The sequence below is a fragment of the Pinus tabuliformis genome, chromosome 5_2, assembly GCF_031772625.1.
Source record: "Pinus tabuliformis cultivar Carrire ecotype Pingquan chromosome 5_2, CPIR1, whole genome shotgun sequence".
Lineage (NCBI taxonomy): Eukaryota > Viridiplantae > Streptophyta > Pinopsida > Pinales > Pinaceae > Pinus > Pinus tabuliformis.
Window position 1 is genome coordinate 1,000,256,268 of NC_142306.1, and position 72,089 is coordinate 1,000,328,356.

Here is a 72,089-nt window from a genome sequence, read left to right on the forward strand (position 1 = left end):
AGCAATTTGTGTTGTTGCGTTGTCCACTGGGTCTACTGACCACTAGCCGTTACCACCTGTGGTTTGGGTAGTGTTCACATGGGAGGGCTGGCCCTCCTAACCCCCAACCATAAACACATTAAACTTTAAATTTGTGCAGTGAACTATCCAGTTAAGAATTTGTGGTGTGGCGTAATAGTATGGTACTTGGACTATGCAGAGGACGTCGCGGGGTCAAACCCTGGTGCCTCTAAAAATTTTACAGTGTGTCATAACCCAACCTTTGGGGAGGGACATGTGGCGGCCTCCGAGCTTGCCACTTGTCCCCTCCTCGTTGGTCTGCTTTCAACCAATGAAAACTTGCCACATCACCGCACCCATAAACCAATAAAAACATGCCACTTTGCAAATCCGGATAGGCCATTGACCAACCTTGACTTTGTACAGTCACCTGCCACTTGAATAGTCCGTACTGCTGACTGTGCAGTGACTGTACATTTTTTTTTCAAAATTTCTTCTATTTGGCAAAGCAGTCAGCGGGCTCTATCTTCCTCATACGAACTCCATTTTGAACGAAATGAGTTGCGTTGGGATCATTTTGTCGAGACGGACGCAGTCATTCAGGTTTCCAATGATTTCAAGCACTTTTAGTTTTGAGCTAATTTTTGCCCCTAATCCAGATTTTGATCACTCCTTCCCACTGAAAGGCTTTTGGACCCACAAAAGTTGGTTATCTAATGAGAGTTGAATACCCTTATCCTTCCCAAGTTCTATCAATTGATTATACTTGGAAAAATCTCCATGACAACCACTTAGGTTCACTGACATGCCTTGCCTTACAAATGGCTTGGCACTTCAACCAATGTTCTCCTTTTGTTATTGACACAATCCAACACTTGTTGGATTCTTACTAATTACCCTGTTGTACCAAAGCGATCCCTCGGTGCTTGGAAAGATGATTGATGGCCTTCCCACTGAGAATCATGTTCCTCCTTTGCAAAACATTCTTTCGATGCAAGCTTCTCCTTAGAAACCACTTTTCCAAGTTAAGCCCATCTGAGTGAAATACAACAATGAGTTCCAATATCAGTAATAACATGAAAATAAATGACCATTCTTTTACCTCCACGGTTCCAAATTCCACATCTGGAAGAATGCATTTGCCATCTCTTTTGCTTCTTGGCATCAACACATCAAATCACATACAATGGTTGTAATTCTTTTTTGGCATTTGTGTCCACTTTCACTTTTTGATTCCATCATCCTCCAGTATTAACATGCTGCTCATGTCATGATTTGAGAATGAAGTCTAATAGTGAGCCTCTTACTCAAGCATGGACCTTCCAAAATCCTGTGACATCTTGTCACAAGAAACACCTTTCAAGGTTAATGGTGTTGGAAAAATATTCATGCAAGAATATAACTTGATGACCTCTTCCTTTTGCTTCTTCAAAGCAACAAATGTCACATCATGTGAACATCGCCATGTAGTCTTACATCATTTAATACACCAAGATGTTATAAAACATCAACTAAACACAAGTCAACAAAAACATGCTTCTTCAAACAACTAACTTTCAAGTCAAGCAAAAACATGTACAACAACTTGATGATTTACAACAAGAATTCCAAATTCTCATGATAATTTGTCACATCTCCCTTTCGTCTTTGGAGACAAAATAAACTCTTCCAAGTTGATATAACAAACATGTAACAATCATTAAACCACACAAGCCAACACTCATGCATGTGCAAATGATCAAATTTGTTGCAATAAAGTGAGTCAACGTACTCCACTTTCAAACACCTTCTTGGTGTAAATGCATGCAAGCAAATTTGTAGTTGCAAATTGCCATCTTTGTTGCATCTAAGTGAGTCAACATAACTCTACTTTTCCAACATCTTGCTTCATGCAATATGTAGCATACTTTCAGGAGAAAAGAAATACATCCAAATAACAAGGAAATGCATCAAGAAGGAAATGCAAATCTTAGAAAATGCATCCCTAAGGCAATATTTGCATCAATTATCAAAAGAAATGCAAGGCATTATTTGGTTAAGAAATCTAACCATCTCTTTCCAAACCATTTCAATGGCGCTTCTTTCAGCTGCACTTCATCATGTGTATCATCCTAACCCACATCAATTATGGAATCATCTTTTCCATTCCTACCAAAATCTCTCTCCACCTTCTTCAAATGTCGTGGATGATTTGTTGGATGCAAAGTCCAACACTTGTCTACAAGATGACCCTGCTTATGACAATGAGTGCAAAATAATTGCATCTTCTTTTCAACATGGTCTCCATTATCCAATGGACCTTTGGCTTTCTGTCTCTTTTGTTTTGAAAGTTTCCTGTGTATGGCTATCCTCTTCCAACACCTCGAAACAGTATGATTATTCAGACCACAAAAAGAACATGTAAAATCTCTCCAATTCTTATATGAAGATTTACCATGTTTATCATAATCAAAAGAAACTTGATTAAAGGCAGATTTATACCTTGCACATTCACCTTTGTCGCCTTCTTGAGGAGGTGAATTTGATAAGGTAGTGGCTCTCTTTGGAATACCAACAATGGTTTCAATGACCTTAGAGCTTTCGACATCCCCTTGTTTGCCATTTCCACCAGTTGCATGCTTATGAACATCTTCTTGCAAAGTGGGTATAAAACTTTTGCATTCCTCATGAACACAAACTTTACAAGCTTGAGGTAATGAACATGCAATGAAAGTCCTTCTTGGAACACCTACACGTGCCTCTTTGGCTTTGGAGCATTCTCCATCATGTTGTCCATAACCAAGACCTAGATACCTAGGCCTTTCCTCAACAACAATTGGCTCAACTATGCCTTGTGCATGTTTGCCTAACCCTTTCCTTCATAGCCTATATTCATCAATAATTTGGACCCTATTCCTCTAGTGTGTCTTTCAAAAGCACCAAACTTTCATTTTGAGAGGAAATTGAAGATAAACTTGAATTTTGTACCTCATTTTCATGCACATACTTGACTAGGGTCTCCTTGGCATCATAAGATTTGCATTTCCTTCTTGATGCATTTCCTTGTTATTTGGATGTATTTCTTTTCTCCTGAAAGTATGCTGCATATTGCATGAAGCAAGATGTTGGAAAAGTAGAGTTATGTTGACTCACTTAGATACATATTTTCAAGAAGCTCTTGCTTCTCCCTTTATGGCCATCAACTGCTCTTGAAGTATAGTGTTCTCCTTCCTATCTTCATACAACTCTTGCACCATATCTCTCATGATGATAAGCTCTTGAAACATCTCTTCAACAATGAATCTTGCTAAGGAATAGGGATTAGAAACATCACTTGTTGAAGTTGCCATCACACTTGTAATGCATCAAAAAGCTTCACAAATCTGCCACTATTAAAACCCTACTTGCACAAAACTCAAGCAATCAAACAAATAACCTTTGCTCTGATACCAACTTGATCTATTATTGAATGTTAGTTTTGTTGTGCTAATTTCAACTTTAGTTTTAAAAAACAAATGCTTGTCCATTGCTTCATGTGCATGGGTTATCTTATGGTGTTTGTGATTGGAAACAGGTAAATTTATCAAGTTTTATGTTAGAATCATGAGAAAAATAGCATGAAATAAAAGTGATGAATAACAACAAGTAAATGTATGATAAACCACCAAGAAGAACACTTAACACAATGTTTTGATAAAGGAGTTCACCCCTCCTGGGCTACATCTCCTTGGTCTAGCTTCCATGGCTTGGGCCTCTGTATTTGCTCAAAATGGAAAAAAAAAATTATAGTTTACAATGCTCTATATCTTTTGAAACCTGCTTCAATAGACTCAGAGCATCCAAAAACCCCAAAGATGACTCTCCAAGCTCTGCAATTGGACTACAACTAATCTAGGCTTGACCTCCTCTCTTGGTGGCCCTAGGCTTCCTTAAACTTCAACGTGGAAAAATCACATACATAAGTGCATTTCTACCTCTGCAACCTATTCCATTGTGTTCATATCATCAAAATCATCTAATAACACCTTTTCTTGATCTCAATTTGGTCGAATTTTTCCCAAGTTATGGTCAAAACAGTTTTTCCTAGTAAACCTCCACTAAAACTGGAGGAACTCCAGTTAACTCCACTAAAATTAGAGTTTGCACCGAAATTGGAGGACTTCTCCATCTTTTTCGCCAAGTTAACTGCGGGTTAATTAATGTATAAGCGGAATTAACTAACGTTAATGATACAGTTAGTACATAATTCGTGTGTTTAATGGCTAACATTAGCCTTAACCTGGCGGTCTTTGCAATAGTGGACACATATGCGGTTTATTGGGCATAGTTAATGCAAACGGTTACGGTTTTATGTTGACCGTCAGATGGTTGGTGATGGTCACATGTCGTGACGTTGAATGTTGTGGTTATGGTCTGTGCTGGCCATTGATAAACCATAATTGTAACTGTTACCGCTAGTCTTCGTGTAGAGGTCACATGGTGGTGGATAATGGCATGGTTATGGTAAGCGGTTTGCGTTGTTGTGTTGTCCGCCGATTCGACTAACCGCTCGTTGTTACCGCCTGTGGTTTGGATGGTGTTCACATGGGAGGGATGGCCCTCTTAACCCCTAAACATAAACACATTAAACTCTAATTTTGCGCGGTGAACTATCCGGTTAAGAACTTGTGGTGTGGTGTAACGATATGGTGCTTGGACTATGTAGAGGAGGTCGCAGGGTCGAACCTTGACACCTCCATAAAAATTTTAAAGTGTGCCATAACCCAACCTTTGGGGAGGGACACGTGGCGACCTTCGACTTGCCATTTGTCCCCTCCTCATTGTTCCGCTTTCAACCAATGAAAACTTGCCAAATCACCGCACCCGTAAACCAATAAAAACATGCCACTTGGCGAATCCGGATAGATCATTGACCAACCTTTAATTTGTACAGTCACTTGCCACGTCAACAGTCGTACTGCTCACTGTGCAGTGACTGTACATTTTCTTTTTCAAAAATTCTTTTGTTTGGCAAAGTGGTCAACGAGCTCTATCTTCCTCATACGAACTCCATTTTGAATGAAATGAGTTGCGCTGGAATTGTTTTTTCGAGACGGACGCGGTCGTTTAGGTTTTGAACGATTATGAGAACTTTGATTTTTGAGCTAATTTTTGCCCCTAATCCAGATTCCGATCATAAGGAGATTGGAACTCATAAACATCCATTATAAATGATCATTAAGCCAATATTAAAACGAAAGGATGAACCCTTTTTTTATAAATTCTTTTGGAAAAAAAGTTCACAATAACTCTTTGCATGTGAGGGTTTTGTTACCCAAAGTTTGTAACTAAGACAATCTCTATATCATAATCAGATACTCTTTTTCCCTCTTGCTCAAGTTACATTGACAACTATTTCTAGTCAAAAGAAAATCACTTTATTCATTACTTCTTAAAACTTCATAGCATTCATTCTATCTATCTATCTATCTATCTATATATATATATATATATATATATATATATTAAACACAATATTTTGTTATTCATTATTGAATCAAAGGTATTTATATAAGCCAATTTTATAACAAGAAATCTGGTCTGAATGTTGATTGAAGCTATATTTGTTAAATGTGAAACCCAATGAATATGTTAGCGCCAACTGCCACTAACAACACCATCCAACTCTGACTCTCCAACAATCCACGCCCCCAACCTACCACACCGTCCATTGACTTCATTGTGCAATCATGTATTCCACATGAGAGAATTAGATAATTCTAGAGCTCCCCTCATCTATAAATTTGTAATCTTTCCTTTGCATGAGCAATCAAAGCAAGGTCACGGCTTGTGTAATAGAAATGTGTGATTTTGTTCTCCATTGTAGTTTTTGCTCTCTTTAATGAATTCTTCCTATTCCTGTTATCTCCTGCTGTGTCTATGACAATTTTGTTTTATGTTGTGCTTCTCTGATCTCAACAACTGGTATCAGACTAGTGGACGTGAGCTAGAGGATTCAATTGCTCATATTATGGCTAGGAAAGGCTCAAGAGTTAAAGAAACCACAATTTTACAGCGATATGCATATTCTTGTTTGCAGTTGCTGCTGTTTGTAGTAAGGTTAGCAACAAGGTGTCTTTGTTAAGTTTCAAGGAGCTGTTGTCGAAGCCCACCTGCTACAGCAAGAAGCCAACAATTCCTTCCCGGAGATTCAGACGGCTGTAAGGATTGCTCTTCTAGAGAACTCGCAAAGCACACTGCTTCAAAGAGGTCGTCACCAATTTTACCAGTTCAAGTTGTCTCAAAGAGGTCGCCACCAATTTTACCAGTTCGTGAGTTCTGTATTTTCTTTGTGCCTTTTGACATGACGTTTGGTATGGAGCTCTCAATATAGTCTCGAGTTGTATGATTCATATCTTGCACAAGTTGAATATGAAGCTTGTGTATTGATTCTCGTTTTATGGATTTTTTATTAAGAGTGTATGGAGTAAGTCTTTTGAGCCTCGTGGCTCTCATTAAAATCATTTTGATATTTCAATTAAAGAAATTATGTTATTATTTAAAGTTAAATAATAGTTTATTAAAAAAAAAGGGGAAAGGCTATTATTGTTGAGTTGGTGAAACTTTTAAAAGGAGATGGATTTTTATTTTGTATTTTTAAAAAGGTGTAATAATTAAAGTTTTGTCTTGAAAGTGGAGTTTGATATTTTGGGGCGTGAATTTTATTGAGAATGGAGACAACAGTTACTAATATGGAGAAGTTGAGCAAGACTCATTTTTCCCTATGAAAATCACATATGGAGGATATATTGATTTTAAAGGATCAGTGTTTACCAATTGAGGGCACAACAAAGAAACCCTCATCGATGACGAATGAAAAATGGAATAAGCTAGATAGAAAGATGATTGAAACATTCCACCAATATCTAGCAAAGAATGTGTATTTCAATGTTTACGAAAAAAGGACGACAAAAGGATTATGGAAGAAGCTCCATGATCTATATTAGAAGAACACGACATCGAACAAAGTGTTCTTGATGAAGAAGTTTTATAATCTCAAGATGAAGGAGGGTGCTTCATTTGCTGAGTACTTGAATGAATTCAATATTATTACTAGTTAGCTTGCCTCTGTTGAAATCATTCTAGATGATGAAATTAGAAATATCTTATTAATGTGTTCTATGCTAGACAACTAGGAAAATTTAATTGTAGCTATGAGCACTTCAACCCCTGCAGGGACCTTGAAGTTTGATAATGTCAGCATCAATTTAAAGAATGAGGAGTTGTGACGCAAGTCAATTGCGGAAAACCAGGGAGGAGAAGCTCTAGCTGTCGTTGATCATTATAGGAGAATTGATCGAGGCTGATAAGGGCGATCAAGATCGAGAGCCAGAAAGAAATTAAGGAGGGGCAACCTCATTTGCCTTCATTGTGGTAAATCCGATCACATGAAGAAATAATGTCGAGTCTGGAAGAAAGGACAAAAGGATCAGAGACTGTCTAGTACAAATTACAAGTCATCCAACACAAATGAAGGTGAGACTACTAATGTAGTCACAAATGGTGATGTGTTGTTTATTGTTTCAGTAGAGGATGAATGTTTATATACATCTAATAGTAGCTTTGATTTGATCCTTGCTTCTTGGGCATCTCACCATGTAACCCCATGTGAAGATAGTTTTGTTGCATATAATCCTGGTGATTATGGTAGAGTGCATTTGGGGAATAATCACTTTTGCAATATTGTTGGAGTGGGAGATGTCCATATCAAGATGAAGGATGACCAAGATATATTGTTGAAACAGGTCAGGCAAGTACCAGAAATGCACATGAGTTTGATCTCTATGGGACGGCTAGACAATGAATGCTATTCCACAAGCTTTGGAAAATGAGAAGAGGAGCATTGGTCGTGGCTAGAGGATCCAAGACAAGAACAATATATACATTGAAGGCAATGATAGGAAAATCAGATTTGGCTATTGTCACAAAAGAAGGAAATTTAGCAGATCTGTGGCATAAGCACTTGGGTCACATGAGCGAGAAGGGCTTGAATATTTGTTTGTAAAAATTTATTGCTAGGTTTGAAATCCTATAATCTTGATCTTTGTGAGCATTGTCTATATGGTAGACAAAGAAGGGTTTCATTCCTTAGAGGTGGCAGAAAGAAAAATTTCTTAGAATTGATACACTCAGATGTGTTTGGGAATGTGTTGAGTCTTGAAAATGTCATTCATTTCCATTACACTTTCACTATTATGTCCATTATATCACCTCCATTTCACTACTATGTCACCACATTCATCCCACTTTCATTATCATTGGGCCACCTTTATGTTTTTCCAATCTTTATTATTTCTAAGCCTTTTAAGTGAATTTGTGGTTAAACATTAGAAAATAATGTGCATATGCTTATACCTAACAAATGGGTTGAGATTGTTGACATGTGTAGGTTGAAAGGAGGCTTCTAGAAGACCCTTATGTGGCACCCCAAGGCCAAATTCGAATTTGAGTGGAAAGAATCATGGGATCATGAGGATATGTGTCACATCTCCTAATTGTATTGTAACTCTAAAAAGACATGTGTCTTATCGGTTCCTATTTTGATTAGGACTCTATAGGTAGAGGGAGAGATTCATGGACTATCATTAATGAGATGGCTCTCATCTTTTTGTATAAATAGGAGATCTCTCTCCTTCATTTGTTAGTCTTTAGTTCCTAGTTCTTAAGTTTGTAGTTCTTCCTTGATGGCTTTTGAAAGCTTTGGAGAACTTTGTTGTACTTTGTACTTTTGAAGAAATTGAATAAAGCTTTGATGTTCTCAACATGGAAGGAGATGTGAAGTAGATGTCGTGAAGCATATTAGGATGTAAGGTAGAGTAGATTTCATTTTGTAAATATTGCTTTGTAGAATGTAAGGTAGAGTAGATTTCATTTTGTAAATATTGCTTTGTAGAATGTAAGGTAGATTAGATTTTTCATTCATGCAATTTTAATTCATGCAAGTGTGTTTAATTTTGCTTTGATTTCATAGGTGGTAGAGGGTCCCTGCCTTGTATAGTTGTCATTTAATTTTGCATTTTATTTTTCTCATGTATATTAGCTGTACATAACAAAGTTGTTTTGATTACTGTTGTTTTACATTTTTCTCATGTATATTAGCTGTACATAAATTGCTTTCAAGTTGATTGTAGATTAGTGATGCACATAGCCTTTTAATGATTAATGAATGACATGATAGAATCATCTTGTCCTTTTGCTGAAGCAGCAAGGATACTGGGTCTCATATTCACTAGCTCATTGTTTGGTTATTGCATTTTATTTTGATTGAACTAATGACATGATAGAATCATCTTATCCTTTTGCTGGAGCAGCAAGGATACTGGGTCTCATAGTCATTAGCTCATTGTTTGGTTATTGCATTTTATTTTGATTGAACTAGTTGTATATTTACACTTTTGTTTAAATACTAACTCCATCAATAACATGTTTTAAGTTCTTTTGAAGTGCTAAGTTTTGGAAGTTACCATTAGGGACATAGGCATTGTCTTGAAATCTTTATCCATACTTGTCCTTTAAAAGTATTCATAAGACCTTAGAATAGGATTTCCATTTGCATTAAACACTTTAGAAAACCAACAAGAACAAAACCCCAAAAACAACATAAACTATAAAACAACGAAGTAAGAGAAAGGTTAACTAAGCACATATAGTGCACCACACTTCATCAGTTTACGATACCCGAATTGATAATTTATGTAGAGCAATTTAAGACATTAAATTGACTAGACATTTTGGCGCCGTTGCCGGGGAAGTGTAATTAGGAGACCTTATTTCTTACATCTAAAAAAAAAATTAATAATTCTTGAGTATGCTCTCCTCTTGCACTTTGTGTGATCTGGAGGATCAGAAAAAGAATTGTTATGTAAAAAAAAAAAGACAAAAAAAGGAGACAAAATAAACTTAAACATTTCAATTGATTCAATAAAAAAAAAAAATTGATAAAAAAATGAAACTCAACTGCTTTGATAGGTTCAAATTGTCCAAAATTGTCTGGTTATGCTTTGTAGTGGTCTTCAAAACACTGTATCCTGTTTTAATAAGGTTTTGCAACTTAGCTACGGAAACTGCCCTGATTCCGCAGCTAGCTGTGAATTCCGCAGTTGTTTCAAGGTTTAGCAGGTTACAGGCATCCAATGAAAAAACCGACCACATGGGCATCTCCAGAATTGTCCCGACATGGATCCTATCCTAGTCACCCAGCTCAGATCGATGAAAAACCAGCCTAGGACCTCAGTCAAAGTCTTGTTTTTAGCATGTTTTTCTTGAAGTATTTGCTGCCTGAAATTGAAAATCATTAATCCTTTTTATAAAATTTTACAATTTCAGAGAAGAAAAAAAGAGAAAAGCAATCTATGGCTATCTCCATTCCTAGTTTTCATTGTGGCTTCAATAAAAAAATCTGCCTCCTTGATCAAGCTTTGGCCTGAAACAAACCTGCAACATAAAAAAAATTGCACTGTATATATGAAAAAAATTAGATTGAAGCAAGGACTTTTTAGAAAAAAATCTAAAGCTACGAGCAGCACACAAGGGCTAGGTTGTAGAATTGAATAATTCACACTGAAAAAATACACTGAACCCTGCTCATGTCCACTCCCATGACAAAAGAAAAACAGAAGCACATTAAGCTTTTTGTTAGAGGGAACGAATTGGGCCATGATGATGAAAAATTAGCCACTGGAACACCCTATTAAAATCACCATTATTTTGGGTTTGCGGGGCTCACAAATTGCTGTAAAAGGGGCTGTTGTTTTTTTGTTTGAGCTATTACTTAACATTAAACAAAATCAGAGGAAGAACAACAAACTCCATCGTCTGTAGATACAACAAAAACTCGATCACTGAATAAGTGTCATGCTTCAAAGGGGTATTAAGTGCCTCTGCCGTGCAATTCTCAGGCTCAGGGTATTAATCAACTGATTCTGCATTTCAGTTTTATTGAACAGATCAACCACCATCTTCTTCAACCTCTCATTCTCATCTCGCACCTTCACAATGCCTTCTTCAACATGAGTATTTTCCCCCGCTCTTGTACCTATTACCTCCCGAGTCTCTTCACCCTCTCCATGCTGTTCAGGGACTTCATTTGTCTCCGCTTGTCCATGCTGTTCAGGGACTTCATTTGTCTCTGCCATGTCTTCCAAAGAATGCAATGTGGCCTTATGTGTTGCCCAACATGTATGAGAATGCATCCAACCGTTAATTCCAAAATTTCACAGGCCGAATGCAAATTCATAAAAGGCAGAACAGTGAGAACAGTTAACTCAGAAAAAACGTAAACATAGAAAAAACGTCAAACTTCAAACGTTCGATTTGCCCAAACAGAGACAAATTTCAAGAAAATAAAAAATGAGTTTTTTTGCCAGGTGGGTTAATTAGATAACCCAGAAACCATTTGAAGAAATTTGTGGCGGTCTGGGAGAAATCTTCGGTTCTTTGGAGCCTCTTTTTTGCCGCCGCGTGAAAAAAAAAAACTGGATTTGAATTGATTAACTGATAGTTTGAATGCGTGATTCAATTCCGCGTGCCTGAGGAAAGGAATTCTAATTGGGAATCAACTGCATGCTGGCATCTAAAACCCGATTACACGCCTTCCACCTTATTAAACTCAAACCTTTTTAGAGACGTATTCCAATTGAACACGACTCTCTGTCATTAAATCCCATGAAGTCGCTGCCACCCATCTGTACATGTTTCGTTACTGCCGGTTAAATGTTGGGAGAAAATGGAATAGGGAAGACAATGTTTATACGCATGCATTTGTATCTTCTTGTGAACTTGTTTACTACTCTCGCATGCATTTGTATCTTCTTGTGAATTCATCTTGGCTGCTCATCCTCTGTTTCCGTTTACAGTTCTTGAACACTCCCGTATCCATCTTCCATTTTCAGCCATTGTTCTTCCATCAACCTTACAACATAACCGTCTTACCTCTGTTAAACCTTCAGACGCAGTTGAATTCCAGATTGAATTTTAAACAGAGTAAAGGATGGGTCGGTTACTAAGGGCAGAACCGGAAGGGCTTAAGTCTATGAAAGGGCCAAATAGTTATGATCATGGTTATAGGTTGTTCATTCATCAATAAAACTGTTTTGCTCCATTCGCAGTGTTCCTACATACAGACAATGATTTTTTTTTTCAAAATTGATGATCGACTGTTTTAGCCACTTTCCACAGCTAGCCCAACTTTCCGCAGCTGTTTTGTTAAACTCTAGGTTGCAGGAGTCATCAAGCAAAACAAGCCACATGGGTAGCTAGGGGAATGTTGGTACATGGATGGTGTCCTATTCATTCGGTTAAATTTGATGAAAAAGACCCCGGTCAAAGGGAAGTCAAGTTGAGTGTTATCACTGAGTCGCCACACTAAGTCGCTACATGTCAAGAAAAAATAATAATTTTGAATCAATGAAATGAACAAGTTATTTGCTCACTTTTCTAAAGGTATTGATTAATTTTGGACTGATGATGAAAGATGAATGGCTAACTTTGTATCCAAGATTTTTAGCTACAGAACTGTGCACATTCCGCAGCTGTTCTCCAATTCTACAGCCAGAAAAACCTCATTGTTCAAATCAGCCTATCTTTCTCACACAAAACCAGATTTTGATGATTTAACTATCATTGGAAAGATCTCAACAAGATCTATATAATGAGAAATCTATCATTAGAGTTTGAAATGGCAAATAATGAAATAAATTACTGAAAAGAAGAAACATCAACTTGAGGCACTAATTCCAAAGCAGGTATAAATTCTTTTGATTTTTCCTTTGAGAACTTGTTTCATTAATACAAATTCTTTGTTTTGTGTGTAAATATCATAACTAGAGAGATTGATCACCTCTCCCCTTTGATAATCTTACATTCCATTGCAGAAGAAGTATTAGTTTTTTTTTGTAGGTTCCAGGAGGAAGGACAAATGACTACAAGAGAATGGTGTCTGTTATATACCTAGGGGGGATAATATGGGGTACCAAGGGAGGTACGCAAGGTAATAATGTAATAATGGGATGGACCATAGTAATAAATAAGGTGGTTAACCCATGCCATGTAAGGGACCACAAGTAGTTAATAATAATATAATGGGCCCATGGTATTAGTTGATGGTATGAGGAAACCATGGTAATGATGCATGGTATTGTATGCATGAGGCCTATATAGAGGCTAGAGACTCCACATGGAGGAAATGAAGTGGAGTATTATTGTATGAACAGGCATATGGCTTGTGGAGTGCTCTCCTTCCTTAAGGAGTGAATGTATGGTGTTGCCCTACCATAAGGGTTTTGATAATAAAGAAGCATTTCCTATCTATTTCTATCTTGTTATTTCTTGGGTTAATTCTATTATCATAATATCTTTGGATTAGATCTACAACAATTGGTATCAGAGCTACAACAATTGGTATCAGAGCTACAACAGTGTCTCTCTAAGAGACCAATTTGTTTCATAAGAGGATGATTAGCAACAAAGAGGAAATATGCTGATGCAAAATCAGATCCAAACACTTGAAAAACTTTCAGATACTATTGTCTCCATCACATCCATACTTCATAATAAACCATTCATCTCATTTTCCTCCATATTTTCCATTTACATTCACATACACTTTCCATCTCTTTTTGTCCATTCATAACCCACAAATAAAAGCAAGAGGCTCATTCACATGCTTATTTCCCATTGCCATTTATGCTCTTCATTGCCATTTTCCATTTTCATTTTCCATTCCTTGTCATTTTCATTCCGCAAATAAACCCTGCTTCAATGCAAATGATTGAGTCCATAGTCCTTTGAGTCTAAGTTCTTTGTAAAAACACCTTGAGGCTTGCATGCCTTAATGGCAAGTCCTCATGCTGACAAACAATGGGAATACATTAATGTCCCTTGTTCGTCAGATCTTCTAGGTGACTCGACTTCAGCAAATTCATTCATACCTAGCAAGATGTGTTTGGGCATCTTGACTCTCATTGTCATCAATGGTGAGAGTTCTCGTGTTGACTAGTGGCATCCATTAATGGCCACTAAGCCAATAATTTCCTACTATGTTCGACATCAGAACATCTTTTCACATAGTAGGAATTGTGCCAGTGAGTTTTGAAGACATGAAGATTATTATTTTCAGCATTTTGGAGCAGATTCAGCAAGTTTTAGTAGAAGCAATAAAAGGTCATCTTATCTCTCTATCCATGACTCCTCTTGTTCAGCCACTTGAAGAAGAATATGATCAGAATTTTCAGCCACCACACATACAACTCATCCATTCCAAAGGGTAAGTGAAGGTGCGTCATTTTCTAACTTTTGACCATAGAATTCCATAAAAAGCTAGAATGATAATTGTTGGAAAAACATTTCTCTTCCTCATTTCATAAAATTGCCAATACCATCAGTTGGGGGGGGGGGGGGGGAATACATTCATATTCATATCTTGCCATGTCCATATCATATTCATGAGCTCACATACTTCCAACATATATTAATTATTACATTGATATTATGAGCATACAATGGCTTTTGAAAAAGTGCTTAAAGGATAAATTGGATACAAACAAAATCATGGTTGTCACACAAGAACCAACCATCATGCAATCCAATAAAGATATACTTTGCAACAATAATCAAAATATCATTATGCAAAGTTCAAAGATCAAAATAGAAGGCAAAAAAAAAAAAAAAATGGTTGTAACACAAGAACCAACCATGTTGCAATTCAAGTGAAACACTTTGCAGAAACATGAAGTTATCAAATGATATCATGCAAAGTTAAGCCAAAGCTCAAGGATCAAAAGAGTTAATGTAATATATATTGCATGAGGACATGCAATAGCTTCAGTTGGGGGGTATGTTGAGTCTTGAAAATGTCATTCATTTCCATTGCACTTTCACTATTATGTCCATTATATCACCTCCATTTCACTACTATGTCACCACATTCATCCCACTTTCATTATCATTGGGCCACCTTTATGTTTTTCCAATATTTATTATTTCTAAGCCTTTTAAGTGAATTTGTGGTTAAACATTAGAAAATAATGTGCATATGCTTATACCTAACAAATGGGTTGAGATTGTTGACATGTGTAGGTTGAAAGGAGGCTTCTAGAAGACCCTTATGTGGCACCCCAAGGCCAAATTCGAATTTGAGTGGAAAGAATCATGGGATCATGAGGATATGTGTCACATCTCCTAATTGTATTGTAACTCTAAAAAGACATGTGTCTTATCAGTTCCTATTTTGATTAGGACTCTATAGGTAGAGGGAGAGATTCATGGACTATCATTAATGAGATGGCTCTCATCTTTTTGTATAAATAGGGGATCTCTCTCCTTCATTTGTTAGTCTTTAGTTCCTAGTTCTTAAGTTTGTAGTTCTTCCTTGATGGCTTTTGAAAACTTTGGAGAACTTTGTTGTACTTTGTACTTTTGAAGAAATTGAATAAAGCTTTGATGTTCTCAACATGGAAGGAGATGTGAAGTAGATGTCATGAAGCATATTAGGATGTAAGGTAGAGTAGATTTCATTTTGTAAATATTGCTTTGTAGAATGTAAGGTAGAGTAGATTTCATTTTGTAAATATTGCTTTGTAGAATGTAAGGTAGATTAGATTTTTCATTCATGCAATTTTAATTCATGCAAGTGTGTTAAATTTTGCTTTGATTTCATAGGTGGTAGAGGGTCCCTACCTTGTATAGTTGTCATTTAATTTTGCATTTTATTTTTCTCATGTATATTAGCTGTACATAACAAAGTTGTTTTGATTACTGTTGTTTTACATTTTTCTCATGTATATTAGCTGTACATAAATTGCTTTCAAGTTGATTGTAGATTAGTGATGCACATAGCCTTTTAATGACTAATGAATGACATGATAGAATCATCTTGTCCTTTTGCTGAAGCAGCAAGGATACTGGGTCTCATAGTCACTAGCTCATTGTTTGGTTATTGCATTTTATTTTGATTGAACTAATGACATGATAGAATCATCTTGTCCTTTTGCTGAAGCAGCAAGGATACTGGGTCTCATAGTCATTAGCTCATTGTTTGGTTATTGCATTTTATTTTGATTGAACTAGTTGTATATTTACACTTTTGTTTAAATACTAACTCCATCAATAACATGTTTTAAGTTCTTTTGAAGTGCTAAGTTTTGGAAGTTACCATTAGGGACATAGGCCTTGTCTTGAAATCTTTATCCATACTTGTCCTTTAAAAGTATTCTTAAGACCTTAGAATAGGATTTCCATTTGCATTAAACACTTTAGAAAACCAACAAGAACAAAACCCCAAAAACAACATAAACTATAAAACAACGAAGTAAGAGAAAGGTTAACTAAGCACATATAGTGCACCACACTTCATCAGTTTACGATACCCGGATTGATAATTTATGTAGAGAAATTTAAGACATTAAATTGACTAGACAGAATGTTAACATCAAGTCATTAGGAGGAGAATCATATTTTATAACATTTATAGATGATGCATCTAGGAAGGTTTGGGCCTACCCTATGAAAAGTAAAAGTGAAGTTTTTGAAATATTTCAAAAATTCCATGTTGCTGTTGAAAGAGAGACTAACAAATTGCTCAAGTGCTTGAGAATAGATAATGGTGAAGAATATTTCTCAAATGCATTCAAGGAATATTATAATAGGTTTGGCATAAAGCATGAGAAGATTGTGCTTGGTACTCCTCAATAAAACGGTGTCGTAGAAAGGATGAATTGCACCATTATGGAGAAAGTGAGAAGTATGTTGTCAAATTCTGGTTTGGAGAAGCATTTTTGGGCAGTGGTTGTAAGGACAACTTGCTATCTTAAAAATCGATCTCCAACTACAACCTTGGATGGCAGCATCTCTGAAGAAGTTTGGACTAGTAAGAAGTTGAATTATTCTCGTTTGAAAATCTTTGGATGTGAAACATTTGTACACATTCTCAAAGAAAATATAACTAAGCTAGATGACAAATCTATGAAATGCATTTTTCTGGTATATGCGGATGAAGAATTTGTTTATCGTCTATGGGATCCAATCAAACATAAAATTATTAGAAGAATGGATGTTATATTTAATGAGACAGAGATGTTTAATAGGTCTGTAAATGAGTTGGAGGTCAAGAATGTTATTAGATATCATTTTTGGGATTCAATTGCGTTAAGTAAGTCATTTACGTATGACCATTTCCATACCTCTCAAGGAAATGGAAATGGTCATACATGAATGACTTACTTAACGCAGTTGAATCCCGAAAATGATATCTAATATAATGCACTGTGTAAACCCCCTAATACTTAAATTCAAAAAGAGTGAAGGGATCTCTTATTGAATGGTTCATGAGGCACAATACTTGCTAAGGTTTTGCAAATGGGGTAGCAAGCTAAGTGGGTTTGATTGTGGGGAAAAAATCCATAGTTAAGTGCGTTTGAGCCAGAGGCGATCTGGGATGGGTGACCTCCTGGGAAGTCCTGGTTATCGGGTGCAAACCCCAAAAGTGATGATTTACGCTATGTGATTCATTTCACTAGTTTCAATCCCACTTCTTCACCCCTATGAGCATCACCGGATGCAATGAGTGCTAAGTGAACTATTCAAAAATCATGAGTAATTAGTCAGTTACGACTACCTCTCATGGAAATGGTCATACGTGAATGACTTACTTAACGCAGTTGAATCCCAAAAATGATATCTAATATAATGCACTGCGTAAACCCCCTAATACTTAAATTCAAGAATGTTATTGACAGGTTTGAAGAGAAGCATGAAGAAATCCCACCAATGCAAGAAAATGGACAACAAATTCAAGAGCAGGAAGGGAAACAAGTGGAAAATGATGAACACCAAGAAAATGGAATCTTGCAGGAACCCCTACAGGAGATACAACCTGATAATGCACCAACATAGTTGGTTCACAGATCTTCTAGGCCTCATAAGCCTTCACTAAGGTATCCTCCTTCAAACTATATACTATTGATTGATGAAGGTGCGCCTAATTGTTTTCAAGAGGCTTGTAAAGTTGAACACATAAAAGAATGGAAGAAAGCAATGGAGGAAGAAATGAACTCTTTGCTGGAAAATAAAACTTGGGAGTTGGTAAAGCTCCCAAAGGGTAGAAATGATCTACACAAAAAATGGGTTTACAGGATTAAGCATGAAGGCGACGAAAAGAAGGAGAGGTATAAAGCAAGGCTGGCGGTGAAGGGATTTTCTCAAAAGGAAGGTATCGACTTCACTGATATTTTCTCACCTGTTGTCAAAATGTCATCCATCAAAGTCATTCTTGGTCTTGTTGCTACTTTAGACTTAGAATGTGAATAGTTAGATGTAAAAACAACTTTCCTTCATTGTGAATTGGAGGAAGAAATTTATATGGAGCAACTAGAAAGCTTCATAGAAAAAGGCAAACAAGACCTAGTTTGCAGGTTGAAGAAGAGTCTCTATGGGTTGAAACAGACACCTTGACAATGGTACAAGAAATTTGATTCATTCATGTTGGAACATGGTTTTCATAGGTTGGACGCTGACCGTTGTGTCTATATCAAGAGGTATGTTCAAGGAAAGCATATCATATGATTGTTATATGTGGATGACATGTTGATTGTTGGGCATGATAAGAATATGATCAATAGGTTCAAGAAAGATTTGGGCAAAAAATTTGCAATGAAGAATTTGGGTCCAACACAACATATATTGGGCATGAGGATCATGCGTGACAGGAAAAATAAAAGGTTGTGGTTGTCACAAGAAAAATATATCAAGAAAGTGCTTGACAGGTTTAATATGAAGGATGCCAAGCCAGTTGGTACACCCCTTGCAGCCCACTTCAAGTTAAGTACTGAGTTATGTCCTAGTGACGACAAGGAGAATGAAGAGATGGGAAAGATTCCTTATGCTTCAACAGTTGGCAGCTTGATGTATGCAATGGTATGTACACTACCAGACATTGCATATTTAGTGGGAGTAGTGAGCAGGTTTCTTGCCAATCCAGGAAAACAACATTGGCAAGCAATAAATTGGTTTTGAGGTATCTCAAGGGTGCTAGTCATTATTGTTTATGGTTTGGTCATAATGAGACTGTGCTCAAAGGATTTATAGATGCAGATATGGCTGGAGACACAGAGACCATAAAGTCCACTACATGTTATTTGTATACATTTGCAGGGGCAACAATTTCATGGGTATCAATGATACAAAGAATAGTAGGTCTCTCTCTACAATAGACTTAGAGTACATAGCTTCAATAGAGGCTTGTAAAGAGATGTTGTCGATGCAATGATTCCTAGGAGAGAGAGGAATAAAGTAGGAAAAGTATGTGCTATATTGTAATAGTCAGAGTGCTATTCACTTGGCAAAAAACCCAACATTGCACTAAAAATCCAAGCACATTGACTAAGGTACCATTGACAATTATCCTTGGAAAAGATCCACCCCGCTAATATGTTCACTAAGATTCTACCAAGAAATAAACATGAGTTATGTAGAGGCATGGTAGGACTTAGTATGGCTTGATTCAAGACTCTTCATTTGGTTTCAAGTGGGAGAATATTAAATGTGAAACCTAATGAATATGTCGGCACCAACTCTCCAACACTCCACCACCGCCAAACTACCACATCATCCATTGACTTCACTATGCTATCATGTATTCCACATGAGAGAATTAGAGAATTTTAGAGCTTCCCTCATTTATAACTTTGTAATCTTTCCTCTGCCTGACAAATCCAAGCAAGACCAAGGCTTGCCTATTCCTGTTATCTCCTGCTGTGTCTGTGATGATTTTATTCTCTGTTGTGATTCTTTGATCTCAACAATATCAGCCCAACAGTGGCAGTAATATAACTAATACAATTCTCCGAAACATTTACCAAAATTAGATCAAAGAGATGACTGAAAAAAACTAGAGAAACAGAAAGGACACCTGAAAAATAGCTAGAAACAAGGCAAAAAAACTACATCTGCGAATTAGAAAGAAAACAAACTAGACAACCATGGATAAAAAAAACCCTGTTACCGAAGATCAAAGAAGTTGATAAAGGCCTGAATGGAGAATAGTTTCTCTAAAATACTCCTCAAGCATGATAGTTCCAGGTTGCAGTAAGTGACCTTTTTTTGATAGTTGATCTGCTTGTCGATTAAACTCTCTGTACACATGAAAGAAGGATATGTTTGGGAATTGACTACACAACTTCTCCAATTTGGAATTCCAATGACAAGGATATGTTTGGGAATTGACTACACAACTTCTCCAATTTGGAATTCCAATGACAAAGTTCCAGAATCTGGAGGTTTGACTTTCCTACCAGCCAATCTATGATGATCTTGGAATCCCTCCAACCATCAAATCAAATATTGATAGAGATTTGGCAATTAACATAGCAACCTAAGTAGCCATGAGCCCGCTTTCGTGTTCATGCTTGTACCAAAATTCATACTTACTTTGATATTATGATTCTTGCTAAGTAGTATCCTAAAGCCTCCTCCACATTTACCCTGTTGAGCAGCGCCCTCAAAGAAAGCAACAAGGTAATTGATGTTTACTATCGTGTTGGAAGAAATAGACCTACCGCTCTCTTTAATTTTGGAAAGATATTCCTTCCATAAACGTAAACTTTGGCCACAGTGAATATCACATCTAGATTAAAATTCCCAAATATTAATTTATTTCTCATCCCCATACTTCCCATACTTTCTTTTTACTTCCCCATACTTTCTTTATCTTGGTTGAAGATGTATTTTTCACAATTAGAAGATTCACCACTTAAAAATCAAAATCATACGGTTGCTAACTTTTAAATTTAGAAAGATAACCACCTCTCTTTAAAATAAAATTCTGACATAAAATTTGTGTAAATTATTTATTATTAATAAAATATCCATTATCCTCATATTCCACATCATAAATTAATAAAATTTTCCATTTTAAAATCACCAGTTTTTTTTATCAAAAATAAATCTTCATTCTTATTACAACATAAATAAAAATTCCCAAAAATAGCCATTTGAACATTTATGTTGAAATATCTGGACAATGACCAATTTTTCATAACTATGACCCACCTCATAACTATATGTCCCCACCCAACTTCTAACTCTACCCAAGTACATCTGAACCACAACTGACGTGGGTTAACTTTCTTACTAGGGTGAGTTAACTTTCTTACTGAGGACGCTATTTACTACACGGAGTGAAGTAGGTGGGCACGGGCACGGGCACTGGCACTGGCTTTCTTCCAAGGCAGCCAACTTGGCAGAGGTCACTTAGTGGATTCCAAAGCGGCTTGGGACTCGCTGTCACTTCGAAAACCGGATGAAGCCGGTAGCCTGCCCGTGAAAATCGCATCCAATACTTGGTCGAAACTTTCACCCCATATTAGAATGGGGTGCTGAGCATGGCTCTCGATGCCAGATAGTAGGTGATTCATGATCCGGAAGCATACCACGTGGGATAGAGAAAAACCATGTATACTCTATTACCGACGTGTAACGGCAGGGTGAACGGGAAATGTCTGGTCATTCTTAATGAGAAACGCGGACAAGGAGAAAAGAATGACAGGTAGGCACAAAAAGGGGGGGAAGAATCAACGATGAGGAGAACCACGTGTAACGTTCCATGAAACATATTTGCACGGATTGAAGTCGCGCATTAAACTTTTGCAGTGGCGCCTTAAACTTTTGCAGAGGTGCCGGTGATGATTATTTCAATCCCCGGATCTCTTAAGTTCACCGCCTTTTGACTCCTATTCCCGCGGCGTGCATGCGGGTTTATCAGAGCATTCGTCTTCCCTTGAAATGATATTTTGAACTTTCAAAGCGCGAGGTACGGCCGGGAAAATCGGTCGTTTGGAAAAATAAACCGTCAAAAAGCCTAAGGCGCCGTATATTTTGTTTCTTGCTTGTAAATCGGAGAGAGCTCGGGCTATAGAGGAAATTTCTGGTGTATTTGAACCTTATCATTTAACGGCATATTGTTTATGACGATGCTTTAGGATCTATGAGCATCCGCAACTGTGATTGAGAAAATATTGTTTTATGACGGTGAAATTTCTGGTGTATTTGAACCTATCATTTAACGGCATATTGTTTATGACGATGCCTTAGGATATATGAGCATCCGCAACTGTGATGTGAAATGTTGAAGGGATTGATGCTCCGAAGCTCATTTTAGCAAACAGTTTGGGGAAAATCAATCTGGTGCAGTATGTTGGGTGCTTTTGTAGCTGGTTTATTAAATGATGATACTTTCTATCTCCTGAGAATTTTAGGATTTGGAGGAGAAGCCATGAGTAGTTCAAACCTGTTTGGTGAAAAATCGCCCTAAACTATCCTTTCCGGTATGAACATGGACTGAGGTTTCGAGAAGCGGTTAGAGTATTTTTGGCCGATTTGTGTTTAGAATTGTAAATAAAGGTATTCCGCGCGTTTTGAGAATCGGATTATGTACAGAACACTTTTGTTGGCCATCCAATTCATTTTCCAGTAAAGATCTTATCATAAACCACCTCGTTTGAGGCGTCAGGTCCTATGTAATAGCAGGGAACAGCGGTTTTCTATCGCTCCCACGGGATATACCCGGGCAAGCTTGCTTTATAGTTTATTTGTGTATACGTGAGTGATACTTTGAAGAGAAACTTTCCTCTGTAACCAGACATAATACAGAAAAAACTGTACGCTGAAATTTAATGGTTTGGAGCTGTTATTAGCCTTCTATCTGAAGGCAGCTGAGTATATCCGGAGCTACCATGGCATTCAAAAGAAGCTCTTCTAAAGAGGTTCTTCATCATCGAGGTAGGAACAGCAATTACCGCTTGCCAGTCAAAAGCGTGCTTGTTATCTCCGTTATTGTGTTTATGCTCTTCCTTGCAAACCGAGTAGCCAAGATCAAATCTACTGCAGGTAAGCTCTTCAATTTACGGTCAGTAGCTTTCGCCTTTTCTAAAATATGGAGTTAAGAACCGTAATCAAAGTTAGAACCCCAATGGTCTTGCTATGTGACAATTTTAGCATTTTGCATGCAGCTAAATTTATTAGTTCTCTGGACAATATTCAAAATATTCAAGAAAATCTCGAGAGAACCCTATTCTGCATTTTGATTGTTCGCTTGTCTTTTTATGGCTCAGTCATTCTCTTCAATAACGACGGCATTTTCAATTTCAATGCTATTTTAAAGAAAGTGCATTGTTTATTGCCAATTTTTTCGGTTTTACATTCTTCTCATATAAGTTATGACATGTTTGTCTTTGTTACTTGAACAGACCAGAAGAAGAATTTACTTCGACAACAGCTCAGGGTATGCTCTTGACACTTTCTAGAAAATTCTCTGCAGCTCTTGCATTAGTATTGATTTCATTATAATGGGAGTGGAAAAAAGGTACATGATTAGAAAATACACTGGGAATGCTTAGAGCCTTTCCAACATTATAAAACATCACAGAAATAGCACAAGCCAGGAGGCACAAACACTTGAGAAAGACAAGAAAGAGGAAGATTAGAAAAGCTCATAAGCTCATTTGAAACTAATATACTCAGAAGGCTTAGCTGAAGTGAATCTAAGTCGCCTATGGAATAAACTGCCTGGCCTTGTTCTCGAATCGGCTCCAGTGATTTAGTGAATGATTCCAAACACTGATAGTATGTTCGCCTTGTAAATCAGGAAAGTGGTCTTTCTTTTTATTATAAATCCGGTGATTGCCTAAAATATGCAGGCCGTTATATGCAGTGTCTTTTTCTTTTTTGGGTCTTTATTTAACTAGTGGGTGGGTGTTTTGTTATTGGCATTCACTTTAACAGTATCGGTCAACAAATAAACATTGCCAAAATTCGATAAATATCGAACACATGTTCTCCAGCGCTCATGAGAACTTTTACTGTAGCTGCTGTAAAATAATGCCACTAAATAAAGCCCTGTGTCATTATTGGAAAACTTCATTCTAGCTGCTGCAAAGTAGTGTCGGAAAACAATACTTTTCCGGAACTTAATGGAAAAAGAAGCCTTATATGAAGATGGTATGACCTTTTCGATTTTGTTTCATTGCTTCTTGCTTTGGATTGTGGGAATTTAGTGAACATGGGAATTGCATTACTTTGATCTTCCCTCCCGTCCTTAAAGACTTTAAATTAAGTGGAGAAGTTTTCAGCGAGGATATGCTTGGTCAATATGGTTGGATAGCAGTTAATATTTATGTAGTCGGTATTTTTCCCTGTAAATGTTTAAAGATAAATGATTCTATACCTATAGCTCTCTAGGACCCTGTTTTCATAAGTTTTTCTGAAAGTTATTCCAGAGAAACATGACTCTTTACAACTTTGTTCTCTGAACTACCTAGTGGAATGAAAACTCTGTTGGGACCAAAATCGGCCAGACTCCATTTTGGTCAAGAAGTTTTCATGTTTCACTGACTTTATATTTCCTGGTTTCCGAGTGTATGCTTCCTGAATTTTTAATAAGCCAAGTCACAGAAGATTCTCCACGTTGGGTTTTGCCAAGACATTGTCTAGACTGAGTCATGTCATTATGTTTTTTTGTCCTGTAAATTTTTTCAGTGATTTTTGAGTAGGTGATAGGATTTTGGCACTTGGTTTATTGGAAATAACGAATATTAACTTCATCGTTTTCCAAGCTAAGAAATAGGAAATTATTTCAATAGGCTTCAAAGATTATGGTAATGTGGTTAAACCTGTGTTCTTTCTTTTGAATTTTGTGGTCACAGACAGGAGACTGGAGGAAGCTGACTGCTGTAGAAGAATTAGAGGATCTATTCCCTAAGGAGGTAGCATATGCCATATACTATAAATAGTGACTTTTGAACTTGTTACTTTTAATCCAATGCCGGATCATTCACTTAGAAGTTTACTCTACTGCACAGGTGGTCGAACTCATTGTAGCAAATATATATGATTCTGGACCACTAAATCTAAATCTTGTTAGGAGAACAGATTTATCTTCATCATGGGTGTGGGAAAGACCTGTTGATCAAAGCATAGGCAAAAAAAAATCTGATCAGGTATATGGCTGGGGAAACTGTTGTATTGTTGAAAGAATCCTTTGTTCCAATGCTTATCTGGCAAATTAGCACCTATTTGACACAGACAGACTATGCTGACAGAAGCAATATTTTGTCTGTGGGCATTTGCCAATAAGCAGAGACGAAAATCAAAGAATGATCAGCAAGCTAATCTCCCAAGACAAATTGGAATTTCCTTTGAGGAACTCGAGCAAAATTCCAAGGATGTTAGATTGAAGTCACTTCAGTATGTTAATGCTTCAAATAATGAAACGCTGGTGACAGGCTTGAAAGGAGTTGGAGGAGTTCAACACAAAGATGTTGTAGGGAATGTTCTTGCTAGTAAGTTTGGTTCACCATTATGAATTTCTTACTTGTATTGGACTGGGATTCATTTATTCTATAAAGTTGTCAAACATCAATTCATATTGTAAGGTGTATATGCTGGGCTTAATTGAGAATGACTTGTGAATGCAGATCACTCACAGATTGAAGAAAATCCAGCAAAAATTCAACGGAGGGTAACTGCTTTCCCCCTGCTGTTTTTCTATCAGAGTGGGTTACATGTTCGAGATGAATCCATATTAACAAGGATTAAAAACTGATCACCATTTTTTGAATATGGTACTTATAGAGTATGCCTAAAAGTGCACGTGTGGATCTTTGAGCTATTTGAGTTTTGGACCTTGCAGGGCTGAGTTCATTTGAGCAAGTCAAAATTTGAGCATAATGTATTTTGTTGTAGATGTTGTCTTAAGTTTATAGTTCATTCTGTTTGCAGCAATTGAGACAACGAAGGAGGGAAAAACGGTTGACAGACCTGCTCCAACAGGATGATAAAGAAGCAACTAACCTTGAAAATGCTGCTATTATGAGATCTAAAGTGGTAGGTTCAGCAGTGCTAGGCAAATACAGCATTTGGAGACGTGAATTTGAGAGCGATAATTCGGATTCCAGCATAAAATTGATTCGAGACCAACTTATTATGGGCAGAGTGTACGCAAGCATTGCACGATCTAGGAATCAACTTGACATTTACAATGACTTGATGCTGCATATGAAAGAAAGCCAACGTGTGTTGGGTGAAGCTAGTCTGGATTCTGACCTACATCATAGGTAATTATAGAATTTTACACCTATTGATATACAAGAGAAAGTTTGATACCGAGTTTTTGCATTAATTTTCATGTTATATCATTGTGCATCTTTGGGGCATCAAGTTTTAAATATTGAACATAAGGAATATTTTCCCAACTTTCAGTGCCCCAGAAAAAATCAAGTCAATGGGTCGGGCTCTCTCCACAGCCAGAGAACAATTACATGATTGTACCATTGTAACCAAAAAGCTGCGAGCCATGCTTCAATCTGCAGATGAACAGGTAAGAACATTGAAAAAGCAGAGCACGTTTTTAAGTCAGTTGGCAGCAAAGACTATTCCAAAGGGCATGCACTGTCTGTCAATGCGGTTGACAATTGATTACCACATGCTTCCACCTCAAAAGCAAGAATTTCCTAACAAGGAGAAATTGGAGGACCCCAGCCTCTATCATTATGCATTATTTTCTGACAATGTGCTAGCTACCTCTGTCGTGGTTAATTCAACCATACTGAATGCCAAGGTATGAAGCTGACTTCAGTTCACATTCTGTTTTATTTTGGTAATCAGCGATTTTTTTTTCCCATTCAGCATACCTCAGCATATTCCTTTTGTTTCTCTCAGGAACCTGAAAAGCATGTTTTTCATCTTGTAACGGATAGATTGAATTTTGGGGCTATGAAGATGTGGTTTTTAGAAAACCCTCCAAGCAAAGCTACAATACATGTTGAAAATGTTGATGATTTCAAATGGCTAAATTCTTCCTATTGTCCAGTTCTAAGGCAGCTTGAATCTGTAGCAATGAAAGAATATTATTTTAAGGCAGATCATCCAACTACTCTAGCAGCGGGTTTTTCCAATTTGAAGTATCGAAATCCAAAATACTTGTCTATGCTAAATCATCTTCGCTTTTATTTACCACAAGTTTACCCTAAACTGGACAGGATCCTCTTTTTGGATGATGATATCGTGGTACAGAAAGATTTGACTGCACTCTGGTCTGTCAACCTCCAAGGAAAAGTAAATGGTGCAGTTGAAACATGTGGCGAGAGTTTCCATCGCTTTGACAAATATCTGAACTTTTCTAATCCTCACATAGCCCAGAACTTTGATCCGAACGCTTGTGGTTGGGCATATGGGATGAATGTTTTTGACTTGAAAGAATGGAAGAAACGTGATATAACTGGCATTTACCACAAGTGGCAAAGCATGGTCAGTTTCTGTACCAATCTTTGTATCTTATTGTTGTTATATAGAATTCTTTTTTATAAAAAAATTAAAATCTCGTTATGCATATGAGCTTTCATAATTGCAGTCCTGTATCCTGACTTTTGGACCTCTTGCATGTTTCAGAATGAGGACAGGGTATTGTGGAAGCTTGGAACACTGCCACCCGGTTTGATTACATTTTACAACTTGACCTTCCCTCTGAATAGTTCCTGGCACGTATTGGGCCTAGGATACAACCCAAGTGTCGAGTTTTCAGATATTGAAAATTCAGCTGTCTGTCACTATAATGGAAACATGAAGCCTTGGTTAGAGATAGCAATGAGCAAATATAGGTCTTACTGGACAAAATATGTAAAATTTGATCATCCATATTTACAACAATGCAATATCAGTTAAATGGTTATCATTTGCTATGCCAGTACTTGTCGGAGGAAGTGCATTTATATCCCTATTCACTTTGGTCCGTTTTCTGTTTCTATACATATGTCCATGGAGTTTAGGATATCTGTATGTATTCATTTGTCGATGGAGTTCAGGATATCTGTATCTATTCATTTGTCCATGGAGTTTAAGACAGATTAAGTGATGGCAAAATTGAAGCCAATTTTTTTGATTCTGGAAGGCAAAAACAATTGACAATTGACTGCCTCTGAAGCCCCTTCAAAATTTTGAGGCTGCTCGATAATTTCTCATGTCTTGGACAATCTGCATGACAAGAAAGCATGCAAAGGAAGTTCTTGGACAGGGTTCCCAATAGGGACAATCTCCATGACAAGAAAGCATGTAAAGGAAGTTCCTGGACAGAGTTCCCAATATTTTGAGAAATAAATCGAGATTCAATGATTCTTCTTGGATGGACGAGAGTTCCTCCTTTCTATTAATTGATGAATATGTCTAATAGAGGAAATTTGATTTGAAGTCGTCGATTTCTTTTCACAATATCATTCTTAATATTACACTCTAACTACGTTGAATAAATCCCGATCGCTGACAAAAACCTAAATAAGTTCCTCCTTTCCATCATATGATGATGAGTATGCATACAAATGATGAATATGCATACAAGAGGATTATGTGTTAAGGAGTCTGGAGAATTCCATTAATTCGAATGATGTGATCTCTATATATTATTCATTCAATGAATTCGAATGATGTGATCTCTATATATTATTCATTCAATGAAGGCTACATTTATACTTGACAAAAACAGTTATGTTTATATAATTAGAAGTACCTAATTTGTAACTAAATTCTTAACTATACACAAAATCCGAAGGATTATAACATTTCCCCTCTTAATCCGAAGGGCATCTGACATACCAAGTAAAGATCTAAATTTTTCGTAGTTTTCACGCCTCAACGCTTTAGTAAAGATATCTGCAATTTGTTTTGATGTTGGACAATGTGTCAAAGGAATTGTTTTGGCTTCTACATGATGTCGAATCAAATGATACTTGGTGTTAATATGTTTGGTTCGATCATGAAACTTTAGATTCTTGGCCAATTGAATTGCAGAAGAGTTGTCAACAAATAAAGGAGTTGAAATTTTTTGTTTCTCGCAAATCTTCAAGTATTTTTTGAAGCCAAATGATTTCCTTAGTGGATTGAGCTGCTGCAACATATTCGGCTTTGGTAGTAGAATCAACAGGAATAGATTGCTTGCATGATCTCCAATTGATGGCTGTTGAAGTAGAAACTACATTTTCTTTACCTCCATCAAAATTGGAATCTGAATAACTAACAAGATGGAAGTCTAAAACTTTGGTATATTTGATGTCGTAAATTTGGGTTTCTTTTAAATATTTCAGAACTCTTTTTGCTGCTACCCAATGTCCTTCACAAGGATAATGCATAAATCTGAAAAATATTCCAACAATAAAGGTTATGTCAAGACGAGTAATAGATAAATAAATCAAACTTCCAATAAGTTGCCTGTACTTTGTTGGATCTTCAAACGATTTTCCTTCTTCTGAAGTGAGTTTCAAATTCTGCGTCATTGGTGTAGCAACATGATTACAATCCATCATACTATATCTGTTCAATAACTTACCAACATATTTCTTCTGAGAGATGAAAATATGTTGTGGCTTTTGATCGACTTCAATTCCAAGATAATAATGAAGTAAATCTAAATTTGTCATATCAAAAACTTTTTTCAATTCCTTCTTAATAAATGATATATATTCATCATTGTTTCATGCGATCATCAAATCATCAACATATACAACTAGATATACCACTGATCGTCCAATTTTCTTAACGAAAAGAGTTGCATCATCTAGGTCAAAATGTTTATAATTTAAATTAAGATGTTCAGTTAGTTTCTCATACCATGCTTGTGGTATTTGTTTTAAGCCATACAAAGAATTCATTAGTTGCAAACCTTTTGTTTTTTCCCTTTAATGGAAAAACCCTTTGGCTAAAGCATGTAAACATATTCTTTCAAATCTCCATTTAAAAAGGCAGTTTTGACATCCATATGATGATTTTTCCATTTTGTCTGAGCTGCAATATCAAACATAGTGCCTCATTTAGTTGTAGGAGAAAATGTCTCTTTTATAGTCAATACCTTCTTTCTATGCATATCGTTTTGCTACAAGTCTTTCCTTGTGCTTATCAAGTGAACCATCAGCTTTAAACTTAGTTTTATAAATCCATTTGCAACCAATAAGTTTGATGCCAACGGGAGGAATCACTAGCCTCCATGTTCCATTTTTTATGAGAGCATCATACTCTTTTTGCATTGCATCTTTCCACTGATCATAACTAACAACTTCTTCAAAACAAGTAGGTTCACAATCCACAGAAAAATTAAATTTACAATGAGAATAGTTACCTAAGGAACTTCCTGTCTTAAACTCATCATATTTCTTTGGAAATGTTCGAATACGAGTTGAGCTTTGCAAAGGTTGTGTAGGAAGTTGCTTTTATTTTTCATCTGTCTCAGTTCTTGCTGTCTTTGTTCCTGTCATCTTTGTTGTTGTCTCTGTCCTTGTCATCTATGTTGCTGACTTTGACCCTTTCATTTTTGTAGAAACACTTGCATCAACCAATTTCTCTTTAGAAGCAGAATTACCATCATTAAGAGAAGGAAACTCCACACTCTGATCTAATATAGGAATCCCCCCTTCAGGATGTGGAAGAATATTATCTGATTCATAATAAAACTTTTGAGGCACAAACTTTTCTATTTGATTAAGTTGTTTATCAACAGTGAGGGAATCTTTATCAAATTCAAGAAAAATTACATCTCTTGACAAAATAAACTTTTTGTTCTCTTCATCATACAATATGTATGCCTCAGACATCATAGAATACCCCAAAAATATACATTTTTTGCTTTTTTCACTCAACTTATTTATTTGATATTTAGGAATCAAAGCTAACATTGAAAACAAAAAATTCTGAAATGTCTAACAACAGGAAGATAATTATACTACATTTCATATGGAGTTTAGTTGTTGTTCGCAAGGAAGGACACCAACTTCTATTATATGCTGCACAGAGCACTGCTTCTCCCTAAAACATCAATTTTACATTCTTAAAAAACATCATTGACCTTACCATATTATGCAATGTTCTGTTCATTCGTTATGCAACACCGTTTTATTGTGGATTATATGGTATTGTGGTCTCGGGTTTGATGCCATTCTCTTGCAAATATTTTTCAAAAACATGTGAAGTGTATTCTCCCCCATTATCAGTTCTTATAGTACCAATATTAAGTTGAGCTTCATTTGTAATCAAGAGATGAAAATTTTTAAACACATCAAAAACTTGTGATTTTTCTTTAAGCAGATAAACCCAACACATCCTCGAATAATCATCAATAAAAGTCAGTATGTATTTATTTCCATTTGCAGTTGGTACAAACATAAGTCCATATAAATCAGAGTGCATGAGACTTAATTTCCTTGTAGCTCTAGAATTAGAATTCTGAAAACACTGTTTGTGATGCTTGCCCAATATACAAGCATTACATGGGGTCAATTTTCTTGGAACTGTTGGAAGTCCTTTAATCCCTTGTTTCATAATTCTAATACTTTCATAATTAATATGACCGAAGTGTGCATGCCACAATAAAGATGATGATAGAGTATCATTTTGTTGAACCAAATAATTAGTGTTCAATGCAACAGATGACATACCTTTCAACTTCAACAATTTATCTTCTTCCACACCAGTCATTATAGTTTTATTGTCAGATGCTCTTTGAATTTCTATTTTACCATCAAATATGTGAATGGAATGTCCTTTCTATCTTATTTGTATAAGAGATAATAAATTCCTTTGGAACTGAGGAATGTAAAGAACATCATTCAAAGTATAATCCAAAAGTCCATAAATTTTTAATTGAAAAGAGTCAATTCCTGATGGTTTGATTTGAGACTTATCAGTAAAATACACTAGTCCATCAATATTATCATTGAATTGTTTAAACAAATCCCTTCTAAAGGTCTTATGACAAGTGGCACAGGTGTCTAAAATCCAACTGTCATGCCATGAAGAAAAAGAGGTACTAAATATATCTTCCATATGAAAATTACAATGGGCAACAACATAATGTGCATTCTCAGAGGACTGCCTTTTTTTTGAATTAGATGATCTTTTTTTTCAAGCATTTGTTTTCTTCTTTCATTAATTTTCTCTGAGAGAATTCTACAATTTGTCGTAGTATGTCCAATTTTACCACATCTAAAGCATTTCACTGCTGTTTTATTAGAAAATTTCTTTGTTTGTCGTTCTGCTATCTATATCCTTGAATATTTTTGCCCGCTTGCCTCTAATTCTTCCTACCTCATCCTCTATTACCCTTAGTATTTCTGACAGATTGTTCTTGAGGTTTTTGGTCTTTTTGAGCAAGACATAAGGTTTCATTATTAGAATTATGTGATGTTTCTTTCTTGCCAAAAGCCTTCTCTCTTTTTGCATTTTTCCCTACTAAATTGTCAAAATTTAAATCTTTTAATTGCCCACTAGCTTGGAGAGATTCCAGGTAGTGTGAATAACTAGGGTAAAGAGCCTTTATAAAGAGAATAAGATGCATATCAACTTTAACTCCAGTGGATTCAATTTCATGATTGATTGCTTTAATTTCAAAAGCAAGTTTTAAAGGATCATTATCTTTCATTTCCAGATTAAATAATTTCAACAATCACTGAATTATCTCCAATTCAGAATGTGAATCATAAAATTCTTTTAGTTTTGTTATGGCATCATACATTGTTTTATTTTGAGCAATGTATATGCTTGCCTTTTCTGACACTGAAGTAGAAATTAAGGCATACGCTTTCTTATCCTTACTTTGCTAGATTGCTCATTGTTTCTCCTCATAAGGCTAATCAAGTTCATTTCCTCCATAGAATCCATCCCATAGATCATTCAAAATAAGAGTATTTTTAACTTTCATGAACCATTCCCAGTAATTTTCATTTCCAGACAAAACTATCCCAATTAAAGATACCTAAGAGTTAATCTTTTGTAGATAATTTTATTGAACTACAAAAGAAAATACTGTTTCGAACGCACATACAAAACTCTTTAGAATTTTTTATTTTTTGACTCAGACTGTGCAGTGAACTGAATTTCACTTGAGCAGTTGACAGGGTTTCAAAATCCCTCTTTTTCCGGATTTCACCTTTGCACCTACCTCCTTGGTCTCAACACACTATCGTTAAATGGGCGCGAAGAATGAATATTTGGTGTTTGCAGCCTCCACACTCTGGAAGTTACCTCTACAACGTAAAGCAACAACCACTTCTTTACAGGTTTCAATGCATTTCCACAGCGCCGCATCACTAGATGAGGTTACACTGAGCACTCCTTGTCTCTCGGTCTTGGCTGTAACCCTCGGTGAACCCTCAGGTGGTCTTCAACACAGTGGTTAACCCTCAAACTTCATAAATCCTCAAGCACTTTTAATATATTTTGAAAAGCAATTTTAGCACAACAAAACTATTTTTCTCAATCATATTAGTGGGTGTTATTAACTAAAAGTCTATGGAGAGATTTTTCTGGTAAGGGTATATGGCAGGATATTATTTATGACAAATATTTGAAGCACGAGTCTCTCTTGGAATGGTACAGGCGCGATGGTGTTGGTTTAAAACATGGATCACATATTTGGAATAGTTTCACTAAGGTTAGAAAGTGGTTCTTGATAATATGATATGGTCCTTTGGTAGAGGTGACACAATTTGATTGGCATCAATTCGATACAAGGGATGAAAAAAAACAAAATCTACCTCTTTGTGTCATTGATGCCTTACATGTGAAAGATATTTTTGTTCTTAATTAGGCCTATGGACACAGGTTTGGTGAATATCCTTACCTGTCTTGGAAGGATGTTGTTGGGATTGGTTTGTCTAGTTCAAACACAGATTTTTGGAATTGTTTCATTGTTGATCTTCAGTTGGCAGGTCTTGTCAGGAAGGAGTGTGGGGATGTTTTAGTTTGGAATGGCTCCCTGCATTGTGGAAGTGTGGTAGTTTAAAGTATTTACAAATATATTTCCTACAAGACACATGATTTGACAAATCAATGTTGGTTCAGGAAGGAATGGAGTTGGAATGTACCTTTGAATATTACCATTTTTTGTTTGCTAGTGTGGAAGAATCACATTCTTACATGGGACAATATTTGTAAAGGGGCATTCTTGGGCTGACAAGGTGCTCTTTTTGCAGGGAGTCTCAAGAGAATATCCTTTAACTTTTCTTACAATGGCCATTTGCTATTGCGGTGTGGATGAGGGTTTTGAATTTTCACCAACTTCCTTCTACCTCATCTTTCTCCTTGCTTGAAGCTTGTTATCAATGGTGGTTCAAAAAATGAGGGAAGATCAAATATATTCCTCTGTTCATCACTCGGGAGATTTGGCATGCAAGGAATGTTGTGATATTTGAAGATAGGCCCATGAATATTTCTAGGATTTGTACCAACAATCAGGTATGGTTAGAGTTCGGGGAGCGGGTTAACAAAGTTGATAGGATGCCCAGGTTAATGAGGACTTTTTTATAGGTGGAGTTTCTAGTTGGCTTTTTTGATGCCGCTTCACAGTCTGTTAGATGTGGATGTAGCGCTGTGTTGAGGATTAATTCACATGTTCAGTTTCAGTTCTTCTGGTTTGGCGGGGAAGGCACAAATTCTAGAGCTAAAACTTTAGCCCTTTGGGGGTTGTTATTTTTGGCTAGGAAGTATTAGTTAAATTGGATCTCTGTTTATGGAGACTCCAGGACCATTATTGATGGCGTTAAAGGAAAGTCCAAATTTTCGCCTCCCAACTTGGGCAAGTGGTTGGCTCATATTGAAATGTTAAAACAATCTTTTTCTGACATCTCTTTTAAGCATGTATACAAGGAACTAAACAACGTGGCCGATGGGTTATCAAAGAAAGGTACCATGGTGAATTGGGTTCTTTTCACTACAGTCTTAGATCTGATGATGCGGTGTTGGATGAGGGCGATATCGCTCTTGCTTGACTAGTCTTTCATTTATGGTGAAATTTTTTTGTTGTCTCATTTTTGTTTTTTGATTTATTCAGGCATAAATTCCTATGTAATATGGACATACTTTTTTTAGTTCATTTTTAATATTTTCTTTTCCAAAAAAATAGTTGCCATTAAATTTCAAGCTTTTACTACTATTGAAATTAGCCCATTTAAAAAATAAAAAATCAATAATACATATTACAATAATTTTTCATTACTTATTTTCTTCATAGTTTTTTTTTGTTTTTTATTATTAAATAGACTTGGTTATTCAAAGTTGAATTTGTTTTGATTTTTTACGCAACCATATTATATGATTATTTTTTTTTGTTAAAATTTTTAATATTTTTATTGACACTTGAGGCAAAATAAATCATTATAAATAAATTTCTATCCCGCGCAATGTTGAAAAATAAACTTAATTATGACAAGGTCAGGGCTTTTGCTTTACATGAGGCCACGCCATGATACTGATAGTTCCTCGCTGCTACTCTCAGTTAAAAGTCAAACGGCCGGGATATTAAAGATGTAACGGCCTTGTCTATTATGACAAAGTCAGAGAGATATACATGAGGGAAAGTGACAACCAGGATAGATAGGGAAGGAACAACCACTTTATAGATAATATTTTCTCCCAAATGCCGCATGATTCCCACCACATGGCACGCACGCCAACGTACTTTATTGAAATGTGGGTTGTTAGCCATGTGGGTTCTTCACTATTACTTAATATGTCTTTTCTTATGTCACGACGGTGGGACCATATAAAGTTCACGCGCTTAAAATTTAGTTAACATGCATTTTTTAATTAATTGATAATTTTGCAATAACACGACATTCTTACGGAAATACTTGGCTTTATTTTATATTTTGCATTTTTTAATTAATTGATAATTTTACAATAACACGGCATTCTTACGGAAATATTCGGTTTTATTTTATATGTTGTATTTTTAACGAATTAATATAAATTTATTTTAAATATGGATTTAATGGGAAGATCTAATTTCTTTACGTGTAATTTTTTGTTTATAAATTAAAATTATTTAAATATTTTGTATAATTATTTTTTATTTTTATTTTTACATTTTTATTTAAATCAATATAAACAAAATTTTACACATCATACTAAACTATAAAATAAACTTCTCAACTCAAAACTAATAATATAATGTTTTTACAACTCTATAATATTAATTTCGAATAAACATTTTATTTTATAACCCCATTCTATTTCCATGTAATTCCTCAAAATATAATTTCCATTTGTTCCTACCGTTGTATCTCTTCAACCAAGAAACATTTTACACATATCAATTACCTTCAAATTATTAATATATAACTTAAATTAATAAAATTATAGTTGTATCTACTCAGCCAACAAACATTTTACATATATCAATTACATTTAAATTATGAGTATATAACTTAAACTAATAAAATTATTCAAACCTAAATGGACCATAACACTTTATCTCAACTTTTAAATATATTTAAATAATAATAAATTTCAAATAAATATAAATAAATGTATAAACCAATCCTTTTCTTTTTGAAAAGGTAAAAGGCTCACAATAGTTTTTACATGATTCAAGTCTATTTTATAATATTATTTATTATTTATAGTATTTTTAATGGTGTGTAAAGTTATAATTTTGTTTGGAAAATAATAGAATTTTAATAGGATTTTGAAAAAATTTAATAGAAATTTTTGGAAATGCACGGTTTAGTTGGTAAATTTTAAGATTTTGGGCGTCCTAAGGGTTTTTAATAGCATTGAATCTATTTCCATTATAAAAAAATGATTCAAACACTCCCAAGATTAGATTTTTTGAATTTCTTTTCACCGTCTAGGAAAAATGTGGCCTCGATAGACAACCCCTATTTAATTTATTTTGAAGTTAAGGATGTCTAAAATAGTATGTGGTCATTTTGATATGATATAGTTATAATATTACTAAATTGAAATGATAAAGTTGTTGCGAGAAAGTTGTATGAAAATATTGTTATCAAGTTTATAATACTTAGAGTTGGTTATAAGAAAATAATTGCAATATTGGACTCACGCAAGAGCATCTTTGATTTCCTATTCATTTTGGCATAAACATTGATAAGTTGAGGTGTCATATTACCTTGACAAGCAACTCAGAAGTCTCCACGATTTTTATTCCAAGATGGAATGTTAATCCGATAAAATAAAGGTCATGATAATAAAATCCAGGAAGATCACATACAATAATTTCATATATGAAAACAACAACTTGGAGGAAGTTCCTTCATACATACAACTTGAAATTGATATCCATCACAAGCTTAACAAGAATTATAGGAATGAGAAAAGGATAAATTGAAATGGAGAATGGAAAGCTTATTATGGACTTGAAAATAATTGAGAGTCAATAGATCTTTGGATTTGAGATAAAAAAGAAACTCGTCTTTGAGACTCTTGTCACTCCTACTATTTTATATGGATGTGAGGTTTGGGGTTGCAGTATCTCCAGAGGGTCATAGGAGAGCTAGAATAGATCTAAAAACAATTTATGACCTATAATCTCAAGATGAAAGGAAATACATCTGATCCTATCCTCCTAATTCAAGCAAGCCTTTCCGTGTTGAAAGCATGATTATGACTACTGTATCTAATATGTAAGAAGAAGTTAAGAAACACTTGTTAGATGAATGGAAATCAACACTCCTTGTGTGTTTCACAACATGTGCCTAACAACCTCTTGAGGATCCATTAACTCTGGCGATGCGTCCATTTACTAATACCTGCGGTTTTTGGTGTAACAACAATCGTGATTCCAACAAGTGGTATCAGAGCCAAAGGTTTTGAGTTTGAACCACACCCGACTCACACTGCTAGGGAGATTGTTAGATGATTGAAAGTCAATGCTCATTTCGTGTTTTGCGACATGCGCCTAACAACCTCTCGAGGATTTGTTAACTCTGGTGATGCATCCATTTACTAACACTTACAGGTTTTGGTGTAATGACAATCATGGTTCCAACAACATAGAAGATGAGGTTTCCTAAAATTGCTTCTAACTCTAGCCAAAAACATCTTCTTCGGCTCAAGTGGGGATGGCACAAGGATGCCCAATCTTGTTTAGACCATCCAGGGATTATTGATCCATTTTCATATATCACCTTTCACATTTGGTTATTCACACCAACTCTTTATTCTTTTCCTTCCGCTCTGCACAATTCACAATGTGTCATAATTTCTGTTAAGTATCAAGTGAAGCTTCACAACACTTGGTTATATTTATAACTTGTGCAAAAATTCATGTTGTAAGAAGATTAATCTATTTGAAAAATGTCCATGTATTCACTGTACACTCCCACACTTCATACAAAGCATTCATTCAAATGAGATTTGATCCACACTTAGCCGTTTTATGATGACTATGGTGCTGAAAGCTTTGAATACTCATGCCTCACATATTTCCAACCTTTGCATGTCTTTACTTTCACACTTGTATAATTTTCTACTTCGTGAAATTTCAATTTTTTTAATTATGCGCCTGTTAATGCTGCTGGATACCGCCAACATATAGGGGAACTCCCCGATATAAGCCCCCAACTAAAAATCACATCGTTTAGTGTAAGAGTCCCTTATGGAATACAACCCGACTGTCGTTTACTTAAATATATGCCTTGGCTTTAGCTGTTAGCATGAGAGAGAAGTGAAATTATCCTTTCGAATGAGCAAGCTAGTATGCCTTGTGTATGTTCGATTGCCGATGTATCCAGGTTCTTCTATTGTGGGGTAAAATGAAGTGAGCCTCTCAAGAGAGAAGTAATAGTACTACCCTAATGGAGACACATGCAAGAGAGAAAGGTTTGTCTAACATCAAGTGAAATAGTTCACAAGGATGCAACGATCATTATAAGCATAACAACACATTTCCAACAAGAAGTACTAAAGTAATCAAAATAGTTCAACTAATCTAGTACTTAATGAAAACAAACATGAACCATAAACATTCAAAGAATAGTCTTAGAAACATTCATAATCCATGTGTGAAAACGTGTCGACCTAGAAAGGCTTCAATATCAAGCAAAAGTCCCAAGATAGATAAATGCAATGAACACCACTGCTTGCTCCCCAAAAGTACTAGCTTTGTATCTCTAATGCCTCATGGGAGAAGCCAAGGTTAAAAGTCCTTTACATGAGGAATGAGGATCTATTTATAACTTCTTATGACCATTGGACTTTTACAACCTTTGGAACTCCAAATGACTTTTGGAATTACATATGACTTTTGATATTGCATGTCTTTTGGAGTTCCATGATTCTTTAATTCATACATGACTCTTGGGCTTCCACGCATTTGTCCTTTACAATGGCTACAATAATACATCATGACCTCCTCCTCATCATCTGATGTAACTAGACACGTCACTATCTTGGATGACTGGGACTGACAGTGACTAATGACATGGAATTTCTCCAGTGGTGACATAGATTCCACTCTATTTTCTCTTTGTTCTTCTTCTGATCATTCCACTCTATTTTCTCTTTGTTCTTCTTCTGATCATGGTGCTTTCACCTTCCAAAGGGTCTTCAATCTTGGAGTTTTTAGGGTGTTTCAATCATCAAGCATTAGAGGAATTTTGAGGTCTAAAATGGGCCTCCTAAGAAAAATGTACAACCAAAATAAACTTCATAAGAACCAATAAGATTTAAGATGATGATGTCAATCATGGGGGACGATTCACTAGATTTGGAGTGAAAAAGTAAAAAGATTAAAAAAAATAAAATAATAAAACTATTTTTTCAACTCGTATTTTCAACTTATCTCCCTAATGTTTTACTCAAATTTCAAGTGAGGGTACTCGTTGGATGAAAATTTTAATTCCTCATCCAAAGAGTACCCATGTTGCATACTTTCGATGGACCCTACTACACGAAAAATGAGAAATAAATGAAAAACGTGATTGCGATAACGTTTTTTTTTTTTTTAATGTATTTCTCATTTTTCGTGTAGCATTGAAAGTATGCAACATGGATACTCCTTGGATGAGGAATCAAATTCCGCATCCAATGGGTGTTCCCGCTTGAAATTTGAGTAAACCCATAGGGAGATAAGTTGAAAAAAACATTTTTTTTTTCTTTTTTCCCTCTAAAATTTGATGATGTAATCTAATGTTATTTTATCATTTCCACTATTATTTTATAATTTCCTTAGGAGGCCCATTTTAGACCTCAAAATTCTTCTAATGTTTCAAGTGTGTTCTTGGTTCTTTTCATGCTTCCTTTATTTATCCTCTTTTCCCGAACTTTCTTGTGTATGCTTGCCATGAGGTTCCTAGAATACATGTTTCTGCAATCACTCATGACGAGAAACCATCAACCTCAAAATATCCTATTCTACCGTGTTTTATGCATATTTTTATGTTTATGCCTTTTCAGTGCCCTCAAAAGGTCAAAAGTGCTTCATGGCACATGGACACACTTTGAAAGGCTAAAGGGTTGAAGAGGAGGATCTTCGAGGCTTCGGCGTGCACTCATGTGCTTAAGGGAAGAAAGAAATCATGGGGTCGCAAGTCTAAAGGAAGAAGGGGAAGGATTTAGGCTTCCCAAGTGCGCTGTGCGATCAAGGGAGAGATGGAAGGCATAGGGAACTTTGCTGAAGGCTGAAGGCTGAGGATTCATGCCTTCGGGTGTGCTCATGCACTCAATAGGCCTCAGGACGGTTGCAAGGTGCATAGGGGAAGGGTGAAGGATTGAGCTTTGGGTCTTCTGGATGTGCCAGTGTGCTCAAGGATGGTGCAATTCTTCGAGTCGAAGGAGTGCGCTCAAGGAAGACTTAGTCATTTTGGAGGGCACAATTTGGGACAAGGAAGGGGATTCGTGCTTTGGGAGTGGGCCCAAATCTCAAGGAGGGCGCAAGGTGCAATTATGAACAACAAAGGATCTCCCACCAAGGCTTCAGAGTATGCTTGTGTGCTCTTGGCCTTAATGGGCTTGCTTTGCAACTGAAATTTGTTTGTTTGGGTGATAAAGCAAGGGGCGAACAAGATGAGTTTAGACATAGAACCAAGTGCAACACACACTAACTCATCGAGAAAAATTAGACAAGATTGACCAACAATGAATATACATCAAAACGCCACTTTCTACATGTTCCCCAAGTACTACTAGTGGAGTGTGTGTGACTGCGACCCAAAAGTGTCGTTTGATAACACAAAGATGTTGCGACCATGAAATGCACCTAGAGATGTTCTAATCAATGCGATGACACTTGAGAACATTCAAGAACACTTATAACATATAAATAAACATGAACGACACTTTGAAAAATGAGGTGACACTTGATATGACAATGAAGTAGGCTCCAAAATTCGAATGTAGTGAAATTTTTTGGAGGGTGTTGTAGCAGTGAAAACACTTGGCGACACACTAGGTGAACTTCAGCTTCTCTGTTTGGGAAAGTTTTTCAATTGAGGGTCAGACCTTCAGGAAGTATTGATTTCCCCAAGTTCCCCCTTTTGACCCATTTTATACATAGCATCTTACTTTTCTCTACTTGGTCGAAACACATACAAAAGATACACTATATCACAATTGTTTCGATATAGGAAAGGGTAATGTGCACGACGAGTTTATGATTTTCAGAGTATGATTTTTCATCTCTGGTGTTGCTTTGTTTCCAGTAGGCCTGGATAGTACCCCGATGGAGTCACTTCAGGAGCACAACTATTGCTTCACTTCCAGCGAGACTGGATAGTACCCTGACAAAGTCACTTATTTCACCTCCCTGTACAGGAAGCCTTTCTCTTATTCCACCCTTTATTTATTTATTTTAATAGAACTTTGCACTGACACTTATTATTTTCAACAAGCAGAAGAGGGATCCCGAATTATTGAGAGAAGAGGAGGTTTCCCCTTTAAAGAAGTGTATTTATACCTCTGATTTTATTTTTCTAGCATTATATTTTCGCCTTTCCCTTCTCTACTATATTGGACAAGCGTTAACACAAAAGTAGACTTATACCAAGTGGAGAAATTCAAATACCAGTATAGGCATGAATCTAATAGGTCCCCTTAGGGTTTTCCTATTGGAAAAATCATATTTTCCATCTAGACTTAGCTCAACCTATCACATTTCCTAAACAAAGAAGGAGAACAAAAGGAAGCCAATCATTGTGATAGCCAAACTTATCCTTTATTGCACTACAAAGCCTCTTGAGTCATGCACTTTACAGAAGGGTCTTATTTATGTACACTGATCGACAAGTAAGACACGACAAGACATAACTACATAATAAAAAAATAGACATAAACAAAAGAAAAGAAGAAAAACAACTATACAATTGCAACTTGTAGCTTCTATTGGAAATAATGTTTTAAATATTTACCATTTACAGGAAGGAGGTTAATCCTCCCATCTAATGATTTTAGCTTAAAGGAATTATGGTCGAGATTTTCAACAACAATAGTTGGTCCAATCCCTAAAGGCTAGAACTTGTGTGTTTACCTTTGCCTTCATGGAGTTTGTCCCATTTCAGAACTAGGTTTCCCACATCAAACCTATTTTCCCATGTATATTTTCTGTCAAACCAGTGCTTCACATGGTTCTAATGTACGAAAAAAAGTTATTTGGCCTTGTGCCTTTCTTCCTCATGTTTAAGTAGCGTATCCATCCTTCTCTGAACTAGGAGGTAAGGTTCGCCTTGTGACTCTTGAGAGAGTTGCAAGGCCGAAAGATACAACTTCAAAGGCAAGATAGCTTCTTTACTGTAGACCAGGAAGTAGGGTGAGGTTTTCAGGGAAGGTTTTGGGGTAACACGATCAACCCATAGAGAATTGGTCAAAGCCTTATGCCAGTTCCTTTTTTAAGAGAAAATGGTCTTCTTGATTATACATGATAAGATTCTTATTTGTCGATTCAGCCAAACCATTTCCCCGGGGATAATAATTTGATGAATGCTTCAAAACAATCCCATTCTCTAATGCAAATTCATAAATTTTTAACGATGAAAAATATGTTGCATTATCAAAGACAAGTGACGTAGGAACACCAAACCTAGTTATGATGTTCTGTTGCAAAAAGTGGATGACTTCCTGATCATTTACTTGTTTGAGAGGAACTGCTTCCGACCATTGGGTGAAGTAATCTGTTGCTGTTAGGATATACCAGTGCTTCTTTGATGAATGAGGGAAAATTTCTCTAATCACATCAAGGCCCCACTGTTGGAAAGGTTCTTCAACTACTACTGGTTGTAGTGGGGTGATTAGCCTCTGACCATGGCTGACACATCTCTAACATGCTTGACACTTGCAGAAATAAGCGTGAGCATACTTAAATAGAGTGGGAAAATAATAACCAACCCTTATAACCTTATGTGTTATGGTGTCACCCACATAGTGGCCACCTATCGTTCAATCATGTAAATCTTCCAAAACCTTCTCTATATCTTGCAGCCTAAGGGACCTCAGTAGGACACCATTGTGGTGCTTTTGGAAAAGCACTCCATGAACCAATTGGTAAGATAAATATTTTAAACGAATTTCCTTTTTTGTTTATTTGATTTGTGCAAGGGCAAGGTGCCATGGTCCAAAAATTTCCATAGATCTGCATACCAAGGTGCTATAGATGTGGACTAAGGAACACGTTTAATATTATACATCTCGATTTCCTGCTCCCACCCTGAAAGATCTTGTTCGAGAGCATATCTTGCTTCGACGACTAGCTTATAAATTCCATGACCCTTCATGGTATGAAGTGGTTTGAATTCTAAGTCATTCTCTTAAAGACAGGTCATCCAATTTTCCCTCTTCTCACCCATCTCTTGCTACACGAACACTGTTCTTACTGTTGGATGAGGCACAAATACAACCATGTGAGCTTTCAATATGTAGGTCATGAAATACCTGACTGAATTGTCTATTGCATACACATGTTTATGAATGGAAAGATAATTTAATTCGGGCCCTTATAGACTAACTCTCATAAAATAAATCGACTGCTCATTTCCTTCATTATCTTTCTGAGTCAACACAAATGCAATTGAAAAATACGAGGCGAACGTAGGGAGCATAAAATCCTTGCCATAATCTGGACTGAAGAGTGCAGGTACATTGATGATAACCTGCTTGATCTAAGAGAAAGTGTATTTTTCCCATTTTTCCCATTTGTATACCACATATTTCTTATTCATCTCTTGTATTTGTTTGACTATCTTAGCGTAATTAGAGATGAATTTCCTTAGGAAATTGATTTTCCATAAGAAAGACTACATGGATTTCTTATTCACTAGGAGCATGATCTGTATGATAGCCTTGACCCTCTTGGGATCAATCTTGATTCCTCTCTTTGCTATGATGTGCCCCAGTAAAATCCCTTCAGACACACCAAATACACTCTTCTTAGGATTAAGAGAAATCCCATACTTTCGACACTGCTTGAATATCTTCTTCAAAGGACGTACGTGATCTGATTGTTTCTTGGAAAACATGGTAACTTCATCTAAATAAATAACGACGCTTTGACCTATAAGGTCATGAAAGGCAATGTCCATCACTCTTTGGAAATTCGCACCAACATTTATTAGTCCAAATGACATCCTCTTGAAAGAAAACGTTCCCCATTTAGTCCTGAAGGTAGTCTTTAATTAGTCAAGTTCCGATACTAGCACTTGATTATAGCATGAAAATGCATCTAGTAATGAAAAAATTTCAGACCTAAATACCATATGGATTATTTGCTCCATGGATGGCATTGGATAGTTATTTTTATCAGAGGACCGATTGAAGTTTTGAAAATCAACATATAAACGTATTTCACCAGACTTATTTCTAATTGGGACCAAGTTTGAAATCCATGTGGAAAGTCTAACTTTGAAAATGATCCCGACATCCAATAACTGTTGGGGCAAAGTGATTGCTTGTCATTTAATTTGTCAACCTGGGGGTTTCGTAAACTTGTGAAGCATGCGTGCACTGTATGTGCTAGAAATTGTCTTTTAGTTTAGATCAATCTAACTACAAAATAACGAAAACCAATTCATCTAATCTATGAAATCAAATAATGAAAATGAAATTCAACTAACCTGTGAAATAAAAAATAACTAATGTATACTTAGTTACTCCAACATTCAATTATGAAGTGTTACCTTCTTGAGATGATGTGTAAGCAACTATTTATACTTTAACTTCTAATGTCCTAGAAAAGCAAGTAAAGTGTGTAGAAAATAACTCAGTAATTACATGTATTAAATATTCAACCATTCAATCTTGAAATATGATTAAATCAATTTCTTAGAATTATCTTTAGGAATATCAGTTAATGCAATTAAATGAGGATCTTAAAAGAAAATATAAAAGCACGAAAAATTAAAGCTCAATGATTGCATAGGTCGAACATTCAATCACCCAATTTGAAGTCACCTTCTTGGCCTGATATTTTTTCAATTATACAATGAATTGATAGTTTGATCTAAGAAAGTAAATAACAAAACATGAAATGAAACTAAACAACTATGAGCTTTTGCTTCAAACTTAATCCAATTGGAAAATACATAAATCTTTCCTATTGAAATGTTTTTAGAAAATCAAAGATTACACAGTCATTCTAAAACTAATACTAAGAAAACAAATTAACTTTATTCTATAAAAGTAAATAAATCTCACACATTTTAGGTAGTTGATCTAAAAGTGTGAGAGATGGTAAATCGAGATGCTCCATATGTAAGCAAAACCAAGTCAAAATGAAGGAACATTCATGAGTAAGGTGCCACAATCTAATTCTGTATTCAAAACTTGAGCATAACTCCAATTTTACACATGAAAATGATAGGAAAAAACTTCCCCTATTTATACAAAAATATGAGAAGCTATCTCATTAATGAGAGTCCATGAATCTCTCCACATATCTCTAGAGTTACAATTAAAATAGGAAATGATAAGACACATGTCTTCTTACAGTTTCAATACAAATGAGAAATGAGACACATATCCTCATGATCTCATGATCTTCTCCACTCAAATTCGAATTTGGTTTTGGGAGGCAACATAAGGGTCTTTTAGAAGCTTCCTTTAGACCTACACATGTTAACAATCTCATCCCACTTGTTAGGTATAAGCATATGCACATTATTTTCTAATTTTCAACCATAAATTTACTTAAAAATGCTAAGAATTAATAAAGTTTAGAAAAACATAGATGTGACCCAATAATGATAATGATAAGGTAAATGTAATGAAATGGAGGTAAATGTAATGAAATAGAGGCGGAGTGAAGGTGACAATATGGAGATATAAGTGAAAATGTAATGGAAGTGAACGACAATTTCAAAGCTCAACATACCCACCAACTAAAGCTATTGCATGTCCTCATGCAATCTATTACATTAATTCTTTTTGATCCTTGAGCTTTGGCTTAACTTTGCATGATATCATTTGATAACTTCATACTTCTGCAAATTTTTTTAGTTGAATTGCAACATGGTTGGTTTTTGTATTACAACCATATTTTGTTGTTGCATTCATTTTTGATCTTTGAGATTTGCATAATGATGATTTGATTGTTGTTTCAAAGTCTATCTTTATTGGATTGCATCATAGTTGGTTCTTCTGTGACAACCATGATTGTGTTTGTATCCAATTATCTTTTTAGTACTTTTGACAAGCCTTTGTATGCTCATAACAATAATGTAATAGTTAATATATTTTGAAAGTATGTGGGTTTTTGAATGTGATATGAATATGGAAAAATATGAATATGAATGTATTCCCCCCAATTGATGATATTGGCAATTTTATGAGATGAGGAAGAGATATATATATATATATATATTTTGTTTTTTTTTTTTTTTTTTCCAAAAATTATCATTCTAGATTTTCAAGAAATTTTATGATAAAAAGTTAAAAGATGACATACCTTAACTTACCCTTTAGAAATGGATGAGCTGCATGTGTGGTGGCTGCAAAATTCTGATCATAATCTTCTTCAAGTGGTTGGACAAGTCATGGAGAAAAGAGTCAAGATGACTTTTTATTTGCTTTTATTAAAACTTGCTGAATTTGTTGCAGAATAGTGTTGATTCTGCTGCTGCCATTTGATTCCGCAGCTGTTATTTGATTCTGCAGCTGTCATCTGATTCTACAACAGCTGTCTGATTCCGCAGTTGCTATCTGGTTCTATAGCTGCATATCTTCTACATTTGCTCCAAAATGCTGAAAATGATAGTCTTCAAAATTTATTGACACAATTCCTGCTATCTAAATAAATCTTCTGATGTCAAACATAGCAGGAAATTGTTGGCTTAGTGGCCATTAATAGATGTCACTAGTCAACACGAGAACTCTCACCATTGATGACAATGAGAGTCAAGATGCCCAAACACATCTTGCTAAGTATGAATAATTTTGTTGTTGTCGAGTACCTAGAAGATCTGATGAACAAGGGACATTGATGTATTCCCATTGTTCGTTAGCATGAGGACTTTCCATTAAGGCATGCAAGCCTCAAGGTGTTTTTGCAAGGATTTTAGACTCAAAGGACTATGGACTCAATAATTTGCATTAAAGCAGGGTTTATTTGCGAAATGAAAAATGATAGGAAAGGAAAAATGAAAATGGAAGATGACAATGGAAAATAATAATGACAATGGGCAATAAGCATGTAAGTGAGCTTCTTGCTTTTATTTGTGGGTTAGGCGGAAAGTGTATGTGAATAAAGGAAAATTAACAATTGACTCTTGCTGAAAAAACGACTGTGGCTTGCTTTGAATTGCTTGGTTGGATTTATAATTCAAAATGGTGGAAAGGTAATGGTTTGGTGGATATGGACATGGACTTGTTCTTATGTTTTTAATGGAATCGGTCATTTGAAGACCAATTGCGCACACAATTAGTTTTCTTTAATGATCATTCGATCATCCCAAACCTGCAAAAAAACTTGACATAAAGAACATAAGTGTGTTAAAAAGAAATGACCAAATTACTTTATGATTCTTATGCAAAATGTAAATGTCAAATAAAATAGATTAAGAAAAATTAGAAGTGTTATATTTAGTCCAATTCATGATATTGATAACAATCCATTTTTAAGAAATAACCATGAAAATTAAATTAACTCCCTATTGTTGGATGACTTCATGCACTGCGCTCAGTAAAACAATTGGCATCACAAATATTTGCGGTGCTCTGTAAGTTAAAACTTCATAGAAAATACATAGCAACAATATTAATGCCAGATGTTCATAAATCATCTAAATAATTTTCCAATTGTTTTGCAAGCCATTATTGAATCGTCATTTGTGCTGCAAAAATAACATGCTGTCAAAAATATTTGAAGCGGCAAAAATATGAAAATGTACTTGTACAAAAAAAATTATTTCAATCAAATTTTGCAAGTATTTTTCGCTTTATAAATTGCTTGAATAAATTGATTGCATATGTATTAATCATCACATTTATTTATTTATTTATTTTTTTCACAAATAAAATTATTTCTTTCATTCAATTTTGAAAATTATTGTTGTTCGTTGTATCAACCACAAATCTGAATTCACTGATTGTGTATTCGCCCTTCATAATATTCAAAACAAAATCACTCCCTGACTGCACTGACACGCAACAAAATGAGTATACACATGGGTGCAACATTAAGTTAGCAATTTCTTCCAAGTGTTCAAATATGTAAGAAGGGTAAATCTGTTGAAATTTTGTAGAGAAGCAAGAGTCATTGTTTGATTAGAAGTATTAGTGAATTAAATTTGTTATTGCCAGCAAAACCTTGTGCATAAAAAAAATCTGTTTTCCTCATGTAGTCACCAAATAGGGTCCCGGAGAACCGCAATTTTCTCCCGAATGGATAGGAATTTGAGGAAACGATTTATTTGTTATTAAATTAATTCTGTTCCAAAAAAAACCCATGTCCCAGTTTTTTCAGGTTCACTCTGGTTTGTTCAGAAATTTCGTTTTAAAATTGGGTGTCAAGACAGTTTACGTTTTCTGCAAAAATTGATTTCAGATTTCTCCTAAACAATTGCAAAATCTAGAAAATCGCACATAGTTTACCTAATTTCCCTCGTTCCAGAGAAAACCCATGTCTCAGTTTTTTCCGCCTTGGTTTGCTCAGAATTTGTGTTTTAAAATCATGTGTTTATGCTGCTGCGTTTTCTAGAAATGTTCCGGTGATTTTTGATTTGTAGGTTTTGAAGGTTGGGCTTGTGGCTGCATGGATGTCTTCTAGCAAAGGAAAAGGGAAGATCTAACTATATCAATCATCCTATAGACAATTCTGGGGGACTCGAAATCTGGAATGAGATAAAATATGGGACAACGCTTTGAAGAAATCTAACTGCATCATTTTTGTAATCCCGCAGAAAACTCTTGCATTACAGAGGTAAGGATTTTTGCACATGGATTTGCAAGTCTTGCAGTAGCTAAATAATTTTTATGATATACTAACAAAACAATTTCTTTTTCTGATCCTCCAGGTCACACGAAGTGCAGAAGGAGAGCATACTTGAGAGATTTATTTTGTTAGCATAGTCAAGATTTTATCAATCGATTCCTCTGTAAATTTTGCAAAAATAAAATGAAAGGGCTTGATTTCATATTTTAAATTATCGTTTGTGATTTTCGCTTGCGCTTCTTGTTCTCAACCATTTTTTTTATTGCAAATTTTTCCTACCAAGGGTTAGTAGATGGGTGGTTCTTACTGCACCATAAAACATCAAATTTGTTCTAAAAACTATAAAATTTTATTTTTATTTTCCCTATCTCTCTAATTTTTTTTTTTTTTTTTCAAAGTATATTCATGTTTCCAATGAAGCCATTTACGGATTAGAATTTTTGAAATGCTCATATCCAAACTTGAAAAATGTACCTGATTGTTTGTAAGGATATGCAAATCGACTTGACCTTTCGATTTGCTGCAAGGATCTCTTGAAGAATTGATGAATATTGTGGCGTAACCGCTTCATTCCTCAATGTAGTCTTTGGGCTGCATTCTGGACCCTTTGTCCATAAATGGTTAGTAAAAACAAAAACAAATAAAATACACTCTAAACTGAAAGCTAGTACCTATGCACACTTCCTCGGCAACGACGCCAAAATGTTGAGGCAAAGTGATTGCCTGTGATTTAATTTGTCGACCCGGGGGTTTTGTAAATTTGTGAAGCATGCATGCATTGTATGTGCTAGAAATTGTCTTTCAGTTTAGATCAATCTAACTATAAAATAACGAAAACCAATTCATCTAATCTATGAAATCAAATAATGAAAATGAAATTCAACTAACCTGTGAAATAAAAAACAACTAATGTATACTTAGTTACTCCAACATTCAATTATGAAGTGTTACCTTCTTGAGATGATGTGTAAGCAACTATTTATACTTTAACTTCTAATATCCTAGAAAAGCAAGTAAAGTGTGCAAAAAATAACTTAGTAATTGCATGTATTAAATATTCAACCATTCAATCTTGAAATATGATTAAATCAATTTCTTAGAATTATTTTTAGGAATATCAGTTAACGCAATCAAATGAGGATCTTAAAAGCAAATATAAAAGCATGAAAAAGTAAAGCTCAATGATTTCATAGGTCGAACATTCAATCACCCAATTTTAAGTCACCTTCTTGGCTTGATATTTTATTCAATTATACAATGAATTGATAGTTTGATCTAAGAAAGTAAATAACAGAACATGAAAGGAAACTAAATAACTATGAGCTCTTGCCTCAAACTTAATCCAATTGGAAAATACATAAATCTTTCCTAATGAAATGTTTTTAGAAAAGCAAATATTACAGTCATTCTAAAACTAATACTAAGAAAGCAAATGAACTTTAATATATAAAAGCAATTAAATCTCACACATTTTAGGTAGTTGATCTAAAAGTGTGAAAGATGGTAAATCGAGATGCTCCATATGTAAGCAAAACCAAGTCAAAATGAAGGAACATTCATGAGTAAGGTGCCACAATCTAATTCTGTATTCAAAGCTTGAGCATAACTTTAATTTTACACATGAAAATGATAGGAGAAAACTTCCCCTATTTATACAAAAATATGAGAAGTTATCTCATTAATGAGAGTCCATGAATATCTCCCCATATTTCTAGAGTTACAATCAAAATAGTAAATGATAAGAAACATGTCTTCATAGAGTTTCAATACAAATAGGAAATGAGACACATATCCTCATGATCCCAAGATCTTCTCCACTCAAATTCGAATTTGGTTTTGGGAGGCCACATAAGGGTCTTTTGGAAGCTTCTTTTTGACCTACACATGTCAACAATCTCATCCCACTTGTTAGGTATAAGCATATGCACATTATTTTCTATTTTTCAACCATAAATTCACTTAAAAATTCTAAGAATTAATAAAGTTTGGAAAAACATAGATGTGACCCAATAATGATAATGATAAGGTAAATGTAATGAAATGGAGGTAAATGTAATGAAATAGAGGTGGAGTGAAGGTGACAATATGGAAATATAAGTGAAAATGTAATGGAAGTGAACGACAATTTCAAGGCCCAACAATAACTTTCTCAATTCCTTCTAATTAAGGGGTTCCAGAGTTGGGTGAACTTTTTGTAGTCTCTGCTGGAACGATTTCACCCCTTCTTTTATAGGAATTATGTGCTGGATGATACGAGTGTCATAAGTCTTTAAGTCATTGTATGTCCATGAGAACATGTCTTGATACTATTTGAATAAGAAGATAAATGCTTGCCGTTCTTGTGGAGAAAAACAGGTACCGAGGTTCACATACTTCGGATCTTGTGGGGTTCCCAAGTTGACTTGTTCAGATGCTAGCTTTGAACTTCGAGTCTTCGTATTGGTTGGACCTCTAAATCGGTTCTGCAAATCATATAATTTCTCTAGAGACACCACACCTTTTGGCATAGTGTTTCCTTTCATTGCATTGGATGCTTCCTGCAAAGCCCGATTGTGCTCATCCTCCTCTATGGAAGCGTCTTTGAATATATCAACATTAGCCATAAAGTGTAGTATATGTTGGTCATTATTGGTAACCAAATCGGGCTATCTTTCTGTTGCATTTCCATCACTCTTTTTGACCTTTTTGCACTTATTCACCTATGTCTACTATGTTAAATCGGCAAGGTAATTACCCCATTTTCTGTCTATTGGAATATTTTATTAATGAAGTAAAGTCACCGGGTTTTGCCTATTCACAGCACGAAAACGTATGTTTGACCCTAGCTTCTAGAGAATAGGAACCAACACTTCAGCATCCCGCAGTAGATTCACAATTCACAACAACAACCAGCCATAAGGAAGTCGCGTTGCCGGAGTCACAAATCCGTGAACCATTCTTGGACCTTTCACTGATCTTGTCTATCTGGTGTTGGTGCCGTTCCAAACTAATGTACCTTTCTGGGTATAGGGTTAACAAGTTTTGGGGAAAGATGTTTTTCTCCCTCGCTGTGTATAAAAGACAGGTTATTCTTGTAAATTGGGGACTCCCCATCGATATTGTAATAGCTCTTTCTAGATTAATAAAATATCATCTCTTTTGTTTCTCCATTCTTCGCTATGATTAACGCAGCCCTGATCAGAGAGCTGGGCTTACTCTTCTGATCTGGTGCTGCGTATTTCTGTGTGTGTTATTTATTATTTTATGATTGCTATTACAACTTGTTAATTCCTGTAAATGCTTTTCTTGAGTTTTGTATCTAGTTTAGTTTTACAACAATGTTTTGAATCTTAGTCGTGAACCCTTGGTCGGAACGGATGGTACTCTTGCCCCTGCATATACCTTGTGTGTTGCCTTGAAAGAATACGCACCCGGATAGATTGTTCATTCCTGGACCCCAACATTTTGGTGCCATTGCCGGGGAGGCTAACAAGGTGCAAGACACGATTCGGACCAACCAGAGGGTCAATCTCTCGTCCTGGGGAGAGAATGAGTTTTCTCACTCTGCTCCAGGTCCTGAGCATAGGTGTTCTTTCTGCTTGTTTTTATTTGCTTTCCTATTTTGATTGGGCCACCCTCTTGTCCTAGGGAGGGAGGAGTCTTTTGATGCCCTGCTCCAGGCCCTGAGTTAGATTTATTTCTTTCAAACCCTTGTGTGTTTTAATTTCGGGAAACCCTAGCTTTTACCTTGGGGAGGGAGGAGTCTTTTGACGCCCTGCTTCAGATCTAGAAGTATTAGGTCTTCTCGAAGGTGTGTTTTTGTTCCTGGTTCTTGTCCTAGGGAGGGAGGAGTCCTTTGATACCCTACTCCGGGCCTTGAACCCTAGATTCCTGTTTTTTAAGCTGTCTCTCTCTTTTTGTAAGCTCTTTCATCTTGGGGAAGGAATGGTCCTTTGACACCTTACTTCAAGACTAGAGCGTTGTAGGTTGATACCAAGACCTTCTGTCATATCAACATTTGTATGAACAAAGAACCAAATAAGAGGGGCAGAGGAAGAGCCCCAAAGAGGGGAGGACCAGACTTGGGAAGAAAGACTTATATCCAACAAATTATAGTGAAATTTGAATCAGAAGCATCCTCTCGTGCAGCCGTAAGACCAGGTGCATGGAGAGTAAAGTCCGAGGGACAATTAGTAGATTAACCAGTGCTGTCTACAACATTCTGTGGTGATTCGACACAGCAGGTCCCTCTAATAGTTGAGGAGACATCCAACAGTATACCTGACCAGGGAAACCTTACGCTGGTAATAGAAGGGGAAGAGGTTGCAAGCAGAACATCGACAGGGTTAGGCCACTCCAGCAAGGGAAAGGAGGTTGTAGCCGAGGGATCAAGTCATCAGGACGTAGGAGAAGGAAACAAAGGGGTACTTGCATCACCAAGGGACCGGGGAAGTGCTGTTAAAGCAACTCGAATCCAAGTGGTAAGGAATCCTTGGCCATCTTCCACAGAGCCTGTTGAAATACCCAACGATTATTGGAGGATATTTATGGCTCCCACAACCTCCACCATCGAGTTTCTGATCGGGGATCTGGGAGCTGGTGCACCCACAAAGCCTATTCCATTAGCAACCTTACCAAGCTTTCATGGGCTTGTTTCAGAAGACCTTGACACATTTTTATTCGAATTTGACATAGTGTGCCGGGGGTATGACTACATGACGGATGCCCAGAAGTTAAAAATTTTCCCTGCTACATTAAAAGGGATAGCTCTGCGATGGTTCATGGGCCTTGGAGGAAGCTCTATTTCCACATGGGATGATATGCAGACAATTTTTCTGGAAAAATACCAGGATTACTGCAAATCTCGGAACATCAAGGAGGAACTTTTTAAGTTCACACAAAAAGAAGACGAGAGCTTGGAAGATTGTGTGGAACGATTTAAGTACACCTTATAGAGGTCAGGTCACTCCGACCTGGATAATTTTTTTTTAAAAATTATCCTCCTCCGGGCTTTTCATGAGGACTCTTTGGAACTATTGAACATCATAGGAAAGGGAGACATCTCTAAGGAAAGCTTCGAAGTTATCTGCGAACTATGCATTCAGTGCTTGAGGGGGCTTGCAAGAAACAGACAAGGGATTCGCTCAGCAAAGGTGTCTGGCGGGGGTGTTATGAAGGTAGAAATCGGAAACCTGCTAGACAACTTGAGAACGGATATCCTCAGTACTCTGTCGGCACAGATGGATACATTACAAGTAAAACAGAAGCAGCTGGAATTGGACAGGACCATGGCTATATTCTGCCCGAAGTGTAGAAAGAAGCATCCAGAGAGGGAATTTCCATTGAACTCCATAGAGGAATGTGCAATCTGTGAATTAAATCATGCAACAAGCTCATGCCCCTCCTTGCCAGGCCTGAAAGCAGTGTTTCAAGGGACAAGGGAAGACACAGAGCAACTGTACCTCATGGGGTCTAGAAAGCCATGGCAACCTCGACCACCAATGGGAAATCAAGGTATGTACTCAGACCCATCTCAATATTTCAGTAATTTCAATATGAATCCTCAGTCCATGCCCTATCCTCCCATGTGGCCACAATACTAGTTTCCACCTTGGCAGCAGTGGAATCCTCAAGCTAGTTCGAGCTCCCCATGGGCTCCAACTTGGCAAGGATCCTCTCCTAGGCAGTTTCCTCAGCCGATGCCACAACAACAACTCCAACTGCCCTCTAATGTGCCTCCTAGTAATCAACCTGCCCGTCCGCAGCTTCCAATCCAACCTAACCCAAATCCTAATAATAAGGGAGTTCATCAAACCGACACTCTTAACCTACCTTCATATAGCATTTCTACTGCAGAGTTGTATGAAATGAATTTGCGATCAGGGCAGACAGTCAATGTTCAACCTCCTCCAGTTATCATTGAACAACTTGATAGTGAAGGTAAGGAATCAGAATTAATTAATAAAGAACCAAAACAAATTGATAGAAACTAGGCGCCTCCTGCAAAACAACATCAATCTGAACCACCTTATCCAGAGAGACTGACTTTGAGTAAATCAAACCCTCAAGCTGAATTCAAATTATTAGGTGAATTACAGAACTTATTTGTCAAAATTCCCCTGTTACAAGCTATGAAGGATTTGCTGATATATGCAAAGACACTTATGGAATACTGTTCGAAGAAACCTGTAAAGAAATCCAAATATCCCCTTACTATTCATGTTATGGGAAAATTATCAGATTTTATGATGGGAAAGTCAATGCCTGTAAAGTATGGAGATCTAGGGAACCCAATTCTGACAGTACAAATTAATGGGGTAGAGATTCCAAATGTGCTAGTAGACCTGGGTGCTGCCATCAACGTTATCACCAATGAAACCATGCATACATTAGGTCTTCGTAATTTGAAACATACACCTACAGTGTTAGAACTGGTAGATCGATCTACAGTGAAACCAACAGGGAAGTTAGAAGATGTAACAATTTCGGTGGATTCAAGGCACTATCCCATAGATTTCCTTGTCTTACATACGCAATCTTCGGTTGGCGGCCACCCTCTGATTTTAGGTAGACCATGGCTGGCTACTGTGGATGCTTACACTGGGTGCCGTTCAGGGCACATGGTCATTTCAAATGGGCACACCACTAAGAACTTAGTGTTATACCCACCTGCAGAACCAAACCCATCCACAAAACTAGCAGGTGGCAAGAAAATTTTACCCAGGAAGGAGCCTAAAATGGAAAATGAGGAATTAAGACCAGTCCTTACTATTGGGTAGGCTCTCGAGTCAAAAATGGAATCGGAGGATGATGTAATCACCTCTTTTATGGATGATCCTTGCTCCATTTCAGAGCCAAATCAAGAAATCCTAGAATCCATCCTAAGTTGTGAAACATAGGAAACTATTGAAACAACAGAAGGATCAGAGGAGCTACTCGTAGATGTACCTCATGGAAGTGTCCCAGTGGAATTGGAACCAGGAAAGACCCTAAACATTAACCCAGACCTGTCAGAATCCTAGAAGAAGCAACTTGTAGATGTCCTTCGGAAACATAAAGAAGCCTTCGCCTGGGATTACTCAGACATGAAGGGGATTCCTGCTAATTTATGTACCCATCATATATATATTAAGGAAGATTGCTGTCCTGTGAGACAACCTCAGAGAAGGATGAACCCCGCATTGAAAAATGTTGTGAAAGAAGAACTTCAGAAATTACTGGACGTAGGTTTTATTTACCCCATTTTAGATAGCCAATGGGTTTCTCCATTAGTAATGGTCCCCAAGAAAAATGGTAAATGGCGGATATGCGTGGATTATAGAGAATTAAATAAGGCAACGCAGAAAGATCATTTTCCTTTACCATTTATTGACCAAGTTCTGGACACATTAGCTGGCAAAAAGTTCTTCTCTTTCCTAGATGGATTTAGTGGGTATAACTAGATCCAGATAGCTCCTGAAGATCAGGACAAAACCACTTTCACATGCCCCTGGGGAACATTTGCATACCAGGTCCTTCCCTTTGGCCCGTGTAAAGCACCTGCAACGTTCCAGAGGGCAATTTTGGGGATCTTCTCTAATTTGGTGGATGATAGTGCTGAAATTTACATGGATGACTTTACTCCATATGGGGATTCATTTGTAGAAGGGTTGAAAAATTTAGAAAGAGTTCTTGAAAGGTGCATACAAGCGTGTGTCCCCTTAAGTATGGTAAAATGCCATAGGATGATGGAGGAAGGAATTGTTTTGGGACATTTGCTCTCGACTGAAGGAATCCGGATGGACCCAGCTAAAATAAAGGTAATTCTGTACTTTCCAATACCCAAAACACCCACGCAGGTACGCAACTTTATTGGTTGTGCTGGTTATTACATACGTTTTATAGAAAATTTTTCTAAAGTAGCACATCCACTTTTTCAATTGCTGACAAAAGATGCAGATTTTGTGTGGACAGATGACTGTGATGTAGCCTTCATGAAAATCAAGGAATTGGTCTGTAGCGCTCCAATCCTTAGAGGGCCAGACTAGGCATTACCTTTCCACATTCACACGAATGCTTCCCAAACAGCGATTGGTGCAGTATTAGGACAACAAGAGGACAGGGTACCATATGCAGTTTACTATGTTAGTAAGAATTTGGCTCTTGCTGAATTAAACTACACAGTGACTGAAAAAGAGTTCCTTGCTGTCATCTATGCCATCAACAAATTCCGGCACTACATTACTGGGTATCCTACCTTTGTACATACTGATCATGCAGCTATAAGGTATTTAATGAATAAACCTGTTACCCCTGGTCGCATTACAAGATGGCTTTTTCTACTACAAGAATTTGACATTACTATAGTAGATAAACCAGGGAAGGACAATGTGGTTGCAGATTCCCTGTCTAGGATAGGAAATGATTGTAAGAATACACCAATTGAAGATAATTTTCCAGGTGAACATCTTTTTGCAGTTTCTTCTAACACTCCGTGGTATGCAGATATTGCTAACTATCTTGCTACAGGGAAGGTGCCTCGTCATTTGTCATATAAGGATCAGAGGAAGATTATTCATCATAGTACTCGATATTCATGGATGGCAGGGTATCTCTTTCATTCAGGTGTTGACCAATAGATTCGACGTTGTGTGGTAGAAGATGACATGTATGAGATATTAAAAGCCGCCCATGACGGCCCTTGTGGAGGAAATTTTGCAGATAAGAGAACATGCCATAAAGTGCTGTAGATGGGTTACTACTAGCCTTCCATCTTTCGTGATGCTAGGGATTATGTCCGTAGATGTGATAGCTGTCAATGGATGGGACAACCTAGGAAAGCAGATGAAATGCCTCTATAGCCCTAGGTTGTCCTTGAACCTTTCGAGAAATGGGCCATCGATTTCGTTGGACCTTTCAATCCACCTTCTCATCAGAAAGCTTACATCTTGGTCTGCACTGATTATGTGACTAAATGGGTAGAAGCTAGAGCGGTCGCAAGAGCAACAGAGCAAGTAGTGGCAGACTTTATTTTTGAAGAAATCTTTGCTCGATACGACACTCCAAGAGAAATTGTGTCAGATGGAGGGATGCAATTCACATCTCACATGATAGGGAAGCTAATGCAGAAATACAGGGTTAAACATAGAGTGACAACCCCCTATCACCCCCAAGCGAATGGACATGTAGAAAGTACAAATAAGATATTGGAAAATATCTTGACAAAAATAGTAGCAAGTCATCGCTGGGACTGGGCACAGAAACTTCCAGAAGCTTTATGGGCGTATAGAACAACATGGTGGAACACAACTGGGTTTTCTCCATTTGAGTTAGTCTATGGGAAATCCCCCTTGTTTCCAGTAGAATTTGAGATCAGTACACTTAGAACAGCTTTAGAAGTAGGCCTAGACCTATCAGAAGCACAAAAACACTGACTGGAACAACTAAATGAGTTGGACGAGATTCGATCAGTAGCTGTCCAGAGGACTACTACTATTCAACATTAAAGAATGAAATGGCAATGATAAATTCATCAAGAGTAAGGTGTTTCACCTGGGGGATTGGGCATTACTTTATGACTCCCGATTCAAGGATTTCAAAGGCAAGCTTTGCACTTGTTGGATGGGACCATATGAAGTGGACACAGTGTTCGACAAAGGAATGGTTAGATTAATTACAATAGACGGGAATCATACTTCGTTTTTAGTAAATGGACACTATCTACAACTATACCACCGTCCAGCCTCCAGAGACGCCTTTGTTTAATGGTTGTTGGTATAAAGGACACTCTCACTCTTCTCTAAAATATAAATATAAATATAAATAAATAAATAAATAAATAAATAAATAAATAAATAAATAAATAAATAAATAAATAAATAAATAAATATATATATATTACTTACTTACTTACTTGTTTGTATTTTGTAGGAATAACAAAGGAATATGGCCAAGAGAAATGTAACACTCGACGCTGTTACTCCACTGGTGCTGCCATCAAGCTGGTGCTGTTACTCCGCCGATGCTGTTACTCCGTAACTGCTTTTACTCCACTGGTGTTGTTACTCCGCTGATGCTGTTACTCCATAATTACTATTACTCTGTAACTGCTGTTACTCCACTGGTGCTGTTACTCCGCAACTGTTGTTACTCCATCGGTGATGTTACTCCGCAACTACTGTTAGTCCACCGGTGCTGTTACTTTGCAATTGCCATTACTCCGTCGGTGCTGTTACTCCGAAACTGCTGTTACTCTGCTGGTGTTGTTACTCCGTAACTGCCGTTACTCCGCCGTTGTCGTTACTCCCTGTTGCTATTACTCTGTCAAACATTTTGCTGTTACTCCACCAAAAGGTAGGTCCCCAGGTACGTCTCCGTTGACTTTTACGGATTTAATTAAAATATTCCAAAAAGACACTAATACGTGCCGCGGATGGCCGTAATTAAGTTGGGGGGGAGCTGTCACAATAAACGACGGCGTACCACGAAAATGCATTCATGTCACATGATCCACACCAAACTAAATCTAATGATTACGGTACTTTGTAATCACGACCTAGACGCATTGGAATGCGTATTCATACATAGAGAGTCATAACCAGTCACCTCCCCAACACGCTGCATTAAACCACTGGAAATATCCAACTGTACCGCCATAACTCGCCATCATTCTCTGAGATTTCTCAAACGTACCAGTACTGTTCCATCTTCTTTTTCCCCAAGGCGACCATGACGTTATTACCGTTGCCAACGGTTTGGGTCCCTGTCATTCTCCCCTACCAGCTAACTGTATTTGTCGGGCTGATCCCGCCTCTACAACGATGGGTGGACGGTCTGTTCGGCATGAACCAGAAAATACAACAGGAGTTTGAAACAATCAGGAGGTATGGCAGGTCTTTGAGAACGCAGGTTGGAACGTCTACTTTGACAGGTTGAGAGGGTTGAATGAGGAAATTGCAGCAGAATTTGCACTCAACCTGGGAGAAGAAAGCTCTCGGGTTCGTGGGATAGAAGTCCCTGTTACGGAGGAAGCCATTGCAGAAGTTAGCAGGCTCCCTCAAAATGGACAACGATGGTTTTCAAGAAGGACTTCCCTCCCGGAGTTTCCTGAAGCCTTTTTACAGGCAGGAGAAAGCATCGCGCAGAAGGGTTGAGGATATGATCGAAACTCGTTACCACATCCATGGGGAGGGGTAGTGGAGTTTATCATAAAATATATAACTTGTGAGGGGAGATACTCCACTATATTCAAATATCACCTTCGAATATTAGCTCACCTCCGATCCCCCCAAGCAGAGGCCTTTTCACTAAATGTGCCTTATTTTTTACTGAGAAGTCTACAGCTGATGGCACACTCGGCTCAAAGGTTGCGACAGGTGATGGCGGTTGATGAGCCCCAAATTTGGTAACATTTTGGGCTCATTTGGCCTAACTACCTTTGCTCAATCCTTCATTTTTCATAACTTATGCATCATTTTTTAGTATGTTTATGTCATTTGTACGAATAAGGGCAGTCACTATTCCTAGGTGGCTAACACGTGCTCATTTCAGGATTTTGACACATGATTGGAACAAAACTGAGCAGATAAGGACCAGGAGACAACCAAGATGGGGTTGAGGATTCGTAGGAGGGTTTTCCACAGCATTAAATGGCCTTCCTCGGGATCTTCACCCCCAACTCCGAGCTCCAGCAGCCACCACAACCGGATTTAAAGACAGCCAAACAGATTTTGAGGAAGCAACAGTTCACTCCTAGTTTGGTTAGCCAAGCCCCACTGATTTAGGAGGCCAGCTTGGGGCCTCGTGATGTATAAATGATAAGGATTTAGCCTTCGAAAAGGACTTTTGAAACATTGTTGCACATCCTGCACTACGAGCTGCTAGCTTAGTTTTGCTCTTTTGTAGCCATTATTGGCATGCTATTTGACTCATGATTATTATTTTTTAATGGAAAGCAGTCGGATTTGATCTCAGTTCTGAGCTTTTAAAAGAGCCATAGCTCTCGGGGTTGGGCCCAACCTGAGAGCCTAAGGCCTCCTTCTTCTGTATTGTTATCTTTTCTTTTAGCATTATGGTTTTTCTCTACATGCATTTGAAACACAGTTTGCTGAGTTAGATTTCTTGGTGTGGTTAAGTAGGTTATTGTTATAAGAAAGAGTTGCTTCAGCTGTTTAGAATAGAGTGAAGAGATTGGAGTTGATAAAAGTTCTAGAAAAGGGTTGCCTGCACACTCATTTTCACCTCTGTCTAGGGGCTGGAACTGCAGACAGTGCTACCCACCAAAAACATTGGTTTACGAATACATGCAATCTGTGGTGCAATATTTTTGTTTGTAGAAGTTGTCCATGCGTTCAGACCTCTTGGAATGTTTCTTTGCTTCAGTACCATACATGGTTTTCCTTAAGAATAACGTTGCTGTTCATTGGTTCCATTAAACGGTTAGGAATGTTTTGATTATATGCAGGACATGGAAGAATTTGATTCAGTTTACACTGTGCAGTGCTACTCCCTCACCTTCTCATCCTTCTAAGCCTTGCCCAGGCCAACTACTCATCTCCCAATTAGACCCCTTGTCTCTCAGCTACTCTACTACCCACGTTATCCCACCTTTTCGGCCTTCCATTCCCTCTACCCTCCTTTAGACAAACTAGCTTAGCACACCCCCTCATCATCTCATCTCTCTGTCACTAAGTCATTACAAACCCCTCTCCTACCTCCCTATCCACCCATGCAGCCTCTTCCACTCACCCATCACCCAAAAATCCGATTGTAGAACATCCTGTAGGAACTACTGAACATCCTGTAGAACCCCTGCAGACTTCCTGTAGAAGCTCATAAATGCGGCCTCTTGGTAGCCAAACTTTGTGAAACTCTTTGGAAGGGTGTTAGGGACCCCTTAGACCCTCCTTGAACTTTCCCAACCTTTTTCAAGCCTTCCTTCTCCTTGATCCACCTCTGCACAGTAAAAAGCTAGTTAAAAGCACATGCATGATAATTCTAATAATTGAAACAAAAATACAAAAGATGTTTTCTTCAGATAGAGATAGTCTAGACACATGCATTTCACCTTCATAGAAGTAATGGCATCTGTTTCAGTAGTTTGCATCCCCATCTCTGCATCAGTAAGACTAGCTGGTAGAATTAGGGTTTGCTAGGGTTTGCATTTCTTGTTGGCTTTCAGTTCCTTTTTGCAAATATATTAGCTTCTTTTGAGATTAGCTTTCGTCCATCAGTTCAAAAGCTTCTTCTAAGAGCTCATAGAAGTTGGCTTGAGCCCCTAGCGGACTTGTGCCAGCTGACCAAGTGACAGCTACGACAAGAGCTAGTACTTGTGCATACAACACCGTCGCTTCCAAGTTTGTTACGAACTACCAGGTTGATAAAACTAAAGAAGGAAGCTCCAGGAGTTGTAGCATTATTGCTACAATACTGGAGCCCACCATCTTTTTGGCGCCGTTGCCGGGGAAGCGTCAGAGTATTGGTGATTGTTGCTTTTCTTCTACTTTCCTACTCTCACCTTCTGCTAAGTAGTATTTCATTTCCAATCTGCAATTTCCTTTTTGCAAAAGTAGCATAGACATTTCCTGCTTCCATAGATTAACATTTCAATTCCGCAATTTCATTTCTGCAAGCGTAGATTAGCATTTCAATTCTGCAAAGCATAGCTTAGCATTTCATTCCTGCAATTTCATTTGAGCAAAATAGATTAGTTCTTTCATGCTTTCATTTCAATTCCGCATTTCCATTTTAGTAAGATAGTTAGTTGCAGTTCAGTCTGTTTTAGTTTTGCAGGTACTAGAAAAAAACAAAAGCAATCAGAAGTCTTTTCATTTCATGCCTCGTAGAAATTGAGATAAAACAGGAAAATTCTTACCCAACACCCCCACCACATTACTAAGTCACCCTTCTCTCTTCTTTGGTGACAGTGATCTAGAAGAACCTATAGGCGAACCTCCTGAGATATACGAAGATCCTATAGCAGAAGAAGAGTTAGAGAACACTCCATCTGAAGCTATGGCTGACAATAAGGGAGAAAATGAGAGAATTGAAGGTGCCTTCCCCATCCGAGAGACCAATGGAGACATGAAAATGAAGAACATCAGCCCCTCCGCTTTACCTCACTTCCATGGACTGACTACTGAAGACCCTGATACCTTCCTATTTGAGTTTGCTGTCCTGTGCCGAACCTATGACTATACCGAAGATGAGAAAAAACTGAAACTCTTCCCCTCTACCCTTAAGGATGCAGCATTACGCTGGTTCATGGGCTTACCTGGGAACAGTATCACCACTTGGGCCCAGATGCAGCAAGCCTTCAATACCAAATACCGGGACTACTGTAGGTCCAAGGAAACCAAGGGAGAAATCTTTCGGATGACCATGGGGAATGATGAGTCTTTAGAAGATTACGAGGAAAGGTTACAACTTAGCTATAAACGGGCCAGGTGCACACTTGACCCTGAATCTCTTAAGTTGGTCCTGCTCCGAGGAGTCCCGGAAGACCTCTTAGATACCCTTCACATGCTAGCTGGAGGAGATATTTACCAACTGCCTTATGAGGACATAAAGACTGTGTTTAGAAACCACTCTAGGGCAGCCCGGAAAAGAGGTAGAGGAAACCCCCTCTCAGCTGGTATTCCTTTCTCCAAACATGAGTTTGCAATTCAATTAGAGGACCTCAAGAGTGAGGTGAGACAGACCATCGCCATGCAACTTGATACATTCCAAATCCAGCAGAAGAAAGAGGAAGCTGAGAGGGCTTTGGCTATCTTCTGCCCTAGGTGTACAAGGAAACACCCTAAGAACGAGTGCCCATTACATTCGGTTGAGGTATGTTTTGTCTGTGAGGAGGACCACCCCACAAAACAATGTCCAACCTTACCTGGGCTTAAAGCCATGTATCAAGGGACAGAAGCGCCCACTGAACCTCTCTATTTCCTCAACCAAAGAAGGCCACATGGACCTAGACCTTACCAACAGGGGATGCAAGGGACACCCCAAGCCTATTACAGCCCCAACCAATCCGCTCCTATGCCTTCCTGGGGACCCCCTGTTCATCCTTCCTGGTCTATACCTCCTCCATGGTCTTACCCACCTCAGTACCATACTCAGCCCACTACTCCTTCGTTTCACTCACATGCCCAACCACAGCCTCAGTGGAATTCACGTCAATCGGGGTGGAGGCCCCAGTACAATACTCCTCCTGCCATTTTGCCTCCACCACCGGCTCAACCACAACCATTACCTCCTGCTCCTCCAAGGCAACCCCAAATGCCTGCTCAACCGAACCCGAACCCCAACAACAGACAGGCCCAGCAGGTATATACTGGGGAAACATCATGCCCTACCTATGCTGTGGAGATCCAGGAGATCAATCTGCGATCTGGAAAGAATCTTCTGGATTGCCAACCTCCTCCCCCAGAGGACGAGGAAGATAAACAGGAAGGTGAACCAAAGGCCATTCCACCCTTTCCTGAGAGACTAACGGCCACCACACAACCCAACCCAGAGGAGGATGAGCTTCTGGGAGAACTTAAACAGTTGTGTGTGAGAATACCACTTCTCCAAGCCATCAAAGATGTACCGATATACAACAAACTGGTTAAGGAAAAGTGTGTCAGACACCCAGGTAGGCAAAAAAGAGATGCTTCAACCATCAATGTCATAGGACAACTGTCTGATCTTATGTTGGGGCAGGCCATCTGCCCAAAGTATCTGGATCCTGGGAGTCCTGTAGTGGATGTCCACATCAATGGCACCATCATACCTCACACATTGATTGATCTGGGGGCTGCCATTAATGTGATGACCAGAGATACCATGCTCAAACTCTACCTTCAGGGTTCCCTGAGAAAGATCTTGACAGTCCTACAACTAGCAGATCGCTCCACTATGACTCCCGAAGGGATTGTAGAGGATGTCTTGGTCTCTGTTGACTCTTGGGAGTACCCTGCAGACTTTTTGGTTCTGCAACCAAAGGCAAAGCTTACTGGATACCCTCTCATTTTGGGAAGGCCTTGGTTAGCCACTGCAGATGCTTACATAAGCTGCCGTGCAGGAAACATGACCATCAAAAATGGTCCTATGTCCAAGCAGCTAGTCCTGTACCCTCCTGCCCAACCCTTATTAGAGCATGACTTACCACTTTGGTTGGAGGAAGGAGAAGAGGATGAGGTGTACTCAGCACCTTTGTGCACCCTAGACACCACTAGGGGAGGCCTCCCAACAGAGGATGATTTGATTAAGACCTTGATCCAGACTCCACCTCCCAGTGCATTGTCCTTAGAGGAATTGGTGGAGGATGCCCAAGCCAGCACCTTAGTGGACCTTTGTGTGACCGACCCTGTCACTCCCAGAGTCAAAAATGTGGAGTTCGGTCCTGAGAGAACGTTAAAGATCAGCTCCTCCCTATCTCCTTCCCAGGAAAAGGAGCTGTGTAGTCTGTTGGCCAGTCATCTAGATGCTTTTGCTTGGAACTATAAGGAGATGAAAGGAGTCCATCCTTCGGTCTGTACCCATCACATCTACATCAAAGAAGACTGTAAACCGGTTAGGCAACCCCAAAGGAGAATGAATCCAGCCCTTAAGGACATCGTCAAGGAGGAATTACAAAAACTGTTGGATGCCGGATTCATTTACCCCATCTCGGATAGCGAATGGGTGTCCCCTTTGGTGTTGGTTCCCAAGAAAAATGGGAAGTGGAGAATCTGTGTGGACTACCGAGAACTGAACAAGGCCACCAAGAAAGACCATTTTCCTCTACCCTTCATAGACCAAGTGTTGGATGGACTGGCAGGAAAGAAGTTTTTCTCTTTCTTGGATGGGTTTAGCGGGTATAACTAGATCCAAATCAGCCCGGAAGACCAAGATAAGGCCACCTTCACTTGTCCTTGGGGTACCTTTGCTTACCGAGTTCTTCCCTTTGGACTATGCAATGATCCTGCCACCTTCCAGAGAGCCGTCTTGAGCATCTTTTCTGAGCTGGTCCATGATTCGGTGGAAATCTATATGGATGACTTCACTCCTTATGGGTCCAACTTCCAGGAAGCATTGTCCAATCTGGGAAAAGTCCTAACCAAGTGCATTGAGATGAACCTGTCCCTTACCCATGAAAAGTGTGAATTCTTGATGACTGAAGGGACCGTGCTAGGCCACACCATTTCTTGCCAAGGGTTACAGGCGGATCCTAACAAAATTGCCCTCATTAAGAAGGTTCCACCTCCTCAGAAGGTAAGAGATGTTCGAAGTTTCTTAGGATTAGTAGGGTATTATAGGAGATTCATTAAAGACTTCAGCAAGCTAGCCTCGCCATTGTTTAGCCTCTTGGCAAAGGATGTTGAGTTTAAATGGACTGACGATTGTCAGAAGGCTCTGAATGAATTAAAGGACAAGTTGGTGTCTGCCCCAATCTTGAGAGGTCCAAACTGGGCCCTACCTTTCCACATCCACACTGATGCCTCGAACAAAGCCATAGGGGCAACCTTAGGACAAGTTGAACAAAAACTTCCATATGCCATCTACTTTGTTAGCAAAAACTTATCCAAGGCAGAACTGAATTACACTGTAACTGAGAAAGAATTCTTGGCCGTGGTCCATGCACTGAACAAATTCCGATATTATATCACTGGATATCAAACATTTGTACATACTGATCATGCTGCAATTAGATATTTAATGAATAAACCAGATATGAATGCTCGTATTATTAGATGGTTACTTTTGTTGCAACAGTTTGATTTGACTATCGTTGACAAACCAGGTAAAGAAAATGTTGTTGCTGACTTTTTGTCTAGATTGGATTTACCTGCAGGAGAGGATGGAACAGTGGATGACCAGATGCCAGATGAACATCTGTTTGCTATCTCAATACTCTCTCCATGGTTTGCTGATATAGCAAACTACCTTGTCTCAGCACAGTTTCCTCCGCACCTATCCTCAAGAGAGAAGAGCAGGATCATACGGAAGAGTGCCTCATTCACTTGGATCGGGGGCAACCTGTTCAAGCTTGGCCCTGATCAGATCTTAAGGCGTTGTGTAAGGGAGGAGGAAGTCTTTGATATCCTCCTAACCTGTCATGACGGGCCTTGTGGAGGACATTTTGCATCCAAAAGGACTGCCTTCAAAATCCTACAGGCAGGCTACTATTGGCCCACGCTTCATCAAGATGTCAGAAGGTATATCAGCCAATGTGACCGATGCCAAAGGATGGGGAAACCGACTCCTAGGGACGAAATGCCTCTCCAACCTCAAGTGACTCTTGAGCCATTTGAGAAGTGGGGTATGGATTTTGTGGGTCCGATCAATCCTACTTCAAGGCAAAGGTCTTACATCATTGTGTGCACAGACTACCTGACAAAGTGGGCAGACACCAAGGCAATCAAAGCAGCGACAAAAGAAAAGGTGGCCGAGTTCTTAAGAGAAAACATCTTCTACAAATTTGGCTACCCAAGAGAGTTAGTCACCAATCAAGGAATCCAGTTCACCTCCAACTTAATTGAAGACCTACTCGCTCATCACAAAATCAAGCATAGGACTTCCACCCCCTATCATCCTCAAGCAAATGGGCAAGTGGAAGTCACCAATAGAGCATTGGAAGGGATCTTGACTAAGGTGGTGAGCAGCAGCAGGAAAGATTGGGCAGATCGCCTGGTTGAGGCCACATGGGCTTACAAAACCACTTGGAAGACCACAACCGGCTTCACACCTTATGAGCTGGTTTATGGGAAGAAAGCTTTGCTGTCAATTGAGTTTGAATACAACACCTTGAGGATGGTAGCTCAGCTGGACCTGGATCTCAGCCATGCCCAACAAGAAAGGTTACTGCAGCTGAATGGATTGGACGAGCACCGAATGCAGGCCCTTCTCCACTCAGAAGTGGTTCAACTTCAGAGGAAGGTGTGGCATGACCAACACCTCAATGACAAGCAATTTCAGCCGGGAGATTGGGGGCTGTTGTACGATTCCAGGCATAAGGATTTCAAGGGGAAGCTGAGAACCAGATGGCTGGGACCATATGCAGTGGAAAAATGTAATGACAATGGATCTGTTCTTATTCGGACCATTGATGAGGAGGCCATCCCTATGCTTGTCAATGGGCATCGCCTAAAGATCTACAGAAAACCTCTGTTAAGGCAAGAATTCATCGAAACTGTGGAAAAATCAGTGCTGGTCATAGAGAAGGGTTCTGCCTTTGTTTTGGGCATAACCTGAAGATCTTATAAAAAAAAAAAAAAAGAAAGAAAGAAATAAAAATAAAAATAAAGATCCTTGGGTGAAAACCTTTCTGAGGCTCCCAAGGCAGATGGTAGGGGTGAAAACCTCATTGAGGCGTCCCTACTGTCTTTATGAAAATGTTTGAAAAAGACCCTTGAGTGAAAACCTCTTTGAGGCGCTAAAGGCAGATGGTAAGGGTGAAAAAATCATGGAGGCGCCCCTGCTGCCTTTCAAAAAAAAAAAAAAAAAAAGAAAAAAAAAGAAGAAAAGAAAAACAAACAAAAAAAAACAGGGAAAGCAAGTTCACAATGTGGCAATGCATGCAGGTTGCAGGTATTCTATGCAAGAAAAGAGGCCCCTTAACTCAAAGACAAGGGTCCCTACTATGCTACCAGGTGACCTCACCAGCACCCCCTCTGGAAACACTCATCTTCTCCAAGGTCTGGGCACGATTTGATCATAGTTTAGCCTTCTACAGGAAGCTACAGGACTTTCTACAGGAAGTTCTATATTTCTACAGGAAACTTCCTGTAGAAGTTTTGGACGGCCCAAAACTAATTGTGTGGGGAGATCTAATGCCCAAGGTCCAACACGGAGGCATGCAAGCTAATATTTTCTCCATCACGCACTGCTGTCACCTCCTTCTACCACCCGAGTTTCCATGCAATGGAAATACCTGCACAGTCAAAACAGAACATTGAATTATCAGAGGAAGCGCTTCTCAAATGAAAAAAGATGCAGGGACACCATGCACTACTTATCAAAGCCATCCGAGGGCCCTGCGATCGTGACTATGATGCCACCACCTCCACTGTCTCAGCATGCACCCGAGGAGGAAAAACTGCTACAGGACATCCTACAGGAATCCCGTAGCAGTTCATCCAACTAGAGTGTACACCATCAAGGCGCCTGTAACACATAGAGCGGGCACATGCACCACCCGCAGCCGAGTCACAAGTTTCGTCATCAGTAGCAGTTTGCAAGGAAGGACCCCCGGGCCTGTGCAAATAACAGCAACAAGCAAATCCAATCACCCTCGTCCCGAAACCTGGAAACAACGTCGCGGCCGCACAGGTAAGTGCCTCGCCCTTTTTTTTCGTCAAATTACATGAATAATACTCTAGAATGTTTTCAAGTGTGGAAATGAATGGGTTGAGTAGTCGGGTAGCCATTCAACTGGCCACCACGACCAGTCAGATGGTCTAGTCAGATTTGGAAAGTGGTGGTCGTGGCAATCAAAACGGGTAATGGACACGTGAGAAGCGTCCAGTCGGGGAGAAGCGGCGCTTTAACAGAAATGGCAGCGACAGATCTGCAGGGAATGATGCGACAATCAGGGAGATTTGCAGTGAAATGAGTAGGTGATGTCGTCCAACAGTCCGGCAGGGACATCTCACCCTCGCGCCACGAGTTCGGCCGGGATTCAAATCCACCGGCTAGATCGTCACTCCACTCATTTATCACCAGCCGTTTTGCAGTCGAGTAGCGTCTGAATTTCTCTGAAGCTTGTTACTCCAAGCCCTCGGCTCGTTCAGACGTCTGGTGGTGGCACAGAAGGAGCAGAACCAATGACGTGCTCTCCGGAACCTGTGCGCGACTTCTACAGGAAGCTCACCGCTACGAAGGAAAGTTGGTCTATTCATGTCAAAGGTGGCGAATTGGAAAAGGTAAGCCTGAACCTGTTCCTCCCATGCAATTGGTTTTGAAGGGTGGTGAAGTCGACGTCCTCAAAAATGTAAAACTACAGTCTTCATTTTGCATGAAAGTTGTCGTCGAAGTATATGCAGGGTTTTCTACAGGATGTGGTTTGTAATCGAGCCCCTGTCAAGGCTCATCTGTAGATAGCCCAGAATTCACGAATTGTGTGCGTGACAGAGGCGTAGTTCTACGCTCTGTCCCAAAGAAATCTGGAAGGCCATCTTTTGATACACACCCGCCACCTCTGGCTAACATAGCAGGCTTTCACCATGCCAGGTGGATTCATCAGAAAAGAACCGACAGACTCAAAGAAACTACGGGAGAACCCGGAGGTGGTAGAATTGTTCACTCGGGCGCGATGGATGTCGTTCTGCGACAAACTTCAAGGCTATGATGATGAGGTAGCAGAGGAGTTACTGCGAGCTTTCAAACCAAAATAAAAAACGCTAGCCATTGTTAATTTTAGGGGTTTGAATCTCAGACTCACCCCACAGCTCATCAGCAGAGTCACTGACCTCCCAATGGGGGTACCGTGGGACAAGGAGGAGAGGAAATTAGGCCAAAAGGATAAAAAGGAGTTCTTCCCACCAGAGGAGCAATTCTCAGAGGATAAGAACGGGGTTCACAGAGCTAGCTTACAACCACTTTGGAGTGAGGTCAGCCTCCAAATTATGAAATACATCACGTGCGAAGGACGATTCAACATTGTATATGGGTACCATTTCCGGCTACTCACAGAATTGAGGCACCAAATGGACCTACCTTCAGAAAACAAGCTAAGTATTCCTTATTTCCTCCTGCAGTCTATGACTGAATGTGCCACCAAGTTAAAAGAGGGCACGCCAGACCAGGTAGCCCATCATGGGCTCATTAAGCTCCTCGTGGAGGATGCACTCCACACCTACACAATCCCGCTCTCATGGGAAGCCTTCCGGAATCTGACTAAGGATGTTGATATCAAGATGTTGAACGAGGAGCTCACCACCTCCAGCAGCGAGGAGAAGGAGCTAGTACACACAAAGAAGAAAGGGAAAAGCCAAGAACCAGCGGCCAAGGCACCGAAGAAAGAACAAAAGGGGAGGCAAGAGAAACCCTAGGTTGCCGAAAAGGAGGGTGACAAATCCACATTGACACCCAGAGAGAAAAGGCTACAGAGTAGGATGGAAAGAACTGAACCCGTCCACGTCAGTAAGGGCACCTCGAAATCAACCTCAACCAAGTCAAAAGGCAAAGCACCCTCAGTCAAACAGCCTAAAACGGCGCCACCTATTTCTACAGGAAAATAAAAAAAACTTCTACAGGAAGCCAAAAATCAGCTGATACAGGGCCTTCTACAGGAAGCCCTGAGAAAGGAAAACCAAAGGAAAAGAGAGCCGAAATTCTTGCAAGGGAGGCAGCAGCCGTGCTGGCCGCCCCTAGTACACCTCCTAAGCCGAAGGAAAAACGAAAGAGGGAGATCCCTCTGTATTTCAAAGCTAGGAGAAGTGTGAGAATCAAAACAGGCAGGCCACAACCTCCATCCAGTAGCCCAATTACTATAGAAGATACTCCTACCTCGCCAAGGGAGAGGTCCCCCTCAAAAATATCAGTCACTTATGAGCGGGGGAGCCCGAAGACAACTACTTGGAAGGAAAGAATGGATAGGTTGGCTTCAAAAGACCGGCTACAGGATGTTGAGGGCGCTCTACAAGAAACCTTGGCCTGGCTTAAGGAGACAGAGAGGATGGAGGGAGAGGCACCCTCATCACCACTTAGGGAAGACGAAGTAGAGCCACCAAGGGAAGAAGAGAAAGAGCATATTCCGGAACCGAGTCCCCAGCCAAGCTTGAGCTCGTACTATAACTTTTTGGAGGCTGGGAAAATTATCCCACAAAAATTCACAGTGCCGCTTTTCTTTGCATTGGAGGAAGAAAGGGTGAGAACCCACACGTGGATGAAAATAGCTAAATCAAAAGGTGTGGCAGATATAGGCCCCTTGGAGGAACAACTCAAGGAGGCAAGAAAGGAATTAGCTATGGCTAAACACGTG

At 38.1% G+C, this 72,089-nt stretch overlaps 1 protein-coding gene across 1 annotated transcript; it reads left to right on the forward strand.

Moving 5' to 3' along the window:
* Positions 1–21,632: 21,632 nt before the first annotated feature.
* LOC149162653 (polygalacturonate 4-alpha-galacturonosyltransferase-like) lies at positions 21,633–28,184 on the forward strand. Its single transcript, XM_089437335.1, has 10 exons — positions 21,633–22,896; positions 23,256–23,290; positions 24,711–24,770; positions 24,867–25,004; positions 25,145–25,346; positions 25,482–25,525; positions 25,786–26,120; positions 26,266–26,623; positions 26,725–27,312; positions 27,454–28,184. The coding sequence occupies exons 1-10, from the start codon at positions 22,743–22,745 to the stop codon at positions 27,724–27,726; spliced, it is 2,187 nt and encodes a 728-aa protein (XP_089293461.1). The 5' UTR covers positions 21,633–22,742; the 3' UTR covers positions 27,727–28,184.
* Positions 28,185–72,089: the final 43,905 nt, after the last annotated feature.

Coding starts and splice junctions, on each gene's coding strand:
- LOC149162653 (XM_089437335.1), top strand. CDS start 22,743: ATGGCATTCAAAAGAAGCTCTTCTAAAGAGGTTCTTCATCATCGAGGT. Junction 24,771..24,866: donor AGGATCTATTCCCTAAGGAG/GTAGCATATGCC, acceptor TCTACTGCACAG/GTGGTCGAACTCATTGTAGC. Junction 27,313..27,453: donor ACCACAAGTGGCAAAGCATG/GTCAGTTTCTGT, acceptor TGCATGTTTCAG/AATGAGGACAGGGTATTGTG.